At 36.7% G+C, this 72,089-nt stretch overlaps 4 protein-coding genes across 7 annotated transcripts in view; 1 reads left to right on the top strand and 3 right to left on the bottom strand.

The window, feature by feature from the left end:
* Window positions 1–1,338, bottom strand: part of LOC116118628 (conserved oligomeric Golgi complex subunit 2) — a 7,764-nt gene extending 6,426 nt beyond the window's left edge. For 2 of the 3 annotated variants that reach the window (XR_004126178.1, XM_031404617.1), the window contains exons 1-2: window positions 721–1,330; window positions 1–35 (exon numbers count right to left, since the gene is read on the bottom strand). The exon at window positions 1–35 is cut by the window's left edge and continues 172 nt beyond it. Coding sequence is in view for 2 of the 3 variants with exons in the window: in XM_031404617.1 (XP_031260477.1) it covers window positions 1–35; window positions 721–1,191 (506 nt within the window). In the remaining variant the exon portion in view is untranslated. Of the gene's footprint in view, window positions 36–720 lie in introns of all 3 variants that reach the window. The other variant, XM_031404618.1, reaches the window with a different exon arrangement.
* Window positions 1,339–37,172: 35,834 nt separating this feature from the next.
* Window positions 37,173–43,613, bottom strand: LOC116118619 (fidgetin-like). Its single transcript, XM_031404612.1, has 14 exons — window positions 43,504–43,613; window positions 41,715–41,781; window positions 40,435–40,536; window positions 40,210–40,299; window positions 39,916–39,991; window positions 39,728–39,821; window positions 39,551–39,620; window positions 39,208–39,387; window positions 39,038–39,130; window positions 38,213–38,340; window positions 38,046–38,127; window positions 37,832–37,944; window positions 37,297–37,411; window positions 37,173–37,208 (listed from the first exon to the last, which is right to left on the bottom strand). The coding sequence occupies exons 1-14, from the start codon at window positions 43,611–43,613 to the stop codon at window positions 37,173–37,175; spliced, it is 1,356 nt and encodes a 451-aa protein (XP_031260472.1).
* Window positions 43,614–47,676: 4,063 nt separating this feature from the next.
* On the bottom strand, window positions 47,677–64,434 carry LOC116118618. Its single transcript, XM_031404611.1, is given in 37 exon segments — window positions 47,677–48,130; window positions 48,210–48,314; window positions 48,552–48,611; window positions 48,705–48,843; window positions 49,191–49,375; window positions 49,482–49,565; window positions 49,656–49,778; window positions 50,646–50,690; window positions 50,692–50,819; window positions 51,157–51,274; window positions 51,336–51,416; window positions 51,633–51,722; window positions 51,858–51,956; window positions 54,861–54,932; window positions 55,690–55,863; window positions 55,966–56,036; window positions 56,141–56,289; window positions 56,820–56,883; window positions 57,037–57,283; window positions 57,497–57,588; window positions 57,705–57,826; window positions 58,269–58,900; window positions 59,070–59,216; window positions 59,505–59,519; window positions 59,552–59,725; window positions 59,828–59,898; window positions 60,003–60,151; window positions 60,682–60,745; window positions 60,899–61,145; window positions 61,359–61,450; window positions 61,567–61,688; window positions 62,131–62,762; window positions 62,932–63,078; window positions 63,367–63,483; window positions 63,695–63,819; window positions 63,962–64,148; window positions 64,264–64,434. Coding segments are annotated over 37 exon segments (5,379 nt in total). The 5' UTR covers window positions 64,360–64,434; the 3' UTR covers window positions 47,677–48,016.
* Window positions 64,435–70,957: 6,523 nt separating this feature from the next.
* The window catches only part of LOC116118635 (probable ubiquitin-like-specific protease 2A), a 2,706-nt gene continuing 1,574 nt past the window's right edge, over window positions 70,958–72,089 (top strand). Inside the window, exons 1-2 of one of the 2 annotated variants that reach the window (XM_031404626.1) lie at window positions 70,958–71,172; window positions 72,046–72,089. The exon at window positions 72,046–72,089 is cut by the window's right edge and continues 59 nt beyond it. In XM_031404626.1, the coding sequence (XP_031260486.1) occupies window positions 71,103–71,172; window positions 72,046–72,089 (114 nt within the window). In that variant the 5' untranslated portion in view covers window positions 70,958–71,102. The remainder of the gene's footprint in view (window positions 71,173–72,045) is intronic. The other variant, XM_031404625.1, reaches the window with a different exon arrangement.

Genomic DNA, 72,089 nt, shown 5'->3' with positions numbered 1-72,089 from the left:
GATGCACTAGGTAGCTCCTTTATAAGTTTTTCAACCTGAACTCATCAAAATACATACAAAACAAAAGTGAAAACAAACACTCGTTATAAAATAAAGCAATTTATATTTGCTAAATAAGCACATGTAATTCTGCAAATGGACAAATGCTCGGTCTAGCAACTTGGACTATGTAAAGAGGAGAAATATTAAAAATAAAAATTCAAACCCTCAACTGATCCTTATGGATAATACATTTTTCACATGAAAAACAGCTTAATTTATATGTGATTTATTGATAACACATTCTTCACAAAATTTATTTTGAGCCTTTGCAGAGCATAAAATTTCAATTTCAATTTCAATTCCATGCCAATGAAGCTTCTAACTGGCCAATTCAAAAAATTGTTACCCACATTCCCATAAATTAAACACATACCTAAAACTAATCCAAAAACTTCATAGAGAGACCAGAATCCAATAAAAAACTAATAAATATTGACATTATAAGCTAGATGCTATCAATCAAATTTAACTCAAGTGAACAAAAATATCTATTCCACAAATCCCAAATTCCGAAACTTCTAGATCCATGCTTCTTTCATCTTTATACACTTAGCCGCCAACAAGAACAACACCCAAAACTCAAATTATCTATAATTCAACAACCATATCAACGTAATCGATAATTGAGTTCAATTCAACGAATAATTTATCAACTATAAAAGCACAGTAATTAATAACCTTAGAAACAACATGAAACGTGTCAAGCAACAGTTCAAGAGCCTCCCTAGCCGCAGCAGCCTCCGATCTTTGCTTTAAACCCCTCTGCAACGCCACGAGGGAACCTTCAACAGTGCCTCTGAAACCTTCGATTTTCTCTCTCAGCTCCAACAATGGGGCCCGCATCCGTACGACGGCCGCGTCAACATCGACGAGCTTGGTGCTCAAGTTAACGAAATCAGCATAGTCCCGGTTAATTAAATCAATAAGTTCATGCTTGAGGGAAGATAAATGAGCCTGTAGCTCAGATCGGAGTGTCTCGAAGGGAACGAAAGTTCGGAGCTCCGAGATATAGAATTCGGAGTCGAAGGTTGGGGAGAGAAAGAGATTGGATTTAAACCAAAGAGGATGAGTGTCAACTGGATCGGAGAAGAAGTCGGCGGCGGATCTAGGCGGTGTTGGCGGTGGAGCTGTTGGGATCGGATCCATCATTTCTGATTGTGGTTATGTTTCTTTGATCACAAAAGTTTTCTCCTAATTAATCAAGACTTCGTATTTGCCTTGGAATGAAGATTTTAGAGTGTCCGTAACTGCAATGCTAAGAAAGAACGAAAGCTTCCCACGTCGTCGTTTCATAAAAAACTCGAAGGCTTATGATGAGAAAATTTAGCTGTGCAGCCATCCCAAGTGTCCATTTAACAAAATGGCCCGGAAAATGTTTTTCATTTTTTTTAAATTTAGAAAAGCTGACGTGATATAATTAAGATTTATTAAACACGTAAAATAGGTTAAAATGAAAAGATTAAAACATATGTGAGCTGAATATAAATAATAAAAGTTTTTAAAATTTAAAATTTACAAAACAAGCCCTACTTATTCACCTCGCTTAATTGAAATTCATTAGGGCAAAAAGCAATTTCTTGAACCAAAGGGGGACACTGCGATTTCCGATCGAACCTATAAATTTCCACACCATATTCAATCCTAAAATCAATTTCTTGAACCCTAAACGGAATACAGTCGCGATTTCCGGTGATACAGTCACTATTTTCGATCGATTTCTTGAACCCTAAACAGAATCTATGCGATTTTTGGCTATACAGTCCACATTTCCGATCGAAACTGCAAATTTTGAGACCAAATTCAATCCAAAACCATGGCTGACACTCACAATGAGGGGGAAAACCCAACGCCACTTCGAATCCTAGATTCTGGTGGCGCAAGCAGTTCAATGGCTGCTCCGGTGGATCATCCGATCAGTGAAGGTGGTCCACAGGCAGAGGAGACGACGGCAGCGACACAACAAAGAGAAGAATCGCAAAACAGTTCTGAAGAGGAGGAGTCAGGCGAGAAGGAGGAGTTCGGCGAGAATTCAGGCCAGAAGGAGTCTTCCGAGGATGCAGGCCACGAGGAGGAGGCCAAAGAAAAGGTACGTATTTGTTTTGGGAGTACTGTCGCTTAAGCGATCATTTGTATCGCTTAAGCGATTAATCTCTTTTACTCATGGTCGCTTAAGTGATTGATTCAGTTTACTCTTGGTCACTTAAGAGATTTCAAATCGTTTAAGCAATCTTGTCCGAGGCAAAATCATCTTAGATATAAGATCGCTTAAGCGATCTTTTTTATATCTTAAGAGATTCTTTCAGTTTACTCTTGATCGTTTAAGTGATTTCAGATCGCTTAAGAGATCTTGCACGAGGCAAGTCAAGATCTCTTAAGTGATCCGAAATCGCTTAAGCAACCACAAAGGTAATTTTTTGTTGCTGATATTTTGTTTATTTTTGTTGCTGACATTTTGTTTATATCGATTGTGCAGATTGTGCGGACTGTAAACTATAGAGACTACGAGTTGGAGCTTGTAAGCAATAAAGTACCCTACTTCCCTACAAGGGTGACGATCAGGTCGAGTTGGGATGTTTTTGACAGAATAAAGGAGATTTTCGCTGGAATGAGGCATGATGCAAGAGTTTCGAAGACACTTGTTTCGATCGGTTTTTAAGAATCGGAACAAATTGGAAAAAGGCGTTTTGGGGGCAGGGAGTGCATTACATGTTGCTGCACTCAGTAAAATGCAATAAAAATAAAGAAATGTGGTTCGTGGTGGACGGAAAGCCACTACGTTTTGGGATGATGGAATATGCCTTGGTGACAGACTTAGGATGTGGGAAATTGCCAAATAAGCCAGAGGCAGAAGCAATAAGGAAGAGTCTGGGAGCCATAAGGTTTCGTAAGAAGGTTTTGCAGGGGGCAAAGTCTATTACAAGACACGTTTTAGAGGAGATGCTAGAAACAATTCGGTTTAATGATGGAGAGAAGATAAAAGTGTGCTTGGTATTGTTTTTACATTCGATCTTATTGGCTGGTGACTTAACAAAAGATGTTGAGAATGATTGGTTGTTGTTTGCAATCGACTTGGAGTTCTTTAATTCTTATCCGTGGGGATGGCTATCATTTGAGCGAACCATCAAGAGCCTGAAAAAACCAGACATGGCGTTAAAGCAGTCCCAATGGGTCGGGAAGGATGAACCAAGCACGTACAATTTGTTCGGCTTCCCATAGGCAATGCAGGTAAATATTAATAGCTTTTTGTTATATTTTTTGTAATATATATGTTTGAATTATGATATGGACTATTTTTTTACAATGCAGGCTTGAATGCATGAGGCCATCCCTATCTTCGCTAAGGCGGGGGGGAGGATCAACAATTTGGATGTGCAATAGCAATTTCCTAGGATGTTGCAGTGGCATGTCAAGAGGTGTACCCATTGGGATTATGACCAAATAGACATTGAGATTGAAACGGCTAGGGTAGGATTAAAGGATTAAGCTTTTGAATATGCAGTTGGTTTAAAATGTCGCTTCAATCTGATTGATTTTGTTTCTTATTGCAGGGAGTCGTCCGTCCCTTTCTCACCGCTATTGGGGATGAAGCGGAAGAGGATTATGTCACATCTTTCAAAGCACTGGAGGATGAAAGGAATGAATGGATAGACCGCCTGATGCGGGACCTAAAAAGGGTCACGCATGTGATGGCAGTTGCAGGGCCACTGCTTGACAACGTGGTTGATGCCGAGGATGATGAAGCTCCAATTGGCGGGAGGCCCGAGGATGAGGGGGAGGAAAAGGGGGAGGAATAAGTTCGTATGCCTCAGCAAACCGGTACAACAAGTACCGCTTTACCGAGACATTGGCGTCGGGAGAATGAGGTGGTTGGCCTCATAAACGGCCTGTTTGAGAGTTTTACAACAGCCGTTTATGACAGGTTTGACAAGATGGAAGAGCGCATGAAAAGGGTGGAGAAGAAAGTGGATAAGCTGGCAGAGAAAGTTGGTACAGTGGAGGAGGAAGTTGGTGGAGAATTAAAAGCGGTTGAAACTGGACTGAAAAGAGAGAGCCAAAAGAGTAAGTTTGTCAAATCGCCTTACATGGTAGTAACACAGGTAAAGAAGATGAAAATTAAGAAACAAATGGAGGAAGAACTAGAAATGGAGGAGGTTAAGGAGGTTGGTGGAGGAAGTGGGGCAGTGATAATGGAGGAGGGCGAGGTGGGAGGCGAATGAAGCGGGGGTGTAAAAATGGAGGAAGGGGGAAGAAGTGGGCAAGCGAAAATGGACTCAAATGTCGATTTGTATAGGCCAATAGAGGAAAAGAAAAAACTCTTCTATGCCTATTACAATGAATCAAGAAGTAATGCCCATATAAAGTGTAAGACAGGGGATTATCCCCGGGAATGGTTTGAAAAGTTGTTGACGATGGGCACTGGCTTGAGGACTCGGTGAGTTATTTTCGCTTAATTTTCCTTATTTTTGCCTATGTTTTCCATACTTATCCTGTTGTTTTTATTTTTCGACATATCGCACTTTAATTAAAATGCAGCTGGTAGAGGTGCAGCAAAAGGAGCGAAGCGAAAAAGATTGGCCCTAGAACAGTTGGACTGCATCCCTGATGATTTTCAGTTTGATGACAGGATTATGCAGTATGTACGGGGGGAAAAACTCAAATATGGCCACGATTGGGCCTTTGTTAAAAGAGTCTACTGCATCATCCTCATCAGGAGATGCACTGGATAGCAGTCATCGAGCATCTAGAGGAGGGGTTGCTGAAGATCCTTGACTACAACCCAATTATTTATCGAGACAAGCAGTTGGAGATCGAGTTGGAGCCACTATCCAAGTTGTTCCCGCGGCTGTTGCGTGACAGCGGGATGTTTGAGCACTTCGGTGATCAAGTACTAACCGGAAAGTGGCTACTTAAGCGCTCTACCGTCCTAATAAATGAGTTAAGGTAAATTTTGTATAAAACTAACTTACATAATACAATTGTTCTATAAGTTTATTCTAATGCTAATGTCTTCTTCCTATTGTAGTGCTGAATGTGGGGCATATGCCCTGAAATTTATTTAGTTCGACATGACCAACACCCTGATGGACGGGTTGAATTACTAAACAAGGAGTAACTGTCGGGAGCGTTAGGCTGTTGAGTGCTTCCATGGGCATATGGATCTGTTTTGAGTGACCAGAACCCAATCAAAAGGTATGAAAGTTGGACTTTGAATTTTGTAGTTTATGTGATGTTGATGTTGATACTTGGGTTGTGGTGCTGATGCTGCAGGTGGCATGCTTATATGGAGCTTTACCGAAAGAGACGGACTTAGTGAACTTCTCAATCTCGCACTCTATAACTTTTTTATGTGTTTTTTTTAATTTACAAAAGCTGACGTGTCTGCAGGTGTGTGCCAGATAATTTTGCAAGTTCCTGACAAACAATAAGAGAAAACTTCTCAAAGGCTGGTTGGCAAGATGAGGCATCTGCAATAAAGGCTGCTGGGAAGGCATGGTACCAAACATTGATCTCAGACAGGTTCCTGGCAAACAGAATTCGAAAACTTCTCAAAGGCTAGTTGGCAGGAGGAGGCATCTGCAATCAAGGCTACTGGCAAGGCATGATACCAAACAATGATCTCAGACAGTGATTATACAGAATTCAAAAACTTCTCAGAGGCTGGTTGGCAGGTCATAGGAAGGAAATGAGAATGTATGGAAGGGAAATGGTACGAAAAATGATACTTGGAATTGGGTTCTTTTTTGCAATTGTTTGGGGTGGAGGAAATTTTATTACAATTAGAACTAGAGTTAAATGTCTTAAGAATTATTGTGTTTCGGCACTATTATGGATGATTTTAAGTTTAAACTTTCAATTATATTGATGTCTTTAAATTTTCAATTACATTGATGTCTTTAAACTTTCAATTATATTGATGTCTCTTATATTTAGAGTTGTGATGAATTAGATTGATATAAATTACTTAATTTTGCGATACAAATTCTTTTCAGATTTGCGAGGGAAATGAGTGAGGTAAAAATGTATCCCAATCATAGTCATTTCGAAATTAATAAAATTAATTAACTTAAAGACAGCCATGGTACCAAACAATTATGTATATGAGCGACCACATATATCTCTTAAACGACCAAGAGTTTTCCACAAATGATCGCTTAAGCGATCTAAAATCGCTTAAGTGACCAAGAGTTATTTTACGAAGAATCGCTTAAGCGATTCATAAGCGATCATAGATCTGGGCAAAAGACTCTGCCTGAAAAAAATCGCTTAAGCGATCTGAAATCTCTTAAGCGACCAAAAGTAAAAGCCAGGAATCGCTTAAGCGATAGATATGGATCGCTTAAGCTATCATAGATCTGGGCAGATGTTGATTCTGCCTCGGTAAAGATCGCTTAAGCGATTTCACCAAGAGTAAAAGCCAAGAATCGCTTAAGCGATAGGTAAGGATCTCTTAAGCGATCATAGATCTGGAAAGATGTTGATTTTGCCTCGATAAAGATTGCTTAAGCGATCTGAAATCGCTTAAGCGACCAAGAGTCTTTCGGAAGAATCACTTATGCGATACAAAGGGATCGCTTAACCGATCTGGGCAAATGATGTTTCTGCCGCGGATAAGATCGCTTAAACGATCTAAAATTGCTTAAGCGACCAAGAGTAAAAGCAAAGAATCACTTAAGCAATACAAACGGATTGCTTAAGCGATTATAGGTCTAGGCAGATGATTCTGCCTCGATAATGATCGCTTAAGTGATTTCAAATCGCTTAAGCGATCATGTCCGCGGTTATCGCTTAAGCGATCGTCCGTGTGGGCACTTGTGTATTCTTTGCTCATGATCGCTTAAGTGATCGTAAATCGCTTAAACGACCAAGTGTAAAAGGTTAGGATCGCTTAAACAATATCATGAATAACACTAGATCTCTTAAGCGACTAAATCTAAATACATAGGATCGTTTAAGCGATATAGAAAATCGCTTAAGCGATCCTATGTATTCGGATTTTATTTATTGTATTTCAGAAGATCGGTTAAGCGATTAACGATATCTTAAACATATAAGGTGTACAATTCGTTCTCAATAGAATGTTATTGTATTTTAATTAAACTTATAGTTCTTTTACGTCAATATGAAACATGCAAAGTATAGGATGTTTACGTCTATGCTAAAAATATAGAGTTTACAATTCGTTTAGTGGACTATGACCATTATTATATTTATATTAAACATATAGTTATTTTTGTTTTGCATAAACAAAGAAAGAGCGAGAAGCACCTCATGAAGTTTGAAGGGTTTAAGAGAACTAGGTAACCATGCAAGGTTAACATCTTTACATTCCGAGGAAAGAAGAAGAATATATGTTCACTAAGCTTGCATGGTTACCTTCAACCCTTCAAACTTCATGAGGTACTTCTCGCTCTTTCTTTGTTTATACAAAACAAAAAGAACTATATGTTTAATATAAATATAATAACGGTCATGGTCCACTGAACGAATCGTACACCTTATATGTTTAAGATGGGGTTAATCACTTAACCAATCTTTTGAAATACAATAAATAAAATCCGAATACACAGGATCGCTTAAGCTATTTACGATTCATTTAGTGAACCATGACCGTTATTATATTTTTATTAAACATATAGTTCTTGTATGTCTATATCAAACATATATGGTGTATAATGTTTACGTCTATATTAAATATATAGGGTGTACAATTCGTTCAGTAGATCTTGACCGTTATTATATTTTAATTAGACATATAGTTCTTTTACGTCTATATTAAAAATATACAGTACATAATGTTTACGTCTATATTAAACATATGTCCATAAACTTGGAAAAGAAATATGGCAATAAATTACCCTTAATCACTTAAGTGATCCCGTCTATTTAGCTTTCGTCGCTTAAGAAGGTTACAGCAGTTGTGCTGAAAACCTTATTATGATAACAGGAGCCATTGTTAATAGTCTAAAAGTTTCTGAAAAATTCTGCAGTCTCTTGGTCTACAGAGCATATTGTTACAGAGTTCAATTTTATATATCAGTTAAGCGATCATATATACATAAGTCATGATTTGCTTAAGTGATATCTCACATCGCTTAAGCGATCATGCCTAATTTCCTTTGTATTGTACAATAATCATTCCCATCTATTTGTTTAATTATTTAGTAAATATTAGTTTATTTTTTTAATTACTTTTAGACCCCTTAAGTTTGTTAATTTCATAAAAACCGGTAGGAAAAATTTTTAAATTTACCAAAAACAACCCCACCTACCCACCACTGCAGGAATCTGGCCGGAAAAAGGCATTACGATGCAGACCTATCGGATCTTGCCCATAGGGCGTCGATATGGCCTTTTCCGGCCACATCGACAGCGGATCTAGCCAGAAAAGGCCAGATCTGGCTGTTGACGGTCGCAAAAGTCCAGATCTGGCCATCAAGGATGGCCAAAGAAATGGTCATCGTTGACCGTCAACGATGGCCATTTCTTTGGCCGTCCATGACGGCCAGATCTAGCCTTTTCCAGTGGATCTGGCCGAAAAAGGCCACATCGGTGAATTACCATCCACTTCCAGTCGTTTGTAGGCTGTGGTGACAGATTCCGGCTACCACGGATAGTGGTTGCCGGAATCTGACAACTATGGGTGGGTGGGGGTGTTTCTGTTAATTTTTAAACGTTTTTCTGGGGGTATTTAATGAAATTAATAAACTTAAGGGGTCTTAATTAATTAAAAAAATATACTTGAATCGTGTAACCATATGCTTTGTAGTCTGTAGACCATGAGAGTGCCAGAATTTTTCAGAAACTTTTTCACTATTAACAACGGCTCCTGTTATCACAATAAGGGTTCCAGCATAACTGCTATAACCTTCTTAAGTGATCGCCTGCTAAATAGACGGGATCGCTTAAGTGATTAAGGGTAATTTACTACCATATTTCTTTTCCAAGTTTATGGACATATGTTTAATAAAGACGTAAACATTCTACACCATATATGTTTGATATAGACATACAAGAACTATATGTTTAATTAAAATATAATAACGATCAAGTTCCACTGAACGAATCGTACACCCTATATGTTCAGAGTTTGAGCAAGAAAATGGCTTCAGAGTTGAGATACGGATAAAGAAGAAGACGGTTACATTTTCACTTGGTCGATTAAGCAATCATGTGATGGGCAGAATCAATATCTGCCCAGGTGCATGATCGCTTAAGCGATCCGTGATATTGCTTAAGCGATTCTTCTCTTTTTCACTTGGTCGATTAAGCGATCATGTGATGGGCAAAATCAATATCTGCCCAGGTGCATGATCGCTTAAGCGATCCGTGATATCGCTTAAGTAATTCTTCTCTTTTTCACTTGGTCGATACGATCGCTTAAGCGATCGCGATCATGTGATGGGTAGAATCAATATCTGCCCCGGTGCTATGATCGCATAAGCGATCCGTGATATCTTAGGCAATACATACTTTTCCATTTTTTTCTCCTGATTTTTGACAAACTAAAATTACCAACACATATTAATTTCATACTTTCTCCTCAATTTGACAACCTAATTCCAAACTAAAATCGCCAATCAACACCTATTTAGGTCGTGTAACAAGAATACTAAATATAAAGAATTATTTATTCAAGGTAACAATAAAATTGAAAACATCAATAATTGAAAACAATAACTCATCAACGGTTGGCCTTGGCAACTCCCTGAATTTCATCCTTCTTTGAACCTAATTTTCAGGATCTGCATCTGATTACTTCTGGCAACTGCTTCTCTTGTGGCCAGGTTGCTTGCAAATTGAGCACTTATTCATCTTTCAAGGAACCTCAGAGGCTGATGGAATACGCTTAACTCTTTTTCTCCCCTTTGCTGTCTTCTTGATTGGCGAATGGATGATAATGTCAGCCAACTCTGGCGGCAGTACCCACTGCTCTTCTGGAGACACTGGATATATCATTTCTGAATAAGCTAGCATGTAGTGATTTGCCATATACAGAGGGGAGCAAAGTTCCATGTAAATTCTTGAACCAAAATTCAGCTTCCGTTGGTGTTTCAGTGTTGCTAGTGCATGAGGACAAGGTAAACGTTGAATGTCAAGCACTTTACAACTGCAAGTTTTATTAACAAGGTTAACTAGGGCATCCAGACCATAGCGGCGCACAGTGAACTCTTGAGAATTAAGAGGATAGGCAAACAGTGCATTTGACAGTTGATGCGTGTTTCTTACAACATGCAAAACTAGCAAGTGCACTAGTCGCTCAAGTAATAAAGTGATGGGTAGGATATCGTTCCCACTGCACTAAGTTCCTAATGTTATCAAGTTGAAGCAATCGAATTCTTTGGATTGGTGGGAGCAAATTTTACTTAAAAACAACAATGAAATTAAACAAAGAATTAAAATTTAATTAAGAAAGCAAAATGAAACACGGAATATCAATTCAAGTAAAACGGGTAGGGTTTTGATTTCGTTTGGATTTTTATGGGTTAAACCTAAAAATTACACTATATTCCCATTCATGCGCAATGGTTGTAAATCGAATTCACTAATGTGTTAAACATACCCTCTCGGGCTATGTTTTCCTATTCATCCTTATTAACACTCCGCACCCAACAAATTGAAGGTTAATAATTCTAAACTCATTAAGCACAAGAATCCTAAATTGATTTCATTAATTCTTGAATCTATCTCTAGCATCCAATACTATAATGGTGATTACCCAAGAAGCCTAACATGAATTATTTCTCAATCTCATCATGTTCATCACATACAGCATTCAATTTCAGAGTAACACACACCCAAAGCTTATTCACATGGAAATAACACAATCAAACACTTAACCCATTTAAAATCCAAACTACAATCAAAACCCTAACCCATAAAAGATTAGTTCATAGCTAAATTAATACTACAAAAACGAAAAATAGAAATAAACAAGTTAAACATAATGAAACTGAGATGAAAGATAAGAAATCTCCCCAAAAGATGAATCTTCTAGTCAAAATCTGAACCTTCTCCCTTAAACAATCCGAAAAACTCAAAGCTTTACTCTAAGAAAAGTGTAAAAACGGCTAAACCTAAACAGCTCCAGATCCCTTGGCAAAAGGTTAAGTTTTTCTTTTATACTTAGTCCAAAAACCCAGCCAAAACACGCACAACACGAAACTGTGCGTTTAACAAAACTGAATAAATTGACTGTCGCCGCGGCGAAGAATGAATCAGATAAGTTCGTCCCTGGCCTACTTCGCCACGGCGAAGACATTTCCTTCGCCGGGGCGAAGCTTCTTCCTGAGTTCTGAAATTACAGAACTGCCACTCCGCTTGCTTCTTCGCTTAATTCCTCGATTCTCGGTGCTCTTCCTTGGAAACAAGCTTCATCGTGCTTAATCCTACTCCGGTACTCCCCTATCTTCTGAAATCCGCTAATTTCTGAGTCAAAAATATCCAATTTTGTGCTTATTTGCTCAAAATGTCCATTTTAACCTGAAATACGAAAAGTAACGAATTAAGAACCAATTCAGGTCAAAATGCACCAGAAAGTACCTGAAATCCGACAAAAATATCTAATAAAAACTGTATAATTTACGGATTATCAACTACCCCCAAACTAAAGAGATGCTCGTCCCCGAGCATACAATACACAACTAATGAAAACACACACAACACACAAAAACAAAAATACAAAACACACACAACCAAATTGAAAAACAAAACCAACAAAACTCAAATTCCACAGCGAATTGCCTAGAAGTTGCACATGTCTCAAAAATTGTTGAAAAATTATTAACCGGAAATGTTCAACACTCCAAGAAGTTATAAGCTACATCGACTGTCTTCCTCAATCGGTCCACCAAGTAGGTGATCACCGCTTCAATCCACATTCCAACTTCCCGGATTATTTTATGCAAAATTTGTAAAGTTTATCAAATGGTGGCAGACTCCATAAACCTAAATATCGAACTACTCTCCACTAATAAGGACTAAACACAGATGAGAATCAAAAGGTCTTTAAAAGCTTGAAACGTTAGGCTAGGGTAATGGGCTCCAATAAAAGGATAGGAAACAAAGTAAGAGAACTCGGTTGTCCTAAAGCAAAACTAAAATCACATCGAAACCCACACTTTCTCAACACCAATCGACATGTCCACTAATTCACAGCCTTCAAACGCGTATCTTTAAGCAGAATTGGTTTTTTTATTTTTTTTTATTTTTTCAACATAAGATGAATTGAAAATGAGGTGACTACCTCTTTTGTTTTTATTCTTTTCTCTCAACCCCCAAACTATTGTTTTGGCCTCCTCGTCATTTTTCTTCTTTCAACCCACAAACTATTCTATTGCTCATTCGTACACTCTTCCCGTTCTTTGTTTTGCACTAAGACCGAATTCTCCTAAGGGTACGATAAAGTGTTTAGGGTAAAAGGATTTGACAAATTTGTTGTTTTCCAAGAAACAGCATTAGAATTCATACGGCTCAAAAGGGTGACTCGGGAAAATTTCATTTATGGGTTGGCTAGAAAGGCTCAAACGTTCCGAAAATTTGCCTAAATCATCTCCTCAACATGTCTAATCCTAGAATTTCGCCTCAAGCACTTNTTTTATTCGGCCTGTCGCCGCGGCGAAGAAACATTTGTCGCCGCGGCGAAACTGTCCAGAGAGTTTCACCCTTGGTTCAACCCATCTTCGCCGCGGCGAAGATTCTTCTTCGCCCCGGCGAAGCCTGGTACACTCAAATTCTTCTATTTCAACCAAGATTCAGGGCAACAATCAAATAACACTCAAACAAACAAATATAACAACAACCAACTCGATTAAGGGCGAAAGAGGAAACAATAACAACGTACCTCAAGTGGGGCGTTACATGAACTAACCCATTTTGGATTAGGGTTTTGATGTAATTCGGATTTCCATGGATTGAGTAATTGATTGTTGTTATTTTCATATGATTTTGCATTGATTGTGTGATTATTCTGATTTTTATTGCTTTTATTTGATAAACATGATGAGATTGAGAAATGAATCGTGTTAAGCTTCTTGGGTAATCACCATTGAAGTATTGAATGTTAGAAATAGATTTGAGAATCAATGAAATCAATCTAGGATTCCATGTGCTTAATGAACTTAGAACTATTAATCTTCAAATTGTTGGGTGTGGAAGTTTGATAGGGAAGAGTTGGAAAACATAGCCTGAGAAGGTATGTTTTGTACTTTAGAGAATTCGATTTACAATCAATGCATGTGAATATGGAAATAACATAATCCGCAGGCTTAATTCATAGAGTCCGAATGAAGTCAAAACCCTACCTGTTTGTTTGAATTGGTATTACCCTTGCTTTAATCTTGTTTTAGCAAATTTTGTTTTAGTTTTAGTTTAAATTTCTCCCATTAATCCAAATGAATTTGATTGCTCCAACTTGAAAATAGTAGAAAACTTAGTGCTTAGAAAACAATCCTCACAGGAACGATACTCACTCATCACTTTATTACTTTGTGCAACTAGTGCACTTGCTATTTATGCATGTTGTAGTTACAACGCATGAACGATGCCAAAAACTTGTTGCGGTTGTAGCTACAACATGCAATTGTAGCAAGTGCACTAGTCGCAAAAAGTAATAAAGTGATGAGTGAGTATCGTTCCCACGAGGATTGGTTGAGTATCAGGGTTCAGGAAGGTTTTATATCATCCAGGCGTTGCCACATCACGCAGTGATGCAAGCGGTATGGTTCTTGTTAGTGCAGTAGGTGAGTGCCAGGCCTGTGAGTGGTTAGGGATTATCCACCTACCCAAGCCTTACGCAATTTGAGGATATTTCTCATGCAGATAACCAATGGGATGCAAAGAAGGATTTGCCCAATACCTACCCACTTGCAGACTTGTAGTCATTACTTTGAACTCTCCTACTATAAATAGAGGACACCCCTCTCATTTACGGGATTGGCTAATCTTAGTCTAAAATAGCTTACATTTTCTCTCTCTTGTATTCTCTCTAGATTATAACTTAGCTCTCTACATGCAACCTAATTTTATGTATCTATTAATGCAATAACAGTGGACGTAGGATTTGCTTTTGAGCATTTGAACCACTTTAAATATCGCTCCTAACACATTGTTTCATTTCTTGTTTCCTTATCACATGTGATTTCTAAATCCGTTTAGCACTTTGCACATGTGGGTCGTTGGTGCAAAATCAAGCATCAACAATTGGGTAGTTTCACTCTCATCACATCAGAATGATAAGGTGATGAGACTTTCTCATGTAAGTTTTACTTATAGATTAGAAATTCCATTGTCCAGTTATAACAAAGAATTTTGAAGGTATCGAATAAAATGTGTGATATTTGGACAAAAAGACTCAAATTTAAGATATTGAAATTTAGTTAAAAATTATTATTATATTTATAAATTAATAAATTAATTGTACACATTATCATTGTCACGCCCCAAACTTTGGGAAGTGAAAATTTTTTTATTTTGTCAAAGTATTAGCCATTAGGAAATATTAGAGACTTCAGTACAAAAACTAAACAATTTACAGAAATTCAGTGGTCTCCCCTATAATTTAAACATTCCCAAGTTTCAAAACTTGTCAATACTTGCAATTAATCAGACATAAAGCACTTTATAAGGACCTTTGGTCCATCTCAATCAACCAATTACCAAACTCAACCACAAAAATGGTGCATCAGGCACTCCTCTGCCATAGAACCAAAAAAAATATATCAGAAAACATATAATTCTGGGTTCTCAAAAGAAATATAAAAAATATCCAAAAAGAAACAAGAAGCTATGTAAATGGGCTACCTCCCACGTACCGAACCAAAAACTTGAAAAGCAGGGGTGAGCAACTAGCCCAATAAAGAACTTTAAAACAGTAAATAATATCTAAATTAAAAATTTATAAGGTGTGAAAATAGTAATGCTGAAAATAATTATCAACTTTTAGAAGAAAATATAGTTCAACTTTCTTAAAAGCTAACAGATTCTAAGAGTACAAGCAACTCAACTCCCACATCATAGTTCAATGGAACTTACAATTCAGACATAACATATATATGCATATGTATAATTCAAGCTCAGTAAATTCATTCCATTTCAATAGAGTATCAATATGTGTGGTTTTGGGGCCTTATTCCCAAGGATCACTATCCAATTTGTCTCTAACTCCCATGTGCATGCTTTAGGGGCATTATTCATAGAGATATTTACACAGTCAGTTTCTAATTCTCATGTCCATGCTTTAAGGGCATTATTATCAAAGACTGCACCCAATCAATCTCAATTAAACCAAAAGCGTACTTTTAGGGTTTTGGTTAAGAGAATGTTGGATTATTGAAATTTTATATTACCTTGAAGATTACTAGAAATTTTTAGGAAAATGTGTTTAGTTAGTTGGAATAAATGAGTGGGTATGTTATATTAATATGTTTGGTTAAGAGGAATAAATCGTAGACCATGAAGATGTGGACTATGTTTTGAGAGAGATCCATGAAGGCATCTATGGGAACCATGCAGAGGGCAAATTTCTAGCATACAAAGTGTTTCGTCAGGGCTATTACTGGCCAACAGTCTTTGATGACATAGTAGACTATGTGTGCAAATGTGACAAACGCCAGAGATTCGCAGATGTTCCACGAGCTCCACCTCAAGAGTTGACTACTTTGACAAGCCTCTGGCCATTTTCAATTTGGAGCATTGACCTGATAGGCCTTTTGCCTTAAGGAAAAAGGGGGGTTAAGTTCACAACGGTTGTTGTGGACTACTTTATGAAGTGGGTAAAAGCCGAACCTTTGGCTGCCATCACATCAAAAAAATTGAAGAATTTCATCTACAAGAACATCATTTGTAGGTTCGGAGACCCCAAACAATAATAACTAACAATGGAAAGTAGTTTGACAGCAAGGATTTCATATTTTTTGCAAACAGCTTGGTATCAAGAAGGGCTTCATCACTGTTTATCGACCTCAAGCTAACGGTCAAGTAGAGGCTATGAACAAAGTGACCAAGCACACCATTAAGAAGAAGCTTGATGCCTTGAAGGGAAGATGGGATGAAGAATTGCCCGAGGCTTTATGGTCTTATAGAACAACAACTATAAGCTTGACGGAAGAAACCTCATTTTCTCTATCATACCGATGTAAAGCATTGGCCCCAGTGGAAGTGGGGATTAGTTCATTCCGGAGGGAAGTCTTCAACAAAGAAACAAATGAAGATCTTCTCCGCCTGAGGCTAGATCTAATCGAAGAACATCAAGCCAAGTCTTAGCTAAGGCTTGCCTCGTATCAATAGCAAGCTAGATGATATTTCAATGCCAAAGTCAAGAACAGGGACTTTGAAATGGGTGACCTAATCTTTAGAAAGGATGTCCAGTGGACTCAAAACCCAAACTTGGGAGCACTTCAGCCCAAATGGGAAGGTCTATTAAGGATCTCTGAAAAGCTTGCACTAGGAATTTCCCACCTAGAACACCTCAATGGTGAAGCCGTACTGCGAGCATGGAACGTTGCGCATTTGCAAAGGTATTACTAATAAACGGCTCTTGTTCTAATCATGTTTTTTTCTTTCTCATACATCTATTGTAAGATCATTTGTGGCCAAAATGTTATCAATAGAAAGAGGTATCATTCACATTCAGTTTTTACTTTGTTCGCCATTTTTTAGTATCTTTTTATTATTTATTGTCTTCAATTCAAAAATCACAACCTAAATCCAACTCATTAAGGGTGAGATTCCCCAGATCAACGAAGTTACACTTGGAAAAATCCAAGTAAAACACGTCAAAGGAAAACCGATTATAAGCCGGCAGCTAAAACTCGAGACAGGCAATCAGTCCAAACTCAAAGTTGTCGCACAAGATTTTCCTACATGTATTCGAAAAGTTTCTCAAAAAGCGAGCTATGCGTAACATGGGACAAATTTGAATTGTTCATGATAAGTTTGATTAGGACGATCAAAGCTACTCTGTAGAAATAAAAAAAAATTTGCTCGACAGATATGTAAGTAATTGATGTACCATACGCAGCAAAAAAACAAAAATTCAATCGATAAATCAGTTACCTCTTTTTGCCTAGATCCTAGTATAGATTATACCGTTTACATGTTTATAAACAAAAATTTCTATAAAGTAAATCCATTCAAGGATTAGAATACTTACGTATGTTTGGATGCTATCTTTGATTTCAGATAGGAACACTGTTCATAGTGCTATTCATAGTTACTGTTCACCATCTACTATTCACGTGATTTTTTGCTGAACGATCAAAAGTACGATCGCACTCACAGAAGTCCACACGAAGATAATCCGTAGAACCCTTGATTATTTTGCTAGAACAATCAAAGGCTTCAAGAATCAAGAAAGAAGAACAAGAAAAGTTTTCTTCTTGAGAGAGAGATAGGGTTTTAATTGAATGAATAATTCTATATATTTTAATTTTAAGTCACACTTATATAGTGCAACAATTAAAACCCTATTCCACTTAGGAATAGCCATGGGCTCCAACCCTAGTTAACCATAACAAAAAAAAACACAATTTATAGTATTTTAATTAATTAATTATTATTATAATTAAAATCAATTAATATATAAGAATATATTAAGATTCAATTAATAATAATAATTCATTTAAATATATACATAGATATATTTAAATATAATCTCACTAATTTAATTTTAATATTAAAATTAAATATAGGTAACAACCTCAGCAAATTTAATTACCCTGTGAGATTACCAAAATACTATTTCGTCTTCAAAGACAAAAATAACATTCTCACAAATTGATTCTTAAATTATCTTCTATGTGTGTGATCCATAGGCTTTTTATCATATCGGCAGTTAGTAGTATCGTGATTAACACCAGTTAATCATCTCATTACACATAGACCAAGATTGACCCCTAGCAAGGCATCATGGCAACCCGATAGATTCGAATTCAGTGAAACTGCAGCCTGTCAATAGTATGGTTACCATACAATCAGATCCTTTCATCAACTGTTATCTCATCAAGTCTGAGGTACAGAAATAGTGTCAACCTTAGATATCCTTGACATGTTTGTATTCAGTTACTAGACCAATGATAGGAATACTAAATTGGATTGAGCATCAACTCAATCCCACTACGGCCACAGATTTACTATGATAGCCTTACTATATTATCTGTGTCCTTAGTTAGAATAATACTGGGCTACGGACGTTTCTAGATTGGCGACCATATGTGATCATAGGGTTCTCTCTATCAAGATTTGAAACACTTGATACCTTCGTGACGGTTCTACCATCCTAAGGACATATATCATTACAAACATGATATAGAAGAATATGTCTTTTATTGATAAATAAACATTTATTACAGAATCAATTTTATAATAATTGATAGGCTCTAGGGCACCTACTCTAACAAGATATAAGCAAAAAAATACCTGTTATTAATTGTAAAGTTTAGTTACAAAGTAAACTACAAAAAACAAAAAAGAGAGATGTAAAAAGCAAAAATCTCTAAGCAGTTGCAGGAGCGGGGGCATCATTGCCAGTTGGACCATGGAGCTCATCGCCAGTAGGGACAGATGGTTCCTTGATAGCAGGAGTCATGAAAGCCTCTTTAGGGGTAAGAGCTGGCATATCTTGTGAGGCTCAGCTAGAGGAAGGTCGAAAATAATAGGCAGAAGTGTAGCCAAGAGAGCCTGATCTTGGAATTCCTACTTCACACCAGCATTCTCCTCGCCCTCACCATCGGGCTTGGAGTCATAAAAGTAAACATAGGCCATCCTTTTAGCCTCAATCCTCATCTTGTCAACCTCCCTGTGATAAGCCCGTGGAAGAAATGAGAAGCTGATCGAGTGATGAGCCTCCCACAACTTATGCATAAGGAAGATCGACGTCTCTTAAGCTCGATTCATGACAACCTTGTTCAGCTTCCCGATTTCGAGCCTAAGTTGCTCAGTTTAAACCTCGTCTTTTTGTCGACCTTCCACCTCTTAGGCAAGATTGAGTGAAACCTGAACTTTGCCTCCCAATCTGAGGTAGTTTTTTTAGCCGAGATGCGCTTAGAGTTTAGCTTATTATTGGCACCTCACTGTTTACCAGACCTTTCTCAGCCTCAACCTCTTTGGCTTTAGCCTTGGCCCAAGCGGCCTTACTTACCTTAATTTTGTTGAGGAACTCCCTTTCCTTGACCCCGAAGGCTATCATTTCCTCCTTAAGCCGCTCAAGCGTTTCCGCTTCCTACTATTCTTTATGAGTGCCGTCCAATATGGGTAACACTCATCATAGAGAAGCATGCTCCCCATGCAAGCCTAAAAAAGGAAAAATGAAAGTTAGCGAGGAATAAAGAAAAGCATCTATAAAAAGGAGAAAAGGGGGCGAATTGTCGACACCTTTGTCACATAGCTGCATACCTAAGCTAGTAATTGTGGAGGAGATGAGTCCCTAATGCCTGTGAAATTTTGCGGGGTGACGGAGTCCGTGGCCACTATGGCCCCGCTGTTAATGTGTTCAAAGAGTTGGTTGATTATTGCATTGACCACAGCTTAAGCTGCCTCATTTGTCACTTTGCTTCCTTGTTAAGGCAAGCTTGATTTACTTCCCATGGGAATGACAACTTCACTCATGGGAACATACTTCTTCTTGGCCAAATCCTTAGCCACAGACTTCTTTGGGCCGCCAGCCTGCCTTGCGACCCCCTTATCCGAGCCACCTTGCTATTCTGTGACCTTTTGTTTTCCCGAGCCCCCTTGCAGCTCAATCGACTTTTTCATGCCTAAGCTATCATGCTGCTTCGGCACCTTCTACTTCCCTGAGCCTCCAATTGGCTCGAAAGTCTTCTTTGTTAACCCATTTTGGGCCTTAGGGGCACCTTTCCTTCCGACTGCCTTATAGGCAATTGCAAGCTTCTTCGCACTTGGGCCTTTCCCAAGCTCGTCCTCGCTTCACTTAAAGGCCGAATGTGAGGCACCATGCCTGATTGTTCTAGTAGCATCGCTAGGTTTCTTTTTCCCTAGAGCAATCGACGACTTCTTAGCAGCCTCAAAAGCCACCACCTTCTTCTCCTTCAAGCCTTTCGGTTTCTTGGCCCACATCTTTGCGAAAGAAGAAGCAAACAATCAGTGGCCTACATGACAAAAAAAAAAAAAACAAAAAAAAAAGAAAAGACAGCGCGAACAAGTAAACACTTTACCTTTTCAAGGATGCTTTGAAAGTGGCATTGTTTGCAGAAAAGTCATACACCCTCAATCGGGAAGCAAGATAATCTTGTTATGTTGCACTTCTTGTCAGAGAGATTGCTAAGTGCTAAAGCCTTTGTAAGCTTGTTGCGGGAGAAAATTCTGCTGACTTAACTACAAAGCAAAGAAGTTTGGTTAGTTCAACCATCGAGCTTGAAAACACTCTTTGCTTATCAAATTCCACAGTGAATTGGCTAGAAACTGCACATGTCTCACAAATTGTTGAAAATTTATATTAGGAAATGTTCGACACTCCAAGAAGTTAAGCTCATCGACTGTCTTCCTCAATCGGTCCACCAATAGGTGATCCCCACTTCAATCCACATTCCAACTTCCCGATTATTTTATGCAAAATTGTAAAGTTTATCAAATGGTGGCAGACTCCATAAGCCTAAATATCGAACTACTCTCCACATGGACTAAAACACAGATGAGAATCAAAAGGTCTTTAAAAGCTTGTAACGTTAGGCTCGGGTCATGGGCTCCAATAAAAGGATAGGAAACAAGTAGAGAAACTCGGTTTGTCCTAAAGCAAAACTAAAATCCATCGAAACCCACACTTTCTCCACCAATCGACATGTCCACCAGTTCACCCTTCAAATGCGTATCCTTAAAAACTTTTGGATACCATAAATGCAGGGAGACTCGTTAAGGTGTACGTGGCGTTGTTAAACCCGAGGTCGCCAAATACTGCTAGGTAATTTTTAAGGCTGCTGGTTTCCAGCCGGTATACCCTTAAACTAGGTCGCATTGTGTTTGACATTTTTTATTTTTATTTTTTTTTTTAACACAACACTAGAATTGAATTGAGGTGACTACCTCCTTGTTTTTATTCTTTTATCTCAACCCCCACATCATTCTTTTTGGTCTCTTCTTCATTTTTCTTCTCTTAACCCCCAAACTATTCTTTTGCTCATTTGTACACTCGTTTCGTTCTTTATTTTGCACTAGGACCGAATTCTCCTAAAGGTACGATAAAGTGTTTAGGGTAAAAGGAATTTACAATTCTGTTGTTTTCCAAGAAAAATAAAGCAAAGTTCATATGGCTCAAATGGGTGACTAGGGATAATTTCATTCATGGGTTGGCTAGAAAGGCTCAAACGTTTCGAAAAATGCCTAAATCATCTCCGCAACCATGTCTAATCCTAGAATTTCGCCTCAAGCATTTCTGAACTAGGTTCTAGAGTCCACCAACATTATCAAGACTTTACCTAATCACATAAAATGAATCTAAGCATGCTGAAAAAAAAATGAAAATGGTGGTTGAACCACTCAACAAACCTCAATCAGAATCCAGTCAATAAACATAAACTTGAAGCAATGCTTAACATTTCTCAACAATAAAAATTCAACAATCCTATTCTTATCATTGATTTATACAACTCATCATCGGCAAAACAAAACAACCAAAAGAAAAATAAAAACAAAACTAAAATTTTTTTAATTTTTTTTTTTTTTTTTTTTTTGGTTAAGGTGTACGCGGCATTGTCAAACCCGAGGTCGCCAAGTACTGCTAGGCAGTTTTTAAGGCAGTTACTGGTTTCCAGCCAATATACCCTTAATAAATAAAAAAATTTTACAGTTTAAGGTGTACGCGGCGTTGTTAAACCCGAGGTCACCAAGTACTGCTAGGCAGTTACTGGTTTCCAGCCAATATACCCTTAAACTCAAAATCTATTCCCTACCCCCAAACTAAATATGACATTGTCCCCAATGTTCCATTATGCACAAATCAGGAATAGAAAATAATAATACAAAAAAAAATCAATAAAGGTACGAGAATGCTACCTGGTTAATTCATGAATCCTCGCTCCACAATGGTCACCCGTTTTCGGACTTTTCATCATCCAAAATCTGTCAAAACAAAAAAAACTGTGGTGTCCCTCATGTTAGAACGAATTCACAACTAAATTGAAAATATTACAACCTAATCTCGTCCTTTCAATAACTACAAATTAAAAAAAAAAACAACTAAACAACTAACATGAAAACAAAATCCAAAACCAAAATAAACTGAGTTTAAAGTTTCAAATGGACACAAAATTAAATGAAAACAGTTAAATAACATAAAACATAAACAGGTGCTCCGGTTCAGTCTTGTTCTTCCTCTTCTTCCTCTTCATCTTCCTCGTCTTCCTCTTCTTCCTCTGAGCCCATCCACTCATCCGAGTCCCAGTCAACCCATTGGTATGCTGAAGTGTCAACCTTAAGCTCCTGGAAGCTATTTGTCAGCAGCTCATGCATCCTTGCAGTCCGCTCCATCATCCAATCCTGACGTCTCTTCATATATTTCATCAGGCCCATCATTTCTTGCATCATCTGTTTTTGTGAAACTTTTGAGCTGGATGATGTGGCAAGGCTTGTTCTCTGCCTTTTCGCCCCTGCTCTTGGTTGTGCAGCTTCCGTTCGGTCAAGGTGTTTTTTGAAATAGTCTGCATCCAGAATTGGAGCAACATGAATACGCTGCTCATCATCTTGAACCTTGACCCCAGCGTTTAGGCACATAGCTGTGATGAGATGCGGGAAACAATAACTCACTCGCCCCTTTTTGGATGCTAGCTTGACATTATTATAGATGATGTCTCCCACATCCATACTCTTTCCTGTGGCAATAGAGTAGAGCAATATCGCCTTCTCATGAATCACTATGCTGTAGTGTGACTCCGGCATTAATTTAGCACAGACAAAGTACTGCCATAGCTGAGCCATTGGTGTCAACTGCGTTCCTTTGAGTGTCTTCTTTTGTTTCTTAGACACTTCCCACGCTGCCCCAGGGTTTGCAATGACCGGCAGGATAATATCATCCTCAAAGTTTGATCTTTTGAACTCCACATACTAATCATTGAAAATTCCGGGCAAGTTATAGAAGTTGTTGATATCCCTTGCCGTAAATTGCACATCCTCCCCTCGTACAAACACAGTATCTTCATGACATTCCGGGAGGTTGGCATAGAACTCTCTCACCAACGGTTCTACAGCCAGAACATCAGGAGCACGCATGAACATGTCCCAACGTCTCCCTTTACTCCAGTCCATATATTGTGGTGCGGTCAATCCACGCTCAAGGATGAAACCCTTATCCTTTCGTTTGATTACCTCCTCATATCGTTTACGGGCTGCCTCATTCACAAACCGGTTGTCAACATTCTTCCCCTTGCTCTTATGCTTAATTTTCGAAGCCATTTTCTTTTGTTTTCTCTGTAGTTTAAGGTGTACGTGGCGTTGTTAAACCCGAAGTCGCCAAGTACTGCTATGCAGTTTTTAAGGCGGTTACTGGTTTCCAGCCAATATACCCTTAAACTCGATTTCCAAATTTTAACCCCAAAGATTCAGTCCTGATTTTACACACTCACTTCCAACCTGCAAAAACAACCCACACTTCCAAAAATTTTCAAGTCAACCCCAAACTAAATTATTCAATTCAACACAAACACTCCAAAATTATCAACACCCACACTCCTAACAATCAAGCACTGCACAAACCACTCTTCTTCAAACACAAACACAACTCAACATCCACAAAACACTTCAAAATTCAATCACAAAAAATTTTCAGATCTACTCTTAGAAACTTGAAATTTTTCAAATTTAAGCTTTGGGTTGTTGAGATCTTACCACAATGAAGGAGTGTGCACCACCAATTGAAGGAGAAACGACCTAGATTGAAAAGCCCCAAAATTCAAAAATTTTCGTGAAATTTTCGCAAAAATTGTTGTTAAAAAGGGTTGTTTTGGTGTTTAGTGATGTTGTGGAGTAAGAAATTTTGTTGGACAAGCAAAATAGAAGCAAAAGATTGAAAGTTGAAAAATTTTCTCTCAACTCAAAATGCAAGGCGGCGTTAAAATGAAGAGACTAAAGCGAGTATTTATAGAAAAGGCTCGTCGCCGCGGCGAAGTTCATCATTCATAAACCCTAAAAAACATTTCCAGGTTTCGCCGCGGCAAAGAAAAATTCTTCGCCGGGGCGAAAACTTCCCGAGAGTACAAGGCTTACTTCGCCTCGGCGAAGAAAATTTCTTCGCCACGGCGAAATGCCTTAGCTAATTTTTCAGATATTTAATTCCCTTTATTCGCCGCGAGGACAACAATTACTTCACTGCGGCGAAATCCTCCAGTAGCTAACTCTTTTAATTCAGTTTTCTTCGCCGCGGCGAAGAAAATTTCTTCGCCCCGACGAAATCTGGAGCATTTTCATACCTTTCTTTGGCTCATGACTTCACCTGAAACACCCAAAAATACAAACATCAAATTTTATACAAACTCATAATGAAACTAAATAAATAAATTCGAACAACAAAAATTAAAAACAAAAAGTTAAGAACACTTGGGTTGCCTCCAAGAAGCGCTTGTTTATAGTCGAAAGCTCGACTCTCCCAATTCTCAAGTTGGGATTTCAAGCCGGATTGGGATGAACTTGCAACTCATCACCCCCTCAATGTATGGCTTCAACCTCTGTCNTACCTATAATGCAAGAAAAAAAATATTCTTAACTGATGTACTAAGGGTTGAAATATTTTAAAAAGCATATGCACAGTCGTTTGACAGATCTGCTATATCGCTTAAGTGATCTAGTATATTGTTTACTGGATAGCTTAAACGATATAATGGATCGCTTAAGCGATCCAGTGTAAATAAGTATGAAATAGGCATGATCGCTTAAGCGATATTATGTTATTTACTGATCGCTTAAGCGATCTGCTGCTATACACCAGACTTTTAGCAGATCGCTTAAGCGATCTTATGCCATATACCTGATTGCTTAAGCGATCTATCTGCTGCTTTACCAAACGTACTAGATCACTTAAGTGATACACCAGATCGCTTAAGCAATCCATCATATCCAAAACACGTTTTCAGTCATCTCCACCTACAATCGGTGCTACCACCCCCAGCTACCCACAATGCAAGAAAAGTTTCAACAAATTCCACTCCTTTCAACTTCCATTACATCAAACACAACCCAATAGCCTAAACAGCTAAATCAAAATCATAACCCAAACCCAATCCATCATTAAATCTTTGTAAATCGAAAGGGGAGATACACATACCTGGATCGCTTTTTCAGCAGCAAGAGGACGAGGACGAGGAGGATCTGTGTTGGAGAAGATGTTAATGGCAGAGGAATGCGTTAATGTGGCGGGAGGAAGAAGAATAAGGTGTTTGGGTTTGTTTGCTAGATTTTCAACTCTTTAGAGACTTATTATAATTTTTAAAAGATTACCCAATTATTCATTAATCCTAATTAACCCCCTAATCATGTTTAATTAAGCTTAATCACAAACAAGGCCATTTAGTTAAAATTTACAAACTCTATAGCCTTTTAATTAGATTTTTAGTTAAAATGGTCTTTTAATAAAATGCCCCGGCTTATGATGGGGATAAAATATTAGACCTCGGTGTGTTTGGTAGGACTTATTAGGCTTAACTAATTATTTTCGTCCTAATAATTAGATAGAATTAGAGTTGATTAAATTTATATCATCACGTTTTTCTGGTATAACATAAGACTAACTTCTTCTTCTGTTTTTTTCCATGACCATGGTGTATAGGTCGGTTTGTACGTATCTCAACTAATCCTCAGGACCTGAAGTTAATGGTTGGATAAACCTCCAGTGGCCACTCTTATTAGCAACCAAGATAAATCGAACTCATAACCTCTTGAGTAATATCCCAAGAGTCCCTATTCAACTATTCGTCCACCCAAGAGTAGTTTCGACTAACTATTTTGAAAGAAAAAAACAAAGANTCTGAGTGCTGAATGGTCCGTGTAAACGATCACCTTCGCACCTAATAAGTAAGAACGAAACTTGTCAAAAGTAAACACCACAGCCAATAATTCTTTTTCAGTGGTGGTGTAATTCAGTTGTGCATCAACGAGTGTCTTGCTAGCATACTGAATTACATGCAACACTTTATTTTTTCTCTGTCCTAATACTACCCCTAAAGCAAAGTCACTAGCATCACACATTAGTTCAAAGGGCAATCCCCAATCGAGAACTGCAATAATAGGTGTAGATACTAGTAATTTTTTTAGAGTTAGGAATGCATGCATGCAATCATTATTAAAATAAAAAACAACATCTTTATTCAATAGATTGCAAAGAGGTTTAGAAATCTTAGAAAAACCTTTGATGAAGCGTCTGTAAAACCCTGCATGCCCCAAGAAACTTCGGATTGCCTTGACATTTGATGGTGGTGGTAACTTCTCAATCACTTCTGTCTTTGCTCGATCAACTTCAATCCCATCCTTGGAAATCCTATGCCCGAGCACTATTCCATCTTGGACCATGAAGTGACATTTCTCCCAATTCAGCACCAAGTTTGTTTCCTTACATCGCTGCAAAACAAGAGAAAGATTTGTCAGACAGTTATCAAGTGATGAGCCAAAAACTGAGAAATCATCCATAAAGACTTCTATAAACCGTTTCACCATATCTCCAAAGATCGACATCATGCATCTTTGAAATGTTGCTGGAGCATTGCATAACCCAAATGGCATCCGTCGGTAAGCAAAAGTGCCGTAGGGACAAGTGAAGGTAGTTTTCTCTTGATCCTCAGGAGCGATGGCAATTTGGTTATATCCTGAATACCCATCCAGAAAACAATAGTAGGCATGTCCTGCCAACCTCTCCAACATCTGATCAATGAAGGGCACTGGGAAATGATCCTTCCTAGTCGCCTCATTTAGTTTACGGTAATCGATGCATACTCTCCAGCCCGTCACCGTCCTTGTTAGGATCAACTCATTACTCTCATTCTTCACTACCGTGATCCCTCCTTTCTTTGGGACCACTTGTACCGGGCTCACCCATGGACTATCGGAAATCGGATAAATAATCCCCGCATCTAAGAGTTTCACAACCTCCTTTCTCACCACCTCCTTCATTGAAGGATTCAATCTCCGTTGTGGTTGTAACCTAAGCTTAATGTCATCCTCCATGAGAATCTTATGCATGCAAAATGATGGTGAGATACCTCTAATGTCCGAAATGGTCCATCCAATTGCCAGTCTATGTTCCCTCAACACTCTAATCAACCTCTCTTCCTCTAATGCATTCAAATCTAAACTAATAATCACTGGAAAAGTTTATGAGTCTCCAAGATAGATGCATTTGAGGTGGGGTGGTAAAGGTTTCAGTTCAAGCCTTGGAGCTTCTTTATTTTCTTCCTTTGCCTTCTCCTTGTCAAAACATCAAAATCCTCAAATTCTATATCTGGACTATCCTCAACGGTTGAAGTGCTTCTAACATTCTAGCACAATCATTACTTGCTGATTCTTCTACCTCTAATGTTTTCGATTTGGCTATACACCTTCTAGAGGTAATTCTGGGATGTTTTCTTCCATGGATCCACACACAAGTTCATCCACCACATCTACACTAAAGCATGGATCCGCTTCAGGAAACTTATTGCATCAAAAACATTGAAAGTTACTTTTCATCTTGAACCCCAACAGTAACTTTCCTTCCTGCACATCAATTAGCTCTCCCGTGGGCTAAAAATGGCCGGCCAAAATGAGAGAATTTCCTTATCCTCTTCATGTCCAACACCAAAAGTCCGCGGAAAAATTATCTTCCCCACCTTCACATACATCTTCAACTAACCCCCTCGGGTGTTATCGACCTATCGCTAGTTCAACGACATTGTCGTTGTCACTTCACCAATCCCGAATCTTCTGAAAACAGAAAAGGGCATCAAATTATACTAGCTCTAGATCACATAAACACGATCAAAAGTAATATCCTATAACACAAGGAATAGTAAAACTCCCTGGATCTTTGAGCTTCGGGGGTAATTTCTTCCGGAGGATTACACTGCACTCTTCCGTGAGCATCACTGTTTTCTCATCTTCTAATTTCCTTTTGTTCGAAAGGATTTCCTTCAGGAACTTCGCATAACTTGGCATTTGCTGTAATGCATCTGCAAAAGGAATGTTAATATGCAATTTTTTGAAATTTCAATGAACTTTGAAAAATGCTTATCCTGATCTCTTCTTCAATCTCTGAGGAAAAGGCACGGGTGGGGTGTGATGTGCTAATTCTGGTGGTATCTCGGGGAATGGATTTCTCCTCTTCCTTTGCCTTTCTCCTCTTTCTTTTTCCTTCCCCAAATACTTGGTTCTCTCCACAAATGATCTCTTCATTCATTCTTCTTCAGAATCTTCCTTTTGGGTTGCTTCACCTCTTTGGTAGTTGTACCTTCTCCCAAACTGTCCCACTTCTCAAATTATGGCAGATTTGCTTGTTCAGTGGGTTGTACGTATGCTGGTAGAGAACCCTGGTCTATCATTCAGACTTCTCGCCAATTGGCCCATTTACCTCAAGATTCAGATGGACGCCTTGGTTTCTAAAGTTTGTCCTCTCTCATTCATGAATTCTGTGTTCTTGCATGAATTTAACAACATATCCTCCAACTTCGTCACTTTGATTCCCGGTTGGTGGTCACCCTGGTTGGTTTTTTGGAACTTGCTCTTGGTTCCTTGGTTACTTGTTGATTCTGATTTCCCCAAGCCAGATTGGAGAACCCGGTTGTTTGGAAAAGGTTTTCGTGTGCTCTGATTTCCTGCCAAGTAGATTACTTTGCGTGAGAAGATCGAAGCAAATGTGTTCCAACTTGACACTCGCTGCTCACATGGTTTCCTGCACAGAATTCACATGTTAGTTGAGGTGCTTGTATAGAATTTACCTGCATAGTTCCCAACTGTTTTTGAAGTGCGGTGAGTTGGGTGAGATGGCTGTGAAGACATAACTTCATGAAGACCCGAAGATTTCTCGTTGTAACTCCTCATTCGGTCTTTGATATTGTTGCTTGCCAAAACAAGCAACTCATACGCTTCCTCTGGTGTCTTATTCTTGCAAGGCCCCTCCTGATGCTGCATCCAATGGTTTGCACATTACCCATCAAACCATTATAGAAAGTTTGGACTTGAAGCCAAACTGGAAACCATGATGTGGGCACTTCTCATAATCCTGTATCTCTCCCAAGCCTCGTAAACGACTCGCATCATCTTTGAAATGATGTGATATCATTTCTCAATTTCGTGACTTCGCTGGAGGAAAGAACTTGGTCAGGAATTTTTGTGCTAGATCATTCATAGTTGTTATGTTCCGGTGGTAATGCCATTAACCACCCTTTGCTTTATTTAGTCAATGGAATGAAACGCAGCCTAATAGCATCATCCGACACTCTATTGACTTGAAGGTGTCGAAATTTCAGGAAATTTGCAATGTGCGGTTTGGATCCTCCTTCAAATCACGTTGAATCTAACCGATTTGGATCATCTGGATGATTGCCGGCTTGATCTCGAAGTTGTTTGCTTGTACTGTAGGTCTAGTAATACTTGACCCACTCATTCACTGTGGGAACTGAAAATTCCTCAGGGTCCTGTTTCTTGTTCAGCCATTTCAACAACAACTTCTTCGATTCTGCAGTAAGATTATCTCTTCTCTCTATCTCTCTGTTAGTCTTCATAGTCCTCTCAAGCTCAAGGTCAACTGGAACCACTGACGTCTTGCTCTTCGCATAAACTGAACGAACACAAGTGAAAGAAAAGTGAGATCACAACTCTAATGAAAATTAAAACAAAAATTAAAACTCAATCTAGCTAAACTTAAGGAAAAACTAATGTTAACTTAAAACAGTCCCCGGCAACGCCAAAAACTTGATGCGTGTTTCTTACAACATGCAAAACTAGCAAGGCACTAGTCCTCAAGTAATAAAATGATGGGTAGGATATCGTTCCACAAGGATTAGTTAAAGCACTAAGTTTCCTAATTATCAAGTTGAAGCAATCGAATTCTTTGGATTGTGGGAGCAAATTTTATAAAACAACAATGAAATTAAACAAAGAATTAAATTTAATTAAGAAAGCAAAATGAAACACGAGATATCAATTCAAGAAACGGGTAGGGTTTTGACTTGTTTGGATTTTTATGGGTTAAACCTAAAATTACACATATATTCCATTCATCGCAATGGTTGTAAATGAATTCACTAATTGTTAAACAACTATCGGGCTATGTTTTCTATTCACTTATTAACATCCGCACCAACAAATGAAGGTTAATAATTCTAAATCATTAAGCACAAGAATCCTAAATTGATTTCATAATTCTTGAATCTATCTTAGCATCCAATACTATAATGGTGATTACCCAAGAAGCCTAACATGAATTATTTCTCAATCTCATCATGTTTCACATACGCATTCAATTATCAGAGTAACACACAACCAAAGCTTATCATGGAAATAAAACAATCAAACACTTAACCCATTTAAATCCAAACTACAATCAAAACCCAACCCAAAAAAGTTATTCTAGCTAAATTAATAACACAAAAACAAAAACGAAATAAACAAATTAGCATAATGAAATGAGATGAAAAGAAAGAAATCCCCCAAAGATGAATCTTCAGTCAAAATCCAAATTCTCCCTTAACCAATCCAAAAACTCAAAGTTTTACTCTCAAATGAAAAAAATGGAACCTAAAAGATGACGACCCTGGAAAGGTTAAGTTTTTCTTTATATAGTCCAAAAACCCAGCCAAAACACGCACAAACGAAACTTGCGTTAACAAACTGAATAAATTGACTGTCCGCGGCGAAGAAATGAATCAGATAAGAATCCCCGGCCCTACTTCGCCACGGTGCGAAGACATTCCTTCGCCGGGGCGAAGCTCTTCCTGAGTTCTGAAATTACAGAACGCACTCCTTTGCTTCTTTTCGACTTATCCTCGATTCTGGTGCTCTTCCTTGGAACAAGTTCATGTGCTTTCCTCTCCGGAACTCTCCTATCTTCTGATATCCGCTAATTTCTGGTCAAAAACTATCCATTTTGTGCTTATTTGCTCCAAAGTCCATTTAACCTGAAACGAAAAGTAAAGAATTAAGCAACAATTCAGGTCCAAAGCACCCAGAAAGTACCTAAAATCCGCAAAAAGATCTAAAAAAACTATATTAATTCGGATTATCAACAGTTTCATACGTTCTGGCAATAATTTTTCAGCTGACAGAACAACAGGGTTTAGTAAAATTTCTGACTACGTACGATGCTCATAGCAACCACCGTGAAATGTCCTCTGGATTGCATCAAAAGTGCCACTATTAAAAACTCTCTTTCTATAGCAACTTCGAATTATGGACTCGGCTATGTTCGTGCGTCATGACATCAAACCTTCTTCCAGGAAAGTAAGCTCTATATCATCGCCTTGAAACCAACATCATGCTCAAGATACTTAGCAAACTCTATCATCCTTGATTCGGATTTGCTGGAAGTGCCCTCCTCGAACTCATCAACCCGATAGCTTTTGCTGCCATGTAGTATTTTGTTGAAGGATAGGTCTCACACTTAAACTTTTGTTTTATGTTCTCACAAAGGTGCCCCGTATAGAATCGTGATGTGCTTGAGGGTAAATAGTGGCCAATCCCCTTCTTTATAAAGTTGTATGCATCAGATATTATGCACAACTCGTCAAGTCAGGCACTATCATACGCTAATTGCTGAAAAAACCAAGTCCACGACTTGGTCATTCTCCAAGTCAACACACACCATGCAAGAGGATATGTGTGATTTTCTTGTCTGTGCAATGGCCACCAACAATGTACCTCCACTATTTTCCGCCCTCAAAAAGCACACAATCCAGCCAACACCTCTTTTCATGTTTACAAAACCCTATAGTAGAATACGTAAGACACAAAAAAATATTTAAACATCGTATTCCTATCCCACTTCAAAGCCGCTCTTGCCTATCTTGTTTGTCAACTCAAGCTTATAACGGTACGCTTCCAATACTGCCTACCCGTGCTCCGCACTGCCCCCCACAAAATCTTGTGCATGTTGCTCCCTTTCCAGCATTTCAGCATGTAACTAACAACACATCCCAACTTTGTGCGCACAAGTCTCGCTGAATCTCTAGGAGAGGACCTTTCCCGTCAACGAACTTGACTTTTGACAAATGTGTCTAATCAACATCAGCGGAGGCTTATCGATGCTCACCTGAAATATGTCCCAAACCACAGTGTTTCACGTGTATAGTGCTAAGAATAAATTTTTGGACTCTGCCAACCTATCTATATAAACCCACCATTGCACTTTCGGTCACGACATGCAACCGTCACAACTAATGAATTGTGACTTTTGGTGATGAGCTAAAATTACTCTCACCCAACAAGTTAGTACTTCCTCACCACTTCTTCTTTGTTGTCAAAAAATACCCTATGCGCAACTCCGATCCATCCGTAAAAACATGAGCTGATTTACTACTACCTGCTCATTGCCCCCCTCTGAACCTACAATAAACGACCATAGGTTCTCTTCCTCACAAACTACACGTTCTGCTAATTTTATTTAAAGGAATCTCTACATCTGCAGGAAACATTACAGGGGTCTTCCTCCTTAACATTTTCATTATGTCGCACATGACCACATCTTCTACAGTGTCCTTCTCACCACCCAATTCAACGTTACTCTTATTTTTCAATAACCAAATCAATGCCCCGTAGTTCAAATTAAAACCAGGCAAATCTCCGTCAACTTCCTCGTATATCCCCTTCTGAACCAACTTCCAACGATTTTCCACAAAAGAAACCTTAAAATCGACCTCAAACCATTATCGGCCACATCAATCATATATAACTTCACACTTTCATCCGACTTAATATAGCAGGAGTACCTTATAATGTTCAGGAACTCTACTTAAAGCATACTTCACAACATATCACTATGTGAGCAACTCAAATCACCTCTTCTAATTATTTCATCAAAATCATCAAAACTAAACTCTGTGCTACAGCAATTGGTATACTTCTTGCTCTTCCAATGCTCCACCTACTTTCTTCCTCCACCCACCCAAAATATTCAACACTCAAAACAACTGTCCCTGTCTAATAATAGCCAACTACCTATAATGCAAGAAAAAAATATTCTTAACTGATTACTAAGGGTTGAAATATTTTAAAAAGCTATGACAGTAGTTGTGACAGAATGCTATATCGCTTAATGATCTGTAGTATATTGTTTAATGGATGCTTAAACGATATAAGGATCGCTTAAGCAGATCCATGTAAATAAGTATGAAATAGGCATGATCGCTAAGCGATATTATGTTATTTACTGATCGCTTTACAGCGATCTGCGCTATAAACCAGACTTTTTGCAGATCGCTTAACGATCTTATGCCATATACCTGATTGCTTAAGGATCTATCTGCTGCTTTACCAAACGTACTAGATCACTAAGGAGTACACCAGACGCTTAAGCAATCCATCATATCCAAACACGTTTTCAGTCATCTCCACCTACAATCGGTGTTACCACCCCAGCTACCCACAATGCAGACAAAGTTTCAACAAATTCACCCTTTCAACTTCCATTACATCAACAACACACCCAATAGCCTAAACAGCTAAATCAAAATCATAACCCAAACCCAATCATCATAAATCTTTGTAAATCGAAAGGGGAGATACACATACCTGGATCGCTTTTTCAGCAGCAAGGAGACGAGGACGGGAGGATCTGTGTTGGAGGAAGATGTTAATGGCAGGAATGCGTTAATGTGGCGGGGGGAAGAAGAATAAGGTGTTTGGGGTTTGTTTGCGAGATTTTCAACTCTTTAGAGACTATTATAATTTTTAAAAGATTACCCAATTATTCATTAATCCATAATAACCCCTAATCATGTTTAATTAGTTAATCAAACAAGGCCATTTAGTAAAATTTACAAACTCTATAGCCTTTAATAGATTTTAGTTAAAAATGGTCTTTTATAAAATGCGGCTATGATGGGGATAAAATATTAGACCTCGTGTGTTGGTAGGACTATTAGGCTAACTAAATTATTTGTCCTAATAATTAGATAGAATTAGAGTTGATTAAATTTATATCATCAAGTTTTTCTGGTATAACTAAGGAACTTCTTTCTTCTTTGTTTTTCATGACCATGGTGTATAGGTCGGTTTGTAAGTATCTCAACTAATCCTCAGGACTGAAGTAATGGTTGGATAAACCTCAGTGGTCCACTCTTATTAGCAACCAAGATAAATCAACTCATAACCTTAGTAATACCAAGAGTCCCTATTCAACTATTCTCCACCCAAGAGTAGTTTCACTAACTATTTTGAAAGAAAAAAACAAAGATTCGATGTCACTAATATTCTAGTCAACAGTATATAGAGGACCCACTAACACCGTAAATAGATCTTCAACGGTCTACTAATGATGTAGATGAGAAGCTATCAATGAGATATTAGCCAGAAAAATACGAAAATAATGCAGCTGAGTTTTTCCAGTACATGTATCATAGGTGCCGTCTTCATTAACATCTTTTTTTTTTTTTTTTTTTTTAGAAAAATAGTCACACGAGGCAATGGTGCCAGCAGTGTGCCAAGACCTCAAGGCAGCATACTTACTTGAAAGCAACACCCAAAGGGCCCAAAAATGAAGAATACATTACAGAGGTCAAATAAGATAGTTTAAAAAAAAAAAAAAAAAAAAAAAAAACAATCGTCAACTCGGTCAAAGAACAAACCGAGACTAAACATTGGGTAACGCTAATGAGTCATAGGTCAGCTACAAGTCTAAGCCTAAATCAAGACCGCCCACAGGCAACACCCCATTTGAGGTTAATACGAATAACTATTGGCTATGTTTGAGAGTGGGATAAAGGAGGGATTAGAGTCTGGACTAATTGTCTAATTTAGTCCAACCCGTGGCCAATTTTCTTGGAGAATGGATTAGACTTTTACTAATCCCAATAGATTTTCTTAAGAAACCCATCAGGTTGGGCAAATTTTTTTTTTATATATTATGTGTATAATTAAAATAATACTTTATTTATTTTTATATTTACTATTAATAAGTTATTTATATTATTTAAAAAATGATATAAATTTACATTTAATTTTAAATATGTTATTTTTTATTTTTAAAATTATATTATATTAAGAATACATAAATATTATTAATTAAGTATATTATTTTATTGGATTAATATGCATACTTATTTATATATCACATATTTACATTGAATAATAAAAATTTTCTATATTATAATCTATTTATTAAGATTTGAAAGCATTAATTAAAGTTAATATGTTATAATAAAATATTCTCATTCAAAATATAAAATTATATATATATTAACAATAATATAATTTAATTTTTTTTTTTAAAAATATACTATCAAAATACTAAAGTATTAGTTTTAATTTTGATATAATCTTAAATAAATTATAGTTCATAAATATTTTAATTAATATCTGAATTTTTAATTTAATTATTATAGAAAAAACATTATTATGTCAAATAATATAAATATAGAAAAGTTTTTTTTTCCAATTATGAAATAATAATTTATACCCAGAAACTATCCCCTTTATAGCCTCGGTTTTGTGTTGGTTCAACCAGGACCTTCACCGGGCCAGGTTAACAATTTTCTTTTTACCCAAAACCTAGAATTTGGAATGTTGATTGCAACAATTGAGGTTGGATGTGGGAGCTTTCAAAAAAAGTGTGTGAGTGCAATGATGAACAAAAGTGATTTCCGATGAGTTAATCGACCGGAAATAAAAAAAAAAAAAAAGCTGAGACAATATCAACTTTGTCGACAATGGCAGGTAAATGAGTGGTGGGTGAGATGGTTTTGTCAAGAGACTAATGGAAGTATTTTCGTGGTGACGAGAGGGTTATACGCTAGTGATGGTGAGATCCAGAAATTGGTCGACACGTTAGTGGTGAGATCTTGAGTAAATTTTATAGGGAATTACTCAAGGGATGATTGAGATTGCATTTGGTGTACCGCCCCAAACAATCACTATAAATATCAATTGTATTGAGGTGTTCTAAATTTCAAACCTTAGAAACTTAACTGTAATTTTCAGGTGTATTTGCTGAATTTAAACTTTACACCAATTTGACTCAGTCAAACCGTTAAACCACTAGACCCACAACTTTGGGTTTCACCAGGTTTTATTAAACATTGGTTTTGTGATTACCATAGATGTTTTAAGAATTTTCATGGAAGTGTAATTAATATAATTAAGAGTTTAATGTTAGTGGCAGATACTACAATCACCAGAAAGTAATTACAAAAATGTATCTACAGGGTTTTTTTCTCAATTCTGAGTAATGTTAATGTTGATTGACAACTTACATAGAACATGCTCTTCATGTAAACAAAAGTAGTGCAGCTGCAGCCATCAAAACTTCAGAAGGCTGACCATCACTCCTTTACAACAAAACTTCCAACTCTCAAATTTAATTACTGAAACTTTAAAAGCTAATACTTCATTACACAAAATGGCACCCCGTAAGAACTGGCAAAATTACTGGGCACAGCTGATAATTAAAAGAAAATAACCAATTTGTAACACATCTCTTCACATGAAATAGTCAGAGCCTTCTTTCTTCTTGAACCCCCTTCACCATACAATTCATTCCATTGTAAAAGCTCCGTCAGTTTACTGACTCTGATGACACTTGCGATACCTATTTTGTCAACAATATGTTATAACAATGAAATGAACAACACAAAGAAATATAGTTGAATTCTTATTTTCACTTACCCGCTCGTGAGCATATTTAAAGTCGTTCATGTTTAGAGGCCGTATATCAGCCACTCCACATCAAGCTGGAGCAGGTTTACCTTCTGCTAATGCAGCAGCACGTTCTGTAATCAGTCAACATATTAGATTCTCATAAAATTGCATCTAAAATGAAAATATAAGAATATACTTTTCTAACTACTGTCTATTCCTTTTTTTCCCTTCAAAAAGCCTTCAGATACACACACATCGGATCAGAGAACACAATCATTGGATTTCAGCCCCTACTTTTACATTTTCTTATTCTTGGAGCCTTATAGTAATGTCATTCATCAAATCAAAGAAAATACCTTTTTTTCCTTTCCATATCTCTTTTATTGGCGGTGGTGAGCAGCAGTTACACAGAGATTCTGCAATACAATCAATTAGACATAGGAGTCACTCACAAACTCAACATGGGAATATAATCACATATCAAAGAAAGGTAGCAAATACTACCTTAAGGTCACTTCCAGAGTACCCATCTGTCATGCTTGCAACTGCATCAAAATCAACATCAGGAGACAAATCCTCTTTGCCAGTACTTATTAATATCTTGCTCTGTTTGGAGCATCTGGTAAATTACCATCAATTGGCCAAGAAAACACATCATTAGAACAGTCAAATCAAGGTATCGGTTAATTGAAGGGGATAATTAATTTAGGTTTGAGGTTCAGGTAAATAACACTTGTGCCCAGTAGAACAAAAGTAACACTTCGTTTCTATTACTGGAAGCCAGCAGAGTTAACTGATAGTCTAATAGAGACTGAAGTGTTACTTTCTGATTTAGTGAACTAAAGTTTATTTAGCCTAAACCTCAGGCCCTAAACATAAGTTAAAGTAGCTAGGAAGCAATATCAGAGCATTTCTTCGCAAATGTCTATCTACAGTGTCCAATAAGCCTTTCATAAGTGATTTTATCTACCGCGTGGAAGCCTTCTAATAACAGCCTCATCAAGGTCAAAAGGCCTATTCGTGGCTGCAAGCACAGAACTCTTTCTGTATCTTTTGTCCGAAGCCATCCCAGTTCACCATAAATTCATTTTTCATCTTACGCATGGCCTCATGCTCTCCTGGATTTTCTCTTCGGCCCAACATGCTGTCAACCTAAAAGATGTAAAATGGTAAGACAGGGAGGAAGAAAAAGGTGTGAGCTAGTATATTATACAAAACCATTCAAAATAGAAAGAAGTGAATAAGAAGCTAACCTCATCAACAAATACGACACTAGGAGCAATTTTACTGCGAGAGAGAAAATGCTTGCACATACTTCTCACCCTCACCAAACCACTGCAATAAGACAAATACATGAGTTCAAATTTATCAAATAAATATTCATACAAAATTGGATTAGTTTTTGAAGCTTCCAACGAACTTGACCTTTGATGTGATGCTTGACATCGAGATGTTAATGAAGTTTGCACCAGCTTCAGTTGCAACAGCCTTTGCAAGCATGGTCTTCCCAGTTCCGGGAGGTCCAAACAGAAGTATGCCCTTACAAGGCTGCACACAAGAAGAATTTAAGTAGGGATCGATACAAGTACATTATCAAATAAATAAAAAAATACAACTGCATTCAAAGGATGATATTGAATTATATAACGTAATAGACACAAAAATCATATATTTAAGATAAAAGACCTTGTAAGGTTTACAAGTTTAAATGCTACTAGACTTGCTTAAAACTTTTGAGGATGGTCATATATTGTCCACAAATTATAGAAACTACAAAAAGAAATATGTGAACATGAAGATTTGAAATTGATATGCTGTCTCTTAAGAGCTATGTCCAAATATATATCAATTGTATTTACTTTGTGTATCACCGACTATTCAAGACAGTAGTTCTACTTGTAAAAGGAGCATCTACGGGGTAGGAGAAAATCACCCCAATATGTAGATCACTACTGCCAATTGATCCAAAAAAAAAAAAAAAAAGCCAAAACACTTTCTTGTGCAAAAATCTATGGGAATTGAAAATTCTAATGTCACAGGTTCTTGGTAAATATAGAGCCAATTGGGAAGCCTAACTTCAGTTATGGAATGGAATCAACAAAACGAGCAAAATTATCAGCAACCTAATTGAGATTAATGGCTTTTTCCTGAGGAATCCAGAGTAAGATTGTAAGGTGTAGCTCAAATTTGAACTGTTCCATAATGCTTCAAATCATATTACAAACAATATAGTTGGAAAAAATACTACAAAGAGTTCCGGAAATAGAATCTCTTGAGAGGACATCAAGGCCAGTGAAAGAATACAGACATCATCACCATCAAATATAAAAGCACATAACTACATCAACATAACGTCAGATAAACATTACTTAAATGAAGAGCTCATTTTATCTCAATACAAGAAAATGTTAGAACCTTAGTCAATTGCCCCTTGCAGAATAATTCCGGCCTTTGTAAAGGAAGCATCACCAACTCCTTCAATGTATCCTTGACATTCTCAAGAGCTCCAATATCTTCAAATGTAACTCCAATGTCACTAGGCGGAATTACATCAGATAAAAGCCTTTTCTCAAATTCATTTTCCGTTACAACATCCTGTCATTGTCCAAAACAATCACTATGAAGATTAAAAGGCCGATCCTTCCAGGTAAGGTATCCAGGAGAGCAAAGCTTTGTTTTAAAAAAAAATTAAAAAAAAAAATAATCTGCAACTTTAAAGCTTGTTAGATTATCAACTCTTGAGAAATACAGCAATCACCTTAAGTGACTTCTTCAAGCTCTTAGATTCATTCTGGATAGCATGTAGGATTTCAATCCCATACTGGATGCTGCCAGAATTGCAACATTGCATTACAACTGTGTAATTTCCATCCGAAAACCAATAATTCAGCTGACAATTGGTGATATAGATTTTAGAAGATGAGATATCAGTTACCTCTCACACGATAACACAAGTCTTGCATCAGGATCCGCTTCAGGGTTCTGCATTAGATGGTGGCTTAAAGCCCATCCAACCACCTTTTCTGCACCTGTATTACCACATTGTAAATTTGACAGGTAAAAAGAAGAAAAAGGAAGTTCATACAATAATTCTTAATCTGAAGACATCAAAATTGACCATACTTTCATTTGTGAGTGATTGGTCCTTGATGCACAAGGTCTCAAATCCTTCACATTCCATCCCACTCCGACTAAGAACCTACATACGAAAATTATCAATTCTCGCAAGACGAAGCACAATTCAATGTACACTCCACCTCAGACATAAAAATACCACACTACACAGTCAGAAAGCATGCCTCGACATTACACACAAGAACAGCCAGATGCATATATCTCAGTGAAGAAAAAATATAAGCACAATCATTCTCTACAGTGTTTATGGCCCATAGATGCAGTGCAGCAAGAATTACTCACAGTGCGCAGATGATTGAGGTTTCCCTTCATTTTTAGTGTTTCGGAATCACGGTCCAACTGATGCTTCCAAGACACTAGAAGGGCCTCATCCTGCAACAGTTTGTAAGCTTTCATAAAATGTTGTAATAAAAAATAAATAAACTAATTCAGGCAATGGCTGTAGAAACCCCATTAGAGCAAGAAAACAAAACAATGGAGCTTATAAACAGGAACTAATATACCGACCTGTGGCATGTGAATGGTTACTTTATTTGGGAAAAGCTTAGTTAGAAGTTTTGTTGCCTTTGGGACTTCCTTCCCTCTGTCATGCAATCTTCCAAAACTATCCTGAAAACATATCAAACAATAGCAACATCATGCTCTAGACATTAACAACGTGACATTACAGTCTCACAATTTTCATTTGGCAGCCACAAAATACTCTATCATATTTGTACCCAAAAAAAAAAAAAAAAAGAAAGAACAAGAAGAAAAGATAGCTTTTAAGTAAGGCATTGTATGCATAACCAAAAACAGAAAAACGAAAAAAAAAGGGAACGGCAACCAGGAGGGCTTGGGGCGGGGTGATCATATGGATAGAAAAGAGATATTCAGACGCCATCTCCCTTATTTGACTTTGTTTTCCATACGACCAGACAAAGTTTAAAAATATTAATTAACAAGAAAATAATAACACTGCATGAATGGGCTAATTTCATCCACTCCCTAAGAGATCAACGTCTTAAGCGTCCCAGAGATTTTCAAACGCTATTAAATGTACCCCTATTTTGGGATATTTTTTTTAAATATTTGCAGGGATTTTATAGACATTTTCAAATTTCAATAGGGTTTTTGGTGTTTTCAAGGAATATTTAATATTTTCCAAAATCATGAAGGAGCTTGAGACTTAGCGATCTCTCCAAGGGGGCAGATGAAATTAAACCCCACATAAATACAGAGGATAAGGAATTTGGGGCTATTGAACATCTATATATATATTCAACATTCTCTCTATATGTAGAGAGAGTTCTAAACTGGGTGCTTGATAAAAACACAACCGCAATGCTCAATAAAAATGCTATTTGTTAACACTCAGCACAACTAAGTAACTGGAAAATTATACTGATATATTGAAATGAAAATAATGGCCAAACAAACTGGATACAGTGAATAACAATGACAGAAAAATAAAAGGGGTGACTAGCACTTCAAGGGGCTAGTGGCCTCCAACAATAATTCTAGATTTCATGATGCCATTAACCAGCTATTCTCCCGCCGCCCCCGCGCCCCCGCCCCCCCTCCTTCTCTTATGAAATCACATTCTCAACAGAGATTCCACACTAACTAACTCTAATCTGAATTTCCCTTACTGCCCATTCTAACTGAATTTCCCAGGCTGCCCTTTCCCTTCTTCTTGTTGTACAGCTTAGTTATAGGAGGCCTATCAGTGCTCCATTCAAACACTACAATAACCTTGGTAGCCAATAAATTTGAGGACTATAATAGGTGGCCCAAAAACCATTGACCTCTTGGTCAAAAGCAAAGGCATTCACCACTAAGCCCAACCCTTGGGGTTTGTGAACATCAGCTTTACTGGTACCCAAACAGTGGCATAGACAACAAATGCAGCAAGGTAGCCAGGACAATAAGTGAGAATCTTGATAACATGGAGAGAAGAAGACTAAATCCTTGATAACCGTAGTAGAAATTGAGAGATGAGAGACAAGATAAGACAAATGAGAGAAGACAGACATCAAATTCAGTTAAAGGACAAGCAGAGTAGAAAAATGGTAGAGAAAATCATGATCTCTGATTTAACTACCAAAGGCAACTTAGTATCTGAGGCAAGACAGGATGGGAGAAGCTAAACCCATCACAGTCATGAATCTAGGTTGAATCATAATTGCATTTATCTCCCTGCCCCATCCGACTCAGCCTGTCCAGAGTGGTTCCAAATTGCCATCCCTGCAAACGATCCATCCTTTTTTTTCTTGACAGATTTAAAGAATAAGAAAAGACAATATCTTCAACTGAAACAACAAATTCTGAACAGAAATGTAATTCATTTCCAGACCCAAAAACGACAATATCCATATTCTATCTCTTGCTCCAGTTCCAATTATCCATTACTAAACTTGATAACATTGCATCACTGTGTTACGTGCCATGAATGAAAGAACAATAAAGCAAGAATAGCTAATACTATAGCTTACCACTGCATCACTGGATTACATGCCATGAATGAAAGAATAATAAAGCAAGAATAGCTAATACTGTATCTAGCGAAGACCAAATATCAAGATAAAAGCAATTAACAGTGAAGCAATTAGTCTTGTATACAGACAATGCAGGAGGAAAAGACAAAGAAAGCTGGAGGAACAATCATATATCAAAGAACTACAAGAGCATAAAGAACAGCATTAGATTTGCCAAAATTTTCTCCACCAAGATCTATGCATGAAAAACTTAAGATAATCATGCTGCTGTTCCTTCTTTGAGGCACATATTACACAAAAGCGTGTCAAGGGAAAAAAATGGAATTTTGAACACTCATATGCTATGGAATAGCTAACAATTCTTACTTCCATGAAAGGAACAATCCCGACCAGTGGTGGAGGATAGAGAGGGCCAGAACAAAAAGTATACATACATTATAACAAACTTAAATTAAAAACAAAAATCAATCTTTAAACTATAAAAAAATATAATCAATCGTTCTAATTGACATGGACATTCTTATTTATTTTTTATGTCAAATACTTTTTAACTATTAGAATTTTTTGTTTTTTAATTGATAACTTCTATATTTAAATTTAATTTAATACATTGTATGTGTATTAAAGAGCTTAACTTTTAATTGGTAACTATTAGAAACTTCTTGAATTTTTTAGTGACTTCCTTTTTTGCATTTTCTTAAACCAGAAACTAATCATTGGCACTTGGTCCACACATTAAAAGCTTCAGAACATCCGCAAGAGAGAATGAATGTGCATTTCTTGATTTAGTATCATCTTCTTTACGTTATATTTCTAATATATATTTTGAGAAATTAGGTTCATTATGTCTCCCTCATTTTAGGTGTACATCTTTTTTTTCTTTTTCTTTTTCTTTTTCTTTTTTTGTTGCTATTAATAAAATTCTCTTATACCATTAAGGTTTACTTTAAAAAATTCTAATTAAATAAGAGTTCAAAAAACAAAAGTTTAGCCTACATTAGAAAATTTTCTGGCTATGCCCCTAATCCTCACTCATTATTACTCACAAACTTAAAAGAAGATAAACAAAATAAGCAATGAATAAATAGACTTTAATTACCTGCGTGGAAGCCTTCTAATAACAGCATCACAGGTCAAAAGGCCATTCGTGGCTGCAAGCACCAGAAAATCTTCTGTATCTTGTTCCGTAAGCCATCCCAGTTCACCCATAAATTCATTTTCATCTTAGCCATGGCCTCATGCTCTCCTGGATTTTCTCTTCGGCCCAACATGCTGTCAACCTAAAAGATGTAAAATGGTAAGACAGGGAGGAGAAAAAAGGTAGTGAGCTAGTATTATACAAAACCAAATTCAAAATACGAAAAAGAGTGCTATAAGAAGCTAACCTCATCAACAAATACGACACTAGGAGCAATTTTACTGCTAGAGAGAAAACTGCTTTCACATACTCTCACCCTCACCAAACCACTGCAATAAGACAAATACATGAGTTCAAATTTATCAAATAAATATTCATACAAAATTGGATTAGTTTTGAAGCTTCCAACGAACTTGACCTTCGATGTGATGCTTGACATCGAGATGTTAATGAAGTTTGCACCAGTCAGTGTGCAACAGCCTTGCAAGCATGGTCTTCCCAGTTCCGGGAGGTCCAAACAGAAGTAGCCTTACAAGGCTGCACACAAGAAGAATTGAAGGAGGATCGATACAAGTACTTATCAAATAAAAAAAAAATACAACTGCATTCAAAGGATGATATTAATTATATAACGTAATAGACTAAAAATCATATATTAAGAAAAGACCTTGTCAGGTTTACAAGTTTAAATGCTACTAGACTTGCTTAAAACTTTTGAGGATGGTCAATATTGTCACAAAATATAGAAACTACAAAAATAAATATGTGAACATAAAGATTTGAAATTGATATGCTGACTCTTAGAGCTATGTCCAAACATATATCAATTGCATTTATTTTGTGTATCACCGACTATTCAAGACGGTAGTTCTACTTGTAAAAGGAGCATCTACGGGACAGCGAAAATAACCCCAATAGGAGTCACTACGCCAATTGATCCAAAAAAAAAAAAAAAAGCCAAAACACTTTCTTGTGCAAAAATCTATGGGAATTGAAAATTCTAATGTCACAGGTTCTTGGTAAATATAGAGGCAATTGGGAGCCTAACTTCAGTTATGAATGGAAAACAAAACGAGCAAATTATCAGCAACCTAATTGAGGTTAATGCTTTTTCCTGAGGAATCCAGGTAAGATGTAAGGTGTAGCTCAAATTTGAACTGTTCCATAATGCTTCAAATCATATTACGAACAATATAGTTGGAAAAAAATCTACAAAGAGTTCCGGAAATAGAATCTCTTGAGAGGACATCAAGGCCAGTGAAAGAATACAGACATCATCACCATCAAATATAAAAGCACATAACTACATCAACATAACGTCAGACAAAAATTATCAATGAAGAGCTCATTTTATCTCAATACAAGAAAATGTTAGAACCTTAGTCAATGCCCCTTGCAGATAATTCGGCCTTTGTAAAGGAAGCATCACAACTCCTTCAATGTATCCTTGACATTCTCAAGAGCCAATATCTTCAAATGTAACCAATGTCACTAGGCGGAATTACATCAGATATAAAGCCTTTTCTCAAATTCATTTTCCGTTACAACATCCTGTCATTGTCCAAAACAATCACTATGAAGATTAAAAGGCCGATCCTTCCAGGTAAGGTATCCAGGAGAGCAAGCTTGTTTTAAAAAAAATTAAAAAAAAAAAAATAATCGCAACTTAAAGCTTGTTAGATTATCAACATCTTGAGAAATACAGCAATCACCTTAAGTGACTTCAAGCTCTTAGATTCATCTGGATAGCATGTAGGATTTCAATCCATACTGGATGCTGCCAGAATTGCAACATTGCATTAAACTGTGTAATTTCCATCCGAAAACCAATAATTCAGCTGACAATGGTGATATAGATTTAGAAGATGAGATATCAGTTACTTCACACGATAACACAAGTCTTGCATCAGGATCCGCTTCAGGGTTCTGCATTAGATGGTGGCTTAAAGCCCATCCAACCACCTTTTCTGCACCTGTTTACCACATTGTAAATTGACAGCTAAAAAGAAGAAAAAGGAAGTTCATACATAATTCTTAATCTGAAGACATCAAAATTGACCATACTTTCATTTGTGAGTGATTGGTCCTTGTGCACAAGGTCTCAAGTCCTTCACATTCATCCCACTCCGACTAAGAACTACATACGAAAATTACAATTCTCGCAAGACGAAGCACAATTCAATGTACACTCACCTCAGACATAAAAGTACCACACTACACAGTCAGAAAGCATGCCTCGAATTACACACAAGAACAGCCAGATGACTACATTCGTGAAGAAAAATATAAGCACAATCCTTCTCTACAGTGTTTATGGCCCATAGTCAGTGGCAGCAAGAATTACTCACAGTGCGCAGATGATTGAGGTTTCCCTCATTTTTAGTGTTTCGGAACACGGTCCAACTGATGCTTCCAAGACACTAGGAGGGCCTCATCCTGCAACAGTTTGTAAGCTTTCATAAAATGTTGTAATAAAAAATAAATTAATTAATTTAGGCAATGGCTGTAGAAACCCATTAGAGCAAGAAAACAAAACAATGGAGCTTATAAACAGGAACTAATATACCGACCTGTGGCATGTGAATGGTTACTTTATTTGGGAAAAGCTTAGGTAGAAGTTTTGTGCTTTGGGACTTCCTTCCCTCTCTCATGCAATCTTCCAAAACTATCCTGAAAACATATAAAACAACAGCAACATCATGCTCTAGACATTAACAACGTGACATTACAGTCTCACAATTTTATTGGCAGCCACAAAATACTCTATCAATTTGTACCAAAAAAAAAAAAAAAAAAAAAAAAAAAAAGGAAGAAGACAAGAAGAAAAGATAGCTTTTAGGTAAGGCATTGTATGCCTAACCAAAAACAGAAAAACGAAAAAAAAAAAGGGAACGGCAACCAGGAGGGCTTGGGGCGGGGTGATCATATGGATAGAAAAGAGATATTCAGACGCAATTCCCTTATTGACTTTGTTTATACGACCAGACAAAGTTAAAAATATAATTAACAAGAAAATAATAACACTGCATGAATGGGCTAATTTCATCCTCCCTAAGAGATCAACGTCTAAGGTCCCAGAGATTTTCAAACGCTATTAAATGTACCCCTATTTTGGGATATTTTTTTTAAATATTTTTGGCAGGAGACAATTAATATTAATATTATAAATAATATACTATCAAAATACTAAAAGTATTAGTTTTAATTTTGATATAATCTTAAATAAATTATACAGTCTCATAAATATTTTAATTAATATCTTGAATTCTTAATTTAATTTATTATCAGAAATAACAATTATTATGTCAAATAATGATAAATATAGATAAAGTTTTTTTTTCCATATTATGAAATAATAATTTATACCCAGAAACTCATCCCTTTTATAGCCTGGTTTTGTGTTGTGTTCAACCAGGACCTTCACCGGGCCAGGTTAACAATTTTCTTTTTTACCCAAAACCCTAGAATTTTGGATGTTGATTAGCAAACAATTGAAGGTTGGGATGTGAGGGCTTTTCAAAAAGAAGTGCTAGTGAGTGCAATGATGCAACAAAAGTGATTTCCGATGAGTTAACCGACCGGAAATCGAAAAAAAAAAAAAACTGATGACAATAGTCAACTTTTGTCGACAATTGGCAAGGTAAATACGAGTGGGGTGAGATGGGTTTTAGTCAAGAGACTAAATGAAGTATTTTCGTGGTGACAGAGGTGTTATCAACGCTAGTGATGGTGAGATCCGACCGAAATTGGTCGACACTGGTAGTGGTGAGATCTTGAGTAAATTTTATAGGGAATTGACTCAAGGGATGATTGAGATTGCATTTGGTGTGTTACCGCCGCCAAACAATCAACTATAAAATATCAATTTGTAATTGAGGTGTACTAAATTTCAAACCTATAGAAACTTAACTGTAATTTTCAAGAGTGTATTTGCTGAATTTTAAACTTTTTGACACCCAATTTGACCAATCAGTCAAACCGGTTAAACCAATCAACCTAAGACCCAACAACTTTGTTTGGTTTCACCCTAGGTTGGTTATTAAACATTGGTTTTGTGATTACCATAGATGTTTTTAAGAATTTTCATGGAAGTGTAATTTAATTATAATTAACAGTTTAATGTTAAGTGTCAGATACTACAATCACCAGAAAGTAATTACAATAAATGTATCTACAGGGTTTTTTTCTCAATTCTGAGTAATGTTAATGTTGATTGACAACTTACATAGAACATGCTCTTCAGTCTTCATGTAAACAAAAGTAGTGCAGCTGCAGCCATCAAAACTTCAGAAGGCCTGACCATCACATCCTTTACAACAAAACATTCCAAGCTCTCATAATTTTAATTAACTGAAACTTTAAAAGCTATAATACTTCATGTTACACAAAATGGCACCCCCGTAAGAATCTGGCAAAATTACTTGGGCACAGCTGATAATTAAAAGAAAATAACCAATTTGTACACACATCTTCTTCACATGAAATAGCTCAGAGCCTTCTTTCTTCTTGAACCCCCTTCACCATACAATTCATTCCATTGTAAAAGCTCCGTCATGTTTACTGACTCTGATGAAACACTTGCGCATACCTATTTTGATCAACAATATGTTATAACAATGAAATGAACAACACAAAGAAATATAGTTGAATTCTGATTTTCACTTTACCCGCTCGTGAGCATATTTAAAGTCGTTCATGTTTAGAGGCCGTATATCAGCACTCCCACTCAAAGCTGGAGCAGGTTTACCTTCTGCTAATGCAGCAGCACGTTCCTGTAATCAGTCGAACATATTAGATTCTCATAAAAATGCATCTAAAATGAAAATATAATAGAATATACTTTCATCTAACTACTGTCTATTCCTTTTTTTCCCCTTCAAAAAGCCTTCAGATACACACACATCGTGGATCAGAGAACACAATCATTGGATTTCAGCCCCTACTTTTACATTTTCTTAATTCTTGGAGCCTTATAGTAAATGCTCATTCATCAAATCAAAGAAATATACCTTTTTTTCCTTTTCCAATATCTCTTTTATTGGGCGGTGAGCAGCAGTTACACAGAGATTCTGCAATACAATCAATTAGACATAAAGAGAGTCACTACACAAACTCAACATGGGAATATAATCACATATCAAAGAAAGAGTAGCAAATACTACCTTAAGGTCACTTCCAGAGTACCCATCTGTCATGCTTGCAACTGCATCAAAATCAACATCAGGAGACAAATCCTCTTTTGCCAGTATAACTTTTAATATCTTTGCTCTGTTTGGAGCATCTGGTAAATTTACCATCAATCTGGCCAAGAAAACACATCATTAGAACAGTCAAATCAAGTTTATCAGCGTTAAATTGAAGGGGATAATTAATTTAGGTCCTTGAGGTTCAGGATAAATAACACTTTGGCCCAGTAGAACAAAAGTAACACTTCGTTTCATATTACTGGAAGCCAGCAGAGTTAACTGATAGTCTAATAGAGACTGAAGTGTTACTTTCTGATTTTAGTGAACTAAAGTTTATTTAGCCTAAACCTCAGGCACCTAAACATAAGTTAAAGTAAGCTAGGAAGCAATATCAGAGCATTTTCTTCGCAAATGTCTATCTACAGCTGTCCAATAAGCCTTTCATAAGTGATTTTAATCTACCTGCGTGGAAGCCTTCTAATAACAGCCTCATCAAGGTCAAAAGGCCTATTCGTGGCTGCAAGCACCAGAACTCTTTCTGTATCTTTTGTCCGTAAGCCATCCCAGTTCACCATAAATTCATTTTTCATCTTACGCATGGCCTCATGCTCTCCTGGATTTTCTCTTCGGCCCAACATGCTGTCAACCTAAAAGATGTAAAATGGTAAGACAGGGAGGAAGAAAAAGGTAGTGACCTAGTATATTATACAAAACCAAATTCAAAATATGAAAGAAGTGCAATAAGAAGCTAACCTCATCAACAAATACGACACTAGGAGCAATTTTACTTGCTAGAGAGAAAACTGCTTTCACATACTTCTCACCCTCACCAAACCACTGCAATAAGACAAATACATGAGTTCAAATTTATCAAATAAATATTCATACAAAATTGGATTAGTTTTTGAAGCTTCCAACGAACTTGACCTTTGATGTGATGCTTGACATCGAGATGTTAATGAAGTTTGCACCAGCTTCAGTTGCAACAGCCTTTGCAAGCATGGTCTTCCCAGTTCCGGGAGGTCCAAACAGAAGTATGCCCTTACAAGGCTGCACACAAGAAGAATTGAAGTAGGGATCGATACAAGTACATTATCAAATAAATAAAAAAATACAACTGCATTCAAAGGATGATATTAAATTATATAACGTAATAGACATAAAAATCATATATTTAAGATAAAAGACCTTGTCAGGTTTACAAGTTTAAATGCTACTAGACTTGCTTAAAACTTTTGAGGATGGTCATATATTGTCCACAAATTATAGAAACTACAAAAATAAATATGTGAACATAAAGATTTGAAATTGATATGCTGTCTCTTAAGAGCTATGTCCAAACATATATCAATTGCATTTATTTTGTGTATCACCGACTATTCAAGACGGTAGTTCTACTTGTAAAAGGAGCATCTACGGGACAGCAGAAAATCACCCCAATATGTAGATCACTACTGCCAATTGATCCAAAAAAAAAAAAAAAAAGCCAAAACACTTTCTTGTGCAAAAATCTATGGGAATTGAAAATTCTAATGTCACAGGTTCTTGGTAAATATAGAGGCAATTGGGAAGCCTAACTTCAGTTATGGAATGGAATCAACAAAACGAGCAAAATTATCAGCAACCTAATTGAGGTTAATGGCTTTTTCCTGAGGAATCCAGAGTAAGATTGTAAGGTGTAGCTCAAATTTGAACTGTTCCATAATGCTTCAAATCATATTACGAACAATATAGTTGGAAAAAATACTACAAAGAGTTCCGGAAATAGAATCTCTTGAGAGGACATCAAGGCCAGTGAAAGAATACAGACATCATCACCATCAAATATAAAAGCACATAACTACATCAACATAACGTCAGACAAACATTACTTCAATGAAGAGCTCATTTTATCTCAATACAAGAAAATGTTAGAACCTTAGTCAATTGCCCCTTGCAGAATAATTCCGGCCTTTGTAAAGGACCGCATCACCAACCTTCAATGCTTGACATTCTCAAGAGCTCCAATATCTTCAAATGTAACTCCAATGTCACTAGGCGGAATTACATCAGATAAAAGCCTTTTCTCAAATTCATTTCCGTTACAACATCCTGTCATTGTCCAAAACAATCACTATGAAGATTAAAAGGCCGATCCTTCCAGGTAAGGTATCCAGGAGAGCAAAGCTTTGTTTTAAAAAAAATTAAAAAAAAAAATAATCTGCAACTTTAAAGCTTGTTAGATTATCAACTCTTGAGAAATACAGCAATCACCTTAAGTGACTTCTTCAAGCTCTAGATTCATTCTGGATAGCATGTAGGATTCAATCCCATACTGGATGCTGCCAGAATTGCAACATTGCATTACAACTGTGTAATTTCCATCCGAAAACCAATAATTCAGCTGACAATTGGTGATATAGATTTTAGAAGATGAGATATCAGTTACCTCTCACACGATAACACAAGTCTTGCATCAGGATCCGCTTCAGGTTCGCATTAGATGGTGGCTTAAAGCCCATCCAACCACCTTTCTGCACTGTATTACCACATTGTAAATTTGACAGCTAAAAAGAAGAAAAAGGAAGTTCATACAATAATTCTTAATCTGAAGACATCAAAATTGACCATAACTTTCATTTGTGAGTGATTGGTCCTTGAGCACAAGGTCTCAAGTCCTTCACATTCCATCCCACTCCGACTAAGAACCTACATACGAAAATTATCAATTCTCGCAAGACGAAGCACAATTCAATGTACACTCCACCTCAGACATAAAAGTACCACACTACACAGTCAGAAAGCATGCCTCGACATTACACACAAGAACAGCCAGGAGCATACATCTCAGTGAAGAAAAATATAAGCACAATCATTCTCTACAGTGTTATGGCCCATAGATCCAGTGCAGCAAGAATTACTCACAGTGCGCAGATGATTGAGGTTTCCCTTCATTTTTAGTGTTTCGGAATCACGGTCCAAATGATGCTTCCAAGACACTAGGAGGGCCTCATCCTGCAACAGTTTGTAAGCTTTCATAAAATGTTGTAATAAAAAATAAATAATTAATTTAGGCAATGGCTGTAGAAACCCCATTAGAGCAAGAAAAACAAAACAATGGAGCTTATAAACAGGAACTAATATACCGACCTGTGGCATGTGAATGGTTACTTTATTTGGGAAAAGCTTAGTTAGAAGTTTTGTGTCTTTGGGACTTCCTTCCTCTTCATGCAATCTTCCAAAACTATCCTGAAAACATATAAAACAACAGCAACATCATGCTCTAGACATTAACAACGTGACATTACAGTCTCACAATTTTCATTTGGCAGCCCAAAATACTCTATCATATTTGTACCCAAAAAAAAAAAAAAAAAAAAAAAAAAAAAGGAAGAACAAGAAGAAAAGATAGCTTTTAGGTAAGGCATTGTATGCATAACCAAAAACAGAAAAACGAAAAAAAAAAAAGGGAACGGCAACCAGGAGGGCTTGGGGCGGGGTGATCATATGGATAGAAAAGAGATATTCAGACGCAATCTCCCTATTTGACTTTGTTTTCCATACGACCAGACAAAGTTTAAAAATATTATTAACAAGAAAAATAATAACACTGCATGAATGGGCTAATTTCATCCACTCCTAAGAGATCAACGTCTAAGCGTCCCAGAGATTTTCAAACGCTATTAAATGACCCCTATTTTGGGATATTTTTTTAAATATTTGCAGGGATTTTATAGAATTCAAATTTCAATAGGGTTTTTGGTGTTTTCAAGGAATATTTAATATTTTCCAAAATCATGAAGGAGCTTGAGACTTAGCGATCTCTCCAAGGGGGCAGATGAAATTAAACCCCACATAAATACAGAGGATAAGGAATTTGGGGCTATTGAACATACTATATATAACATTCTCTCTATATGTAGAGAGAGTTCTAAATGGGTGCTTGATAAAACACAACCGCAATGCTCAATAAAAATGCTATTGTTAACACTCAGCACAACTAAGTAAATGGAAAATTATACTGATATATTGAAATGAAAATAATGGCCAAACAAACTGGATACAGTGAATAACAATGACAGAAAATAAAAGGGGTGACTAGCACTTCAAGGGGCTAGTGGCCTCAAAATAATCTACGATTTGTGCCATAACCAGACTCATCTCCCGCCGCCCCCCGCGCCCCCGCCCCCCTCCTTCTCTTATGAACTCACCCAACAGAGCACCACACTAACTAACTCTAATCTGAATTTCCCTAGCCATTCTAACTGAATTTCCCAGGCTGCCCTTCCCCTTTCTTGTTGCAGCTTAGTTATAGGAGGCCTATCAGTGCTCCATTCAAACACTACAATAACCTTGGTAGCCAATAAATTTGAGGACTATAATAGGTGGCCCAAAAACCATTGACCTCTGGTCAAAAGCAAAGGCATTCACCACTAAGCCTAACCCAAAACGTGGCATAGACAACAAATGCAGTAAGGTAGCCAGGATAATAAGTGAGAATCTGATAACATGGAGAGAAGAAGACTAAATCCTGATAACTATAGTAGAAATGAGATGAGAGACAAGATAAGACAAATGAGAGAAGACAGACATCAAATTCAGTTAAGGACAAGCAGAGTAGAAAAATGGTAGAGAAAATCATGATCTCTGATTTAACTACCAAAGGCAACTTAGTATCTGAGGCAAGACAGGATGGGAGAAGCTAAACCCATCACAGTCATGAATCTAGGTTGAATCATAATTGCATTTATCTCGCCCCCGACTCAGCCTGTCCAGAGTGGTTCCAAATTGCCATCCCTGCAAACGATCCATCCTTTTTTTTCTTGACAGATTTGAAGAATAAGAAAAAGACAATATCTTAACTGAAACAACACAATTCTGAACAGAAATGTAATTCATTTCCAGACCCAGAAACGACAATATCCATATTCTATCTCTTGCTCCAGTTCCAATTATCCATTACTAAACTTGATACATTGCATCACTGTGTTACGTGCATGAATGAAAGAACAATAAAGCAAGATAGCTAATACTATAGCTTACCATGCATCACTGGATTACATGCCATGAATGAAAGAATAATAAAGCAAGAATAGCTAATACTGTATCTAGCGAAGACCAAATATCAAGATAAAAGCAATTAACAGTGAAGCAATTAGTCTTGTATACAGACAATGCAGGAGGAAAAGACAAAGAAGCTGGAGGAAACATCATATATCAAAGAACTAAAAGAGCATAAAGAACAGCACTAGATTTGCCAAAATTTCTCCACCAAGATCTATGCATGAAAAACTAAGATATCATGCTGTGTCCTTCTTTGAGGCACAATTACACAAAGCGTGTCAAGGGAAAAAAATGGAATTTGAACACTCAATGCTATGGAATAGCTAACAATTTTACTTCCATGAAAGGAACAATCCCGACCAGTGGTGGAGGATAGAGAGGGCCAGAACAAAAAGTATACATACATTATAACAAACTTAAATTAAAAACAAAAATCAATCTTTAAACTATAAAAAAAATATAATCAATCGTTCAATTGACATGGACATTCATTTATTTTTTATGTCAAATACTTTTTAACTATTAGAATTTTTGTTTTTTTAATTGATAACTTCTATATTTAAATTTAATTTAATACATTGTACGTGTATTAAAGAGCTAACTTTAACTGGTGAACTAAGAAACTTCCTGAATTTTTTAGTGACTTCCTTTTTTGCATTTTTTAAACCAGAACTAATCACTGGCACTTGGTCAACACATTAAAAGCTTCAGAACATCCGCAAGAGAGAATGAATGTGCATTTCTTGATTTAGTATCATCTTCTTTACGTTATATTTCTAATATATATTTTGAGAAATTAGGTTCATTATGTCTCCCTCATTTTAGGTGTACATCTTTTTTTTCTTTTTCTTTTTCTTTTTCTTTTTTTGTTGCTATTAATAAAATTCTCTTATACCATTAAGGTTTACTTTAAAAAATTCTAATTAAATAAGAGTTCAAAAAACAAAAGTTTAGCCTACATTAGAAAATTTTCTGGCTATGCCCCTAATCCTCACTCATTATTACTCACAAACTTAAAAGAAGATAAACAAAATAAGCAATGAATAAATAGAATAAAACAAACAACATCATTGAAAAGTTATAACTTACTGGAAAAGCCAAGTCAAGCAGAGCAGTTTGATTGCTGCCAAATTTTGTGAAAAGTAGGCCACCAGGATGTGACTGCAAGAGAAAAATGCTAGATTAGTGTACCCACACATTATTTAGCGGTATGAAAGGCAAAGCCATAAGTCTCATATGAAGCTACAATTTAAATGTTTCACTGCAACAAAGAGACTCAATTTCCCGAGGCTTCCCTTACTACAGGAGATTAAGATAACATCAATAACTTCTCCTTTACATCAATTCAGAAATAATGTTAAGCTCTCCTTTCTACTCAAATGTTGGTGTCTTGTATGTTTAAATGAGACAGGTGTTGGGACCAATGCACCAAGTAAGTTGAAATAGAATTGCTAGTTGTTGATTAATACTAGCTTTCCAGTAAATTACAGTTCGATTAGCCTCACATAAGTAGCATTCTTAGAATAAACAAGAAGCATGTTTGAATTCTGCTTAACAGTCCAGTGATGTAATCGTTCTGAGACTTATGAATAAGTTTCCAAGAAATCTTGTAACAACAACATAAGTTTCCATAAAATCAGTACCATATTGAGTCATCACGTTAACTCTTAATAATACTTTCTCCAAAATGTTAATGTATATGAACACATATAAGTATAAAGGTTGAAATTTGACACATGCAGAAAAATCCATGCATTAAAGTAAAAAGTTCTCTGACATCACTGAAATTCTGTCAAAGTTTTTACTTCTTTATTGTTTCTATCAAGACTTTCAGGAACACATGAAACTGAGTCAGATGCTTAAGTCATGATACTTCATAAGGTCTTCACCATAACCCAGTAAATCAAGAAAACGTTACCTTCTCCTTACGATTGTCAGAATGAGTGTGTGAACCAATCACAATCACTCTATCAGGTAGCTTTTCCAATCTGTTTTTAAATGTGGAATATGAATCTGAATTTCCTGCAACAGACTTCTCAGCATCTTTCATAAACAAAATGAACGGAGAACTTCGGCTTTCACTGTAAACCACCTGATAAACAAGATCAAATGAGGCAATTGTGAGCTCATGCAATAGAAGCACAAAGCTACACACACATAAATAGGCTTTTTTATTAGAAAAAAAAAATGCTACCTCAAACAGTGTGTTGATGAGTAACTTATCCAAGTCTTCCACACCAGTGTTCTCCAAACGAAGATCAGTAACTAGATAGAGAGAAAGAGAGTGCACAACTTGAGGCAAAAGACTTAAAAATACAGGACATACATAGTCTAACTCAGAGAATGTTGCTAGCAGAGTTTGACATTACCATTGCAGAAGAATCCTTGACCTCCTTCACATAAACCACCAAGGTCAACACCATCAAGTACCGGTTTATCAAACTTTACACCAATTTTTGACAAAGGATTTTCTTCAAATAGCAATGCAACCTTTCCACGAAAGCCGTAAGGTGGGCCCCTACATATAAATCATAAGAGCATAATCAACTTTGACACCAAGTTAAATTTGAGTTGCATCAATAAACATCAGAATGAGAGATAAATCTTAAAGTTGAAATTAGATTTTCTATTGGGCCCTATTTCCTTCAACCAGAGGCTTACTTAGCTACAAGCTTTCTCTTTCATTTTGTAAACTCTCAATTCTTTTACATCATTACTATGATTGATAATCATCTTTGCAATAAAATAATGTGATACGTTAAGCAAATTATCCATACAGACACACTAGGAATGCCAGGGTCATGAGGTTTCATAAATCAAACTATGTGATCCAACCAAAAGTAAACACTTGATGTGACAAATAAGAAACAGGGTCTTAGCAAAATTATAAAGCAACTATTCCACAAGATGCAGGACCCACTCAAATGTCAACATAGTTCAGGATCAACTCAGATTCACAGAAACTGACAAGAAAAATAGCAACTAAGGTGAAATATTCTTTTGTAAAATACGATAGTATCCCCAGGAAATTGTCAGCAGATAATGCACCTTGCAGGAGATGACGGTGGATATATGCCACCAGAAGCTGAACCCATGTATCTTACCCTGTCACCTGCATGTTTATTTTCAAAAAAATTTCACCAAAGATGGAACCCAAGATAATTCCGGCACTTCAATATGTGAAAGAACACCGGAAACTGAAAAAGCTTCTACAAAACTCTAAGGAGCATACCATCCATTTTCTTTTTTAGGTCCACAAGCATACCTAATTTGAACATGTGACTCTTAGATGTCCCGGCAGAAGCTGGTACCGGTTCAGTCTCCATCTTTGGTTGAGATTCTGGACCATGTGAAGAAGGTTGATCTGAAGAGCTAGGTACATCTGATTCACTAACAGACAAGTTCACATTCTTAGTCAAATCAGTGGATATAGGACCTTGTTTAAGGCAGCCACATGATTTTTCAGCATTTGATCCATCCTTCAGCAGCTCAGCTTCCTTAGAAGATAAACCCTACAACACATGAATAAATAATTTAGCCACTTATCAGAATTTCTCCTCTTATAAGTTGCAATACCTTCAAGAAGAAAATTAATTTCAACAATCAAGATTTAATTTCTGATAATCTGATATAATGTTAACTAAAATAGATCCTAGCAAGGCAAATAGAGTATAAATGAGAGCTAATTCCACATAACAGAGTCAAGCAGATAATTTTTATCTTACACCCAAAAGTGAATGACTATCAAATATTAGCAATTTAGCCCCAAAATGTTGTGCAAGTGCCTTTGCCAACATCTCCTGATAGATTTCAGACCCTGAAAAAAGATATCCACAGGCAAAAACCTAATGTGAAATTCAGATTCACTAATTGAAGTAGTACAGACTACAAAACATTTGTATTTAGCATAATGGTAGCCAAATATCAACACACCTGCAGGACCAGAAAGCAAGATCCGTGGGTTCACAGTAGTTAACTCTGAAGTATACTTTGCATGTTCTTTGTGCTTCAAGTGTATATATGAAGCTGCAATCAGCACATTTTTTGTATTCTCACTGCAGTAGGAAAAGGTGAACCCACAAATTAATATTGCATTTATTTAATATAAAATAAAAACCATGCAATATAAAACCACTGTTGAAGATGAACGTGCTAATATAACTTGAGCACTCCCAGCAACTACAAGAATGCATAGTGAAACAAAATAAAACATTTGATCCAGCTGAAAAATACTCCACCCAGCAACCAGAAGAAACCTACTGTAACCAAATGACGTGCATGCTCCTAGACTAGCCCCAACAATATTACATATAATAGCAAGAAAACAAAGCAAGTCATCACATGTGGAAATATGTCCAGGAATTGACATGCTGGTGTTGAAGATGCAAGAGATTATAGGAATACTTGGACAATAACTTGAAAACATCAAATTTAACAAATATAGAATAGCAGAAATAAAATATAATTTTTTATAAGAAAAATAGAAATATATCATACCTTAGATAGTATGGGAAATTTTCAAATGACCCCTGTAAGTTTGCACCATCAAGAATTCCAGCACGAATGTCTTCTCTGAAGACTGCACACCTTAGAGACATACCCACCGTTGATGCTGGCTGCGAATCCCTTCTCCACTCGTTTCTTTCGTCCAATACCTGTTTACAGATACTTTTGCTCAATTTCAGATTACAACTAGTTGATGGAGCAATCATCCCCAAGAAAGGCCTTAGCAAATCATTCACCCCAGAGAGTTTTACATTGCCTGCCTCTATGCCAGCATCCTGGTTGCCTTCAAGAGAAATATTCTTGCCAGCTGCTCCAACGTCTGCAGCTTTATCATTCTCTCCGTTTACAGCTGAATTGCCTTCCACACGATCAAGATCAACCTCTGTACCATCAGGATCAACAGGAGTAGGCAACTCAGCCCCTTGGTGGAGTTTACCGGTGGTTGGAGGTGGAGATTTCCAACGTGATAAATCTTGCCTCAGGCTGGAAAGAGATGCCAAAATGGAAGCCCCAGCCACAGCCGAAGGATCCCCTGTCCTCCTCTCAAGCTGCAAAAACTTTCCTGCACTACTTTGAACCTCTGTACCTTTAATTGCAACCTCAGGCAAGAGGTGTTGAAATATCTATGTTGAGAAAAATTAAGGAATTCACCCATATAAGAGATACATTAACACTTAAACACAAAAGAAAACAGCAGATGGAGTGGGGAAAAACCAAAAAGGCACTACATTATCACTAACAAGCAGGAAGAAGTAGGTAAACAAATGGCCCTCATACAACAGGAAAGGATACATAAGCATGGTTCCCCAGTGAACCAAAGACGATCTCATCACCTGACTTAAGCACACAACTGGTAGTCTTCTTCACAATTGTCCCATTTACTTGCACTGAACCCTTGCTTCCTGTGCTTTCTAGCATGGCCACGTTACTGCCTTCGCTCTGATCATGTCCACAAATAATGAGTACTCATACTGCATATACATATTTAAGGAGTTTATCCCCACAAATAAAATAAAAACCAATTGTTACCAGTAACAAGATTAAAAAAAAAAAAAAAATGCCCAAATACTAAATGCAATGGCATCTAACTAGGCTACTCCAAAAATGGTCCACCCAACTAGGAATGAAAATCTGGATCACATGCCTCTTTCAGCAGCACCAATTTGTTTAGCTTTGCAATAAATCCCACAAAATTTGAAACATTCTGAGCATGAATTTAGAAAATACCTGTATATCCTTTATCCTGCCAGGTCAGTAAATCAAGAAAACGTTACCTTCTCCTTACGATTGTCAGAATGAGTGTGTGAACCAATCACAATCACTCTATCAGGTAGCTTTTCCAATCTGTTTTTAAATGTGGAATATGAATCTGAATTTCCTGCAACAGACTTCTCAGCATCTTTCATAAACAAAATGAACGGAGAACTTCGGCTTTCACTGTACACCACCTGATAAACAAGATCAAATGAGGCAATTGTGAGCTCATGCAATAGAAGCACAAAGCTACACACACATAAATAGGCTTTTTTATTAGAAAAAAAAAATGCTACCTCAAACAGTGTGTTGATGAGTAACTTATCCAAGTCTTCCACACCAGTGTTCTCCAAACGAAGATCAGTAACTAGATAGAGAGAAAGAGAGTGCACAACTTGAGGCAAAAGACTTAAAAATACAGGACATACATAGTCTAACTCAGAGAATGTTGCTAGCAGAGTTTGACATTACCATTGCAGAAGAATCCTTGACCTCCTTCACATAAACCACCAAGGTCAACACCATCAAGTACCGGTTTATCAAACTTTACACCAATTTTTGACAAAGGATTTTCTTCAAATAGCAATGCAACCTTTCCACGAAAGCCGTAAGGTGGGCCCCTACATATAAATCATAAGAGCATAATCAACTTTGACACCAAGTTAAATTTGAGTTGCATCAATAAACATCAGAATGAGAGATAAATCTTAAAGTTGAAATTAGATTTTCTATTGGGCCCTATTTCCTTCAACCAGAGGCTTACTTAGCTACAAGCTTTCTCTTTCATTTTGTAAACTCTCAATTCTTTTACATCATTACTATGATTGATAATCATCTTTGCAATAAAATAATGTGATACGTTAAGCAAATTATCCATACAGACACACTAGGAATGCCAGGGTCATGAGGTTTCATAAATCAAACTATGTGATCCAACCAAAAGTAAACACTTGATGTGACAAATAAGAAACAGGGTCTTAGCAAAATTATAAAGCAACTATTCCACAAGATGCAGGACCCACTCAAATGTCAACATAGTTCAGGATCAACTCAGATTCACAGAAACTGACAAGAAAAATAGCAACTAAGGTGAAATATTCTTTTGTAAAATACGATAGTATCCCCAGGAAATTGTCAGCAGATAATGCACCTTGCAGGAGATGACGGTGGATATATGCCACCAGAAGCTGAACCCATGTATCTTACCCTGTCACCTGCATGTTTATTTTCAAAAAAATTTCACCAAAGATGGAACCCAAGATAATTCCGGCACTTCAATATGTGAAAGAACACCGGAAACTGAAAAAGCTTCTACAAAACTCTAAGGAGCATACCATCCATTTTCTTTTTTAGGTCCACAAGCATACCTAATTTGAACATGTGACTCTTAGATGTCCCGGCAGAAGCTGGTACCGGTTCAGTCTCCATCTTTGGTTGAGATTCTGGACCATGTGAAGAAGGTTGATCTGAAGAGCTAGGTACATCTGATTCACTAACAGACAAGTTCACATTCTTAGTCAAATCAGTGGATATAGGACCTTGTTTAAGGCAGCCACATGATTTTTCAGCATTTGATCCATCCTTCAGCAGCTCAGCTTCCTTAGAAGATAAACCCTACAACACATGAATAAATAATTTAGCCACTTATCAGAATTTCTCCTCTTATAAGTTGCAATACCTTCAAGAAGAAAATTAATTTCAACAATCAAGATTTAATTTCTGATAATCTGATATAATGTTAACTAAAATAGATCCTAGCAAGGCAAATAGAGTATAAATGAGAGCTAATTCCACATAACAGAGTCAAGCAGATAATTTTTATCTTACACCCAAAAGTGAATGACTATCAAATATTAGCAATTTAGCCCCAAAATGTTGTGCAAGTGCCTTTGCCAACATCTCCTGATAGATTTCAGACCCTGAAAAAAGATATCCACAGGCAAAAACCTAATGTGAAATTCAGATTCACTAATTGAAGTAGTACAGACTACAAAACATTTGTATTTAGCATAATGGTAGCCAAATATCAACACACCTGCAGGACCAGAAAGCAAGATCCGTGGGTTCACAGTAGTTAACTCTGAAGTATACTTTGCATGTTCTTTGTGCTTCAAGTGTATATATGAAGCTGCAATCAGCACATTTTTTGTATTCTCACTGCAGTAGGAAAAGGTGAACCCACAAATTAATATTGCATTTATTTAATATAAAATAAAAACCATGCAATATAAAACCACTGTTGAAGATGAACGTGCTAATATAACTTGAGCACTCCCAGCAACTACAAGAATGCATAGTGAAACAAAATAAAACATTTGATCCAGCTGAAAAATACTCCACCCAGCAACCAGAAGAAACCTACTGTAACCAAATGACGTGCATGCTCCTAGACTAGCCCCAACAATATTACATATAATAGCAAGAAAACAAAGCAAGTCATCACATGTGGAAATATGTCCAGGAATTGACATGCTGGTGTTGAAGATGCAAGAGATTATAGGAATACTTGGACAATAACTTGAAAACATCAAATTTAACAAATATAGAATAGCAGAAATAAAATATAATTTTTTATAAGAAAAATAGAAATATATCATACCTTAGATAGTATGGGAAATTTTCAAATGACCCCTGTAAGTTTGCACCATCAAGAATTCCAGCACGAATGTCTTCTCTGAAGACTGCACACCTTAGAGACATACCCACCGTTGATGCTGGCTGCGAATCCCTTCTCCACTCGTTTCTTTCGTCCAATACCTGTTTACAGATACTTTTGCTCAATTTCAGATTACAACTAGTTGATGGAGCAATCATCCCCAAGAAAGGCCTTAGCAAATCATTCACCCCAGAGAGTTTTACATTGCCTGCCTCTATGCCAGCATCCTGGTTGCCTTCAAGAGAAATATTCTTGCCAGCTGCTCCAACGTCTGCAGCTTTATCATTCTCTCCGTTTACAGCTGAATTGCCTTCCACACGATCAAGATCAACCTCTGTACCATCAGGATCAACAGGAGTAGGCAACTCAGCCCCTTGGTGGAGTTTACCGGTGGTTGGAGGTGGAGATTTCCAACGTGATAAATCTTGCCTCAGGCTGGAAAGAGATGCCAAAATGGAAGCCCCAGCCACAGCCGAAGGATCCCCTGTCCTCCTCTCAAGCTGCAAAAACTTTCCTGCACTACTTTGAACCTCTGTACCTTTAATTGCAACCTCAGGCAAGAGGTGTTGAAATATCTATGTTGAGAAAAATTAAGGAATTCACCCATATAAGAGATACATTAACACTTAAACACAAAAGAAAACAGCAGATGGAGTGGGGAAAAACCAAAAAGGCACTACATTATCACTAACAAGCAGGAAGAAGTAGGTAAACAAATGGCCCTCATACAACAGGAAAGGATACATAAGCATGGTTCCCCAGTGAACCAAAGACGATCTCATCACCTGACTTAAGCACACAACTGGTAGTCTTCTTCACAATTGTCCCATTTACTTGCACTGAACCCTTGCTTCCTGTGCTTTCTAGCATGGCCACGTTACTGCCTTCGCTCTGATCATGTCCACAAATAATGAGTACTCATACTGCATATACATATTTAAGGAGTTTATCCCCACAAATAAAATAAAAACCAATTGTTACCAGTAACAAGATTAAAAAAAAAAAAAAAATGCCCAAATACTAAATGCAATGGCATCTAACTAGGCTACTCCAAAAATGGTCCACCCAACTAGGAATGAAAATCTGGATCACATGCCTCTTTCAGCAGCACCAATTTGTTTAGCTTTGCAATAAATCCCACAAAATTTGAAACATTCTGAGCATGAATTTAGAAAATACCTGTATATCCTTTATCCTGCATAGAATTGCACTAATGACCTGGTCCTTTAAATGAAAATCGCAGTGTCTGTTTGATCCAATTGAGAAGTTTGACGAGCAAATAGGTACATTTGCATTCTGCAGCATAGAATGCTTCACTCGTTATATATTCTCATTATATATTATATATAACAAACACCTCAAAACAAAATCACGGCTATCTATCTACTACAGCTAATTGCAAAATTTGATGCGCAAATAGCTACATTAGATTTCCATTTGAAAAAAATAATGAAAAAAATGTAATACTAGTAAAACTCGGCATAAAGAACTCAAATAGTCAAATTACCTGTCCAGACTGAGACAAAAGCCTGCACCAAGGCATTGCAGCGTCAAAACTTGGATTATTTTTATGACATAAACTCCAAGAAGAGAATGAACTCCTCGGCTTCTCCATCACAACCGGTGTCGACCCTTCCAAAGAAACAGAACCAACCAAACCAAGAAAAAACTCCAAGAAATTCAAACTCTAATCCGAAATTCACTGAAAAAATACACTTGCATAGAAATGATAAACACTGACAATCTTATTTTTATAAGAGTTGAAAACAACTACCTTCAGCGACCGGTGTCGCCATGGCCACTGCTGACGTGGCCTCTGTCTTCCCGCCAGTCACACCCTCTCCCGCGATCGGGGCATCTCCAGTCCCGCATTCTCCGGGATCCGCCGCCGCCGGAACGCACATTTCCTTGGAATTATCCGTCGCCGGCATCGGTTTCTCCGCCGCTCCCCCATTTTCGACCTTAAATTCCAAGAATTTAGAACTTAAATCCCACAGTTTCATCAAAACCCAAACCCCTTGACTCAAAAGGAAAAAAAATCAACAAAAAAGGTAATAAAACACAAAATATAAACACCTTCTGACGCTTCGGTGACGGCGGCTTATCCTCAGAAGACGAAGATCTCTTACTATTGTTACCAGAAAGAGATCCACTTCGTCTCGTTGACACCATGACTCTCCCGGTTTGGTGTTTCTTTTGGTTCTTTCCTGTTTCTCTCTGTTCAATACTAAGAGAGAGAATACATAAATTAATCAAATTAATTATATAGGAAGGGAATTATTTTATATTTATTAGCATCGTTTTGTTTTTTTTTTTTTTAAATTTGTCTGTGTCTTGTACTCCCGTTGGTGCACACAAATTTGATGCATTCATCCGTATTGGGAGCTTATATTATACAGAGAGAAGGGAGTGGCCGTAGCTGACCGGTATAAGATAGCATCTTATCAATAAGGTTGTGAATTGGTTGTTGGTTTAGGTTAGCAAAATTAGTTCTGATTCTTTCTTAGAATACGCCACGGCAGTGACGGACTGACGGGTGCGTTACTATGTTATAGTGTTAACAGTTGGAGAAGTGAAAAGTTCAATGTGAGTAGGTTATCCTCTTTTTCAAGCTGCTCTTGTTACAATATTATTTTCACAATATATTTAATTTTATAATAATTATTTAATGTCATATTTTTAGATGAAATGTCATAGTTAAAATTCCATTAATACATATACATAAATGCATATTATATGTATTTCAACTTAATTATACTATTTAAAAATATCATGTATTTTATATATGAATTTTAAAGATAAACACTATTAATTCAATTTATCAATATTTATATATAATTATGCATACATTTGTGAGTTCTATGAGTTTTGAATCATAAATTTGTATATACAGCATAGAGTAAATGACATATTCCCACCCAAGGTATGACGAAATCCTAAATTGGTATCCAAGGTTACATTTATTACATATTTCACCCTTAAAGTGACGAAAAAAGTTTGATGTAACGATAAAGGGGTAAATTGGTCATTTTACATGGGAGGCGCACGTTAACAGACTGCCGCCTCTAACAGTCCTTTGGAGCACATTAGCAAATGGCGTCCCCAACCTTTTTTGCCCTTTTTTCAGCGATTCTTCCACCCAAAATCACCATTGTTACCACTATATGAAACTTCATCCTCCCCTCTACAAAACTATACCCTTCACAACCCCTCATCACTCGTCGATTACCGGTCATAGCAGCCGTGACATGTGAATTGTTTTTGCCTGTTTTCGACCGTTTTGAACAGTGTCAACCCCAACCACCATCACCAATTGACTCCTCACATCCTCCACTACAAAACCCATAACCTTCCCAGCCACGAAACCTCACCGTTTGTCGTCCACCACTTCAGCAAAAAACAACCGATGAATATGAACTCTCAGCCAGCTAATGGTGACGAAACGATTGCTGGGGATATAGAGGTTTTATAGATTTGGAGAGGGTGGTTCAGTGGTGGTGTCCAATTGGATTTTCGCCGTCGGAATCAACCGGAATCCAACAAAGAACACTGAAACCCTAAGCCTAACGGCGTCGGTGATTGGAGGGGCAATGAGTCAGGAACCAGAGGGGTTTTGGACGACGGATTACGGAGAAGGTGATGGAGGTGACCACGGGGTGTTTCCGACAAGGGTGTGCAGTGACCGAGGGTGTTTTGTATATTTTACTTAATTTATTTTTGTACATAATACTAAAACCCTTTTTGGTAAATTAACACTACGAAGTAGTTTTGTGTTTTCCTAACCAAGTAGCTAAAAACTTTTTTCATAAAAACTTATTTTCATAAGCTTTACTCAATAAATCATACTAAACAGACACTTACATTTAAAAGAACGTTTTTTTAATAGTCTTTAATCTTTATGCCAAAAACCCAAATAATTTATTTTAAGTCATATATATTATATAAAATGATTTTATTTCGTGCAAATGATATTTATTTTTGTAAATGCAATTTTTTAAGATATTTGAATTTATTTGCATATAGTTGAATTAATTTCCTAGAGAATTGTTTATGATTAATAGATTAGGTTTAACCCAATTGATTTAAACTCAATTTATTGTCGAAAGACACATTTGAAAAAAAAAAAAAATTAAATGATTTTCTCTTTATATTTCTTGACTCTAGAAGAAAAATATGTATATCCTACAGTTTACAAATCTTTTTATAAAAGAAGGTTTTAATGGTTTTGAAATCATGAAAGTTTAATTTACAGTGAAGTAGTTCAATAATGTGAAGGCATTTTGTAATTTATTCACTTATAGAATCATTTTGATAGAGATAAGACCTGAAGTTTATCAACAAACAAGTAAACGCCTACGGACCACGCTGAAACGTGCCAATTATTGCTGCCAAGTGAAAGAAAGGAAGAAACCCACCAATTATGAGTTACATGAAACACATTCCACCGCATTAATAATGAATACACGAAGTCGGAGTGGTGGGACCAAATTAGGAGGTCAATGGTCAATCTCATTTCTCAACCCCATGGCCCAAAAGCCCGAGATTATTACGATTTTATTTAGCAATTAACATGAAATTAATGTGCCCATTTTAGTTAACCTCTTGAGAAAGTATAATCCCACCGTTAGATTCTGATCGGATGGGCCACAATTGTGTAGGGGGTGGGTAAGTAAGGCATACGATTCACGAGGGACAAATTATGAGTCCCAAGCGGTCCTTTTGTGAAGAAGCGAGAGCGCAAGAGGGGATGAAAACAAAATAAAAAGAGAAACTTTTGTGATTATTGCTACTTACAGTTTCCAGCTTTGTTTGGGTTAAATTTGGAATTATGGGACCAATTATGAGTGCAACTTCTAAATTTAGAAATAAATTATTATTTGTTTATAAATTTACCATTCCATTCCTCATTTGTTTTATTGGATGGTTATACTTTTAATTAGTATCTATTTTGGAGGGGAGAATATTATAAACTATTAATTATCCTTGGGTTGTTGAGTGATTCCATAAAGATTTTTGAATATATTATTCAACAGATTATGAGTTTAACTCCCTTCTCAATTGCTAATAACAATAACCACTAGAACTCTTATCAGACCGATAGTTTCAGGGTTTCGAAATATTTGTTGAGGATCACATAAACTGGTACGGACACTCTCGGTCATAAAGAAAAAAAAAATTATAAACTACTTCTAAGGTTTTTGCACTTTTAATCTAATGGATCTTAAAAGTTTAAAAATCGTATCATGATGCCCCTTTACCTTAATTTTGTTATGCTATCGTTTGTTGCAGATGAGTTAAATAAGAACTTCGGTTATAAGAAAATGTTTTATAAACATAATGATAATATAATAAATTAGGGTAAAGGGTATTTATGATAATTTTTAAACTTTAAGGGCCTATTAAAAGTACAAAAATTGTTATTTGAATGATAAATTACAAAATATAAGATAGTCTGCGATATTCTTTCGGAGAATTTTTTCCTTTTGCGAACTTTTTATGCAAATTATAGTGCAGAAATTTGCATAAAAAAGTCAACGACAATAACAATAACACTACGGATACCAAAAAAGGAGCACCGAATTTCTGTACCGGCTTATGTGTAACGCGTATCTCCAATTTTTTATAATTTTTTTCTAGTGAACGGCCGTCCATCAAATTTGGACGGCCGTTCACTCACATGGACACCCGTCCATATTATATGAACGAGCGTCCATATGCAAGGGACAGCTGTCCATATGCAAGGGACAGCCGTCAAAATTTGAAAGACGCTTGTCCCTATTAAAATAAAATTAAAAAATTTGTATAACCTCCTTCATCCAAATATGAAAAAAAAAAAAAATCTTTAGGGACGGCCGTCCACCAATTTTGGACGGCCGTCCCTTACTTTTGGACGGGCGTCTGTAATTTTTGGACGCCCGTTCATGCATTTGGCTTTTACAAATCTTAAAAAAACTATGGACGGTCATCCAACCGTTATGGATGACCGTCCATACTTAATGGACGCTAGTCCATAATGTTATTAAAAAATTTAAACCAAAATTTCGCGTTTTTTTAATAAATATTTTTTTGTTTACATTAGCTTCTCCAATACGCTTCTCCAACAACAAGCGCTAAAATTCTTCGAGCGAAAGAAAACCAGCGCCAAAATTCGTCGTCCCCTTCTGCTTCATCGTTGCCGTCTGTTCTTTGTCTCAGTGTTGCGTCTGCATTCCTCAACCATTTTTTCCCGCAACAAACGTTTTTTCCTCATTTTCCAGCTACTGTGTGAAGAACGAAAGCTATCATCTTTTCATCAAACCATATCCATTTTTTACAGTGGAAAGAGAGATCTATTTTTTACAGGGAAAGGGAGATTAGAGAGATTTGTGCAGGTTAATAAACGATTTTTATATAATTTATACATTTATTTAGTTTTTTACAGTGGAAATTTTTATATAACTTATTCATTTATTTCGTTTTGTATTATATTTTGAATTTAATATATGTTACAATAGAAAAAAATTGATAGAGAAAATTTGTTGGTGATTGTTATGAATCAGATTTTGTGAATGTGAACACTAGTATTGGATTGGCATTAAATTACAGAATATGGAAGAGTCCAGTTTGGCTCAGAATATGGAAGAGTCCAGTTTGGCTCAGAATATGGAAGAGTCCAGTTTGCCTCATTTCAATGATGTTGAAGTAAATTTATTGTATCGTATTGTTTATTTTGATGTTGTATTAGTACATTCTAATTTTATGTATTATAAAAACTATTAAATCAGGAAAATAAACGTGATGAATTAGAAGATATGGGATGTGCAGAGGAAGAAGTAGAGTCTCGTATTGGAATGGTGTTTGATTCAGTTGATAGTCTTTGTTGTCATATTTGTAACAAAAAGGCACAGCTTAATTAGAAAATGTAATTTCTCTTTCAATGGAAGACGAAGAAGATGGTAATGGCTGCCTGGGTGTTAAAAAATTTTGAAACTTCCCTAAATGTTTTAACCTAAAACACGAAAAATTTTTGTTTAAAAATTTTAATAACATTATGGACGGGCGTCCATTAAGTATGGGCGGCCGTCCATAATGGTTGGACGGCCATCCATAATGAATGGACGGGTGTCCATTCAGTATGGGCGGCCGTCCATAATGGTTGGACGACCATCCATAATGAATGGACTGGTGTCCATTCAGTATCGCCCGCCCACAATGAATGGACGGCCGTCCACAAGTTAGGGACGACCGTCCAGTGTTAAAAATTTTTTTTTTTTTTTATGAATTACTTTTGGACGGGCGTCCATTGCTTACGAACGCCCGTCCACAATAAAAGGACGGCCGTCCATCGTTTTTTTAAGATTTGTAAAAGCCAAGTGCATGGACGGGCATCCAAAAATTATGGACGCCCGTCCAAAAGCAAGGGACGGCCGTCCACAATTGGTGGACGGGCGTCCTCAAAGATTTTTTTTTTTCATATTTGGGTGAAGGATGGGCGTCCATTATTTGTGGACACCCATCCAAAATTAATGGACGATCGTCCATAATGGATGGACGGCCGTCCCTAAGGTTATACAAATTTTTTAATTTTATTTTAATAGGGACGGACGTCCTTCAAATTTGGATGGCCGTCCCTTGCATATGGACGCCCGTCCATATAATATGGACGGGCGTCCATGTGAGTGAACGGCCGTCCAAATTTGATGGACGGCCGTTCACTAGAAAAAAATTGTAAAAAAATAGAGATGCGCGTTACACGTAGGCTGGTACAGAAATTCAGTGCTTGTTTTTCGGTGTCCGTAGTGTTATTGCGACAATAAAGGCTTCGTTTGGTTCTGTTTTGGGAATGCTATTATTAGTATTCCCAAAAAAGTTAAACAGTAAAATATCATTATTCCCAAAATATTATTTTATATTTTTCAATTTATTTTAAACCTCTTAAATTTGTTAATTTAATTAAACACCTTAAAATATTTTTTTTTAGAAATTACAAAAATACTCCGACCACCCTCCGACGGTGGTGACCAGTTGTCCGTATTTAATGGATGGGTTAGAAGTGTTTTTGTTAATTTTTAATATTTTATTATAGAGTTGTTTAGTAAATAAATAAACATAAAAGATATTTTTATTAATTTTTAAATCCTATGCATAATTTCACTTTTTTCAAAAATTATTCTAAAAGCTATGAAAATTATCACTGTGTTTGGTTCATTATTATTTTCCATACTCTGGACCGGATTATTAGGATTGTGTTTGGTTCATTTTTTACATAATTCTATCCCCAAAATACAATCCTGACACAATTTTGAATTCTTCACTGCATATTCACAGCTTTGTCAGCTTTCTCAGTATCCATTTTTTACCATTACAGTTTTCATTTTTCTTCACTTTTCTTCACTGGTTCACCATTTTCTGCACTGCATCTTCACAGCCGCTTCACTATTTTCTTCACTGCATCTTCACAACCGTGAACCATTTTCTTCACTGCATCTTCACAGCTGTGAACCCACCTCAGCTACTGCATCTTCACAGTCGTGAACCCACCTCAAAATGTAACTTGAGTTATATATATAATAATACATTATTTTAACAAAACCAAACAAAATATTATATTAATAAATCATTTATAAAAAAATATATTAATCAAATATTCAACACAAATATCAAGATCAAAATACTCTACCATACACATATTCTATAAATCATATTCTTGTAATCATAACCCTATCCAACTATCTAACACTATCCCTAAAATTCTATCTAAAATAATGAACCAAACGCACCCTATGATATCGTGAAAGACCGCAGGGGGATAGCCTTAACCCAGACAAGCGTGTGAACTATCATGCGGCCAAACATTACGTCTCAACCGTGAAGCAGCGCTTTAGGCCTTTAGCTATCAGCTCTAAAGGGAGAAAGTTGTAACCAGTCGGATTCAAATGGCAAAAAGGAAAATTCGAGAAGAAGAGGACGACGAAAGCGGCGTTGTTCTCATTTCTGTTGAACAAGGTAATTGGTTATCAACTGTCAATGCTTCAACTTATTTGCCTATAATCACAATATTTTTAGGGCTTCAAAAACGTTTTGTCGAGAAATTAACTCTACTGTTAGATTGCTGCAAGCTACGGACACATTTTCTTAGAAGAATGTTTGCACTTTCCAGTTATAATATGTTAGCTGTTGTCAAGAGAAACAGAGTCAAAGTTAGGGTTTACGTTTGGTTTTTAGTCGTGATAAATTTAATGCGAATTTAGAAGAGATATTTTGAATTTCGAATTGCTATAATTTATTTTCCACTTCAGTGATTTGAGAAGTAAATTATAAAGCTAACCAATTTATTGAACTTTAATTTGACAATATTCTTTAGTTTATTTCAATGGGTATCAATGCATTGCAGCAATGTGCCAGCATTGGTATAGAAATTAGTATTTCTATTCAAAAGGGTTTAGGGCTAGTGTGATACATAAATTAGCATTTGTTTTTGGGATTATTGGCATTCTTCAACAGCTCTAGCAAGAGTTATTCTGTGCTAGAGATATTAAAAAACAATGTGTCTCCTTTACATGATATTTTGTTACCATTTCTACAAAGTCATTCGTTCAGAAGTCACACACACTGTATGTGTAGTGAACACAAGTAATTCCTTATTAGTTTTCTAGCCAAAAGAATATAACACCACATATCACCTATTAATTAAGCTTTTAAACATAAGACATTTCAGAGGTACGCTTTAGGTTTCAGAAGACAAATTAAAGATAATAGAACTCCACATACAACAGTACACACATTTCTGTGTAAAGTTTGAGAGGACATATCTGAAACATCCAACCAATTGAATATCTGAAGTAATTTTCTCAAAGAAGATTTCATTACGCTCTATAGGTGCCTCTCCTCGTTGTCGACGGTCAAATAGGCGAGTTCACAGA

The sequence above is a fragment of the Pistacia vera genome, unplaced genomic scaffold (assembly GCF_008641045.1).
Source record: "Pistacia vera cultivar Batoury unplaced genomic scaffold, PisVer_v2 Contig85, whole genome shotgun sequence".
In the NCBI taxonomy this organism is placed as follows: Eukaryota; Viridiplantae; Streptophyta; class Magnoliopsida; order Sapindales; family Anacardiaceae; genus Pistacia; species Pistacia vera.
Note: the sequence above shows the minus strand (reverse complement) of the source record. Positions and strands in the feature narration are given on the sequence as shown.

Excerpts from the sequence above, each read along its gene's own strand:
- LOC116118619 (XM_031404612.1), bottom strand. The coding sequence starts at position 43,613 with ATGGGTGAACTGGGATGGCTTACGGAACAAGATACAGAAGATTTTCTG. Across the intron at positions 40,300-40,434 it reads TAACCATTCACATGCCACAG|GATGAGGCCCTTCTAGTGTC; the intron begins GTCGGTATATTA and ends AAACTGTTGCAG. Across the intron at positions 37,945-38,045 it reads GTGTCGTATTTGTTGATGAG|GTTGACAGCATGTTGGGCCG; the intron begins GTTAGCTTCTTA and ends TACATCTTTTAG.